Raw genomic sequence first — 71158 nt, forward strand, 5'->3', positions numbered from 1 at the left:
TGTCCAGGTTAATAAAGTAAACTACTTTGATAGTTTTGGAATGCCACCGTTTCAAGAACTTGTTGATCATGCTAAGAGGAAAAACTTGACTTTATTGCATCAAAATAATCAGATACAAAATCTTCTGGCAACAACTTGTGGCTGTTTTTGTTTGTACTTTTTGAATGAAATGAATAAAGGGAAATCATATTTGGATTTGTTAAGTGTTTAACATACACGATACGATGAAGAATGAGAGATTTATTGAGAGATATTTCAAAAATATTATGTAATAAATATTATATAAGAAGTGTTATTGCGTAAAACAGAAAAGGCAAACAGAATGTGTTCCAGGAAGTGAGCAGTATATGAAAGCTAAGAATGAAAAAAAGCATGATGAAATGTACTTGCGCTGAATGTGGAATTACCAAAGTCAGGTTTATTAAACAGGGAAACTAAATGTACCCTCACAAGCTGGGGGCAATATATTTCAACCAATGGATTTGGGCCATGAATTAGCGAAGCTAACTGAACAAGTTCAAAAAAGAGTAAGTTGAAAAGGAATGACCAAAAAAGAGGCTGATGAAAAATGGTTCAAGGAGTTTAAGAAAGCGGAAAAAGCTGGAAGAAATGTCAGAGATTTAGGTCCACGGGCTCAAGTAAATTTCCTCGAGAATTATGCAACCTGGTTGGCCAAATCAATACCCAAATCAAAGAAATATCCAGAGGAGGTCAGAAAAAATGATGAAACGTGGCGAGGCTTTTGGATTAGTCATGTGTTAAGAGGTATTGATGATCGTGATTATGTTGTTGATAAAAATTCTGAATGGACTGAACCAGGATTTAAACCTCAAATCGGATCACGTATATTGAGTTTTGTTGGAGATACAGCTGCAGAATTATTTATTCCTTATTTGGCCAAGAAAGGTACAGAAGCTGGAAGATATTATGCTTCTGAATTCATGAGAAATCCAAAATTGCAAAAGAAAGCAATCAATTGGGGAATAAAGAAAGCAACTCCTGTCATCCAAAAAGTTGGATCTAAAGCAATTAATCAATTATCAACCAAAGTGAGACCAAATTATAAGTACAAAACTGACAGAATGGATCTTAATGCTGACACGTACAAAGGAAGTGGTATACCATTACCATTTCCATATGTTGATTGGAAAGGTGCGAAGAAAGTATTGACCGATCCCACTCTTATTCAAAAGGCCTGAACCGAGTGCAGAAGAAAGACATGCTGAATATATGAGACAGTACAAAGATTACAGAGACAAAGGAGGAAGAAAGAGTTTAGCTAAATGGGCTCTTGATATGGTAGTAGTAGACCAACATGGAATCCAATTGGTGGTGCTATTGGTAAACACAAAGCGATTGGTAAACTACCAAAACCCAAAGCAGGTTTTACCCTCGGAAAGTACAAACATATGGGACCATATAATCCATTGGATAAGCAATTAGAATACAACCCAAACACCGGTGAAGTTCTCAAATGGCATGTACAACCTTACAACAAAGTGGATGAAATTGCTGCTTATCACGATATTTGTTATGATATGGGACGAAACAAAGGAGATTGTGACGGAAAAATGGTTGCATCACTGGATGAAATTCCATACGGTGAAATGCCAAAGTGGGGATCAACAGCACGATTCTTGATTGCAAAAAACAGAAACTAGGTCTTGGGGTATTAAAAAACGGAAAACGCCGTCGACTAATTGGCAAGAAAAATTAGCTAATGAATTATGTAAACAAATAAAGCGTAACTTTACTCGACGGCGTATAATAGTCTATCATATTGATGAAATATGGTGTTCTGATTTAGTTGAAATGCAACAGTTTAGCAAGTGGAACAAGGGCTACAGATGTCTACTAATGGTATTGGATGTGTTCAGTAAATATGGTTGGATTGTTCCGCTAAAGGATAAAAAAGGTGAAACTATAACTGAAGCATTCAAATCTATTCTCAAGGAGGGCAGAAAACCTGAGTATCTATGGACTGATAAGGGTAAAGAGTATTACAGCAAACATTTGAAAGACTTATTAGACAAGAATAAAATAACATTGTATTCCACCGAGGATGAAGAAAAGTCATCTGTTTGTGAAAGATGGAACAAAACAATAAAAACCAAAATGTGCAAGCAGTTTACTATTCAAGGTAATACGCAGTATTTAGACATTTTACCCAAAATATTAGAACAGTACAATATTACCAAACACAATTCAATTAAAATGACATCTGTTGAGGCTAGTAAAAAGAAGAATGCAGGATTTGTATATTTCAATCTGAATGGTAATACAGAACCATCATCAAAACCGAAGTTCAAAGTAGGTGATAAGGTTAGAATAAGTAAGTACAAAAGAAAGGTGTTTGACAAAGGATATACCCCTTATTGGACTGAGGAAGTATTAACAATTAATAAGATCCAATATACGAATCCAGTAACATATAAGTTAAAAGATCTCAACAGTGAGGAAATAAAAGGCAGTTTTTATGACCCTGAGCTGTTAAAAGCCAAACAGGATATATTCAGAATTGAAAAAAAGATCAGGAGAAATCATAAGAAGAAGCAAGCTTTGGTAAAATGGAAAGATTATAGTGATGATTTCAACAGTTGGATACCAATGAAGGATGTGGTGAAAATATAAACGTCAATCGAGTAACGTATATTAGCGACATTACTCGGTTGTGGTGAAAATTATCTAACCTACATACACAGATAGATTGTCTATCAGGTGTGTTGTTTTTACTGCATCTGCTTTTGCTATTTATTTAGCCAAAAATATATTGTTTCTGGCTATTATTTTTATATATTTTATATGAAGCCATATATTCAAATGAATACTTGGAACCGTCTAACTTTGAAAAGGCATATTTCTAGCCATATTTTTTATCGCAAATCATTTTAACTGATCCTTTATTAATTTTCAAGTGTTTTTCAGCATTGCATAAACTTTTGAAGATCATAATCGTCCCATCGGAACAACTTATTGGTTTGACTTTTTTCTTATTGAAATGATTATATTTGACAAAAGAATAATCTCGATTTTTTGCTGCTTTCTTATTTTTCTCATTTTGCGATAATAATTGTAAATTACACTATCTATTATCAGTTTTCACGTCATTAATATGATCAATGACTTTATCACTCGGAATTAAACCGTTGAAAAATTCCCATATAAATCTATGAGCCCGCATGGTTTTGTGTTTGAATCCCAGCCCGCTAACACAACAATAATTAAAACCACCAGGATTTAGACTCCCAACTATTTTCATTTTTCTGATATTAATAACCTTGCCAAGATTGGACGCGGCATATTTATTATACGAAGGATGAACCTTATATATTTCAATTTCATTTTTCATACTCATACTACCAATGGATGTTACTAAAACTGGGAACGGGTAACGGGCAACGCGGAACGGGCAACGGGCAACGGGCAACCGGGAACCGGGAACGGGAGTCTGGGAACGAGTGTACAGCAGTAACCCGCCTAAGAATTCAACATGGCAGACAAAGGAAAAGAGAAGGGAACAATTTGGGGAAATGTAAGGACGTGTTACGGTTGTAAACTTTAGTTTCTACCGGCTGTGCCTCAAAGTCCAATATGGTACTGAGAAAAACAAAGCATGAAATAGCGCCTGGGGAGAAAATCGAATCGGTATTATCACATGCTACCCCAATCGGTCAGTACAAAATGCAGACTGCAGACCGGGTACAAAATGCAGACTGCAGACTGGGTACAAAACGCAAACAGAGAATAAAGAATGTTTTCCGTCTGATACGTGACAACATGTCATCTAAAAACACACCGAGTGTCACGCAGTCGCTTTTCCGCGGTCATCTTTCACCAACATTAGCATTATTGTGGAATATTCCTTGCTCGTTTCTTCATATATTTTGTCTTTAACAAAGCGGCCAGGCCACAGGTTATTTATCTGCTGCTCACCTGATTTGCCAGCTGACTTGCCGATCTCCGAAAGGCCGCCTTTCTAGCTTCCGAATGCGAAGACAGCGGACGACCCACGTTCAATGATGCTCATGTGTTATGTCACTTGTCCTCGATATCATATTGCGTGTTGCTATTTTCAAATATTGATATGACAGCTCGCGCACAAAGTGAGAAGATATGAGTAGACTATGAAGGCTTGAAATTCTATGTAAGAAAGACTGTGGCCTGACCGATTGGCGGACGTAGCTTGTGATAATACAGGATAATACCGATTCGATTTTCACCCCAGGCGCCATTTCATGGTTTGCTTATCCCAGTACCAATCGGACTCTTCTCTAACAAGAACGTACTGGGCCATGATCTGGTGGCACAGCCGGTAGAAACTCACGTTTACAACCGTAACACTTCCTCACATTTCCCCATATTATTTCCTTTTCTTTTCTTTTGTCCGCCATGTTCAATTTTCACGCGGGTTACCGCTGTACACTCGTTCCCAGACTCCCGTTCCCCGTTCCCCGTTCCCCGTTCCCAGTTTTAGTAACATCCCCCAAGTAAGCAAATGCTCGTTCCTGATCGAAAACGTGGCCTTCAGATGTCAATATTTTCGTCAGCTGGACAAAATATGACGACATACTAAAACACCGTGACAGAAATCTGTGAAACTTTTCATTGTTAACTCCGTTTCATAGTTAACTTCGTGTAGGGGTAGCTGAGGGCGGAATATGAACTCCCCTGCTGGGTAGGTGAGGCAAGTGACCCTTTTAAAATCTAAGAAATTGTCTCTTTCCAACTCCCCAGAGTTTTCTTTGCTACGTGTTGTGTTTTGTCCCTTTGCATATTCTGAGGGATAGGGGAAATGCTTTTTTTGATCGCTGCTTCCAAAACAAACACGGCGTAGGCTTCAAATATTGCTGGTTTTCAGTGTCACGCCATTCAAAATAGATCAAAATAAAAAACAAAACCGTTCAAAAGATAAAGTCCAGAATCTGAGAAAAGAAAGAAAGTAAATATGCAAAGACTCTCGCCAAGATTCAGGTCACAGCAATTTTTCTTATGCAAGATATGCGGAGAAACCTTTTACCCAAATTTATAGAGATTTGTATGGAGACGCCATGCTGGGGGTAATCAGATATTTGCAAAGTTTTTAAAAAGCTTACCAATAAAAAAATTCTTTGCAAAAAACTTTAACAGTGACAATTTTATTAACTGCAAAAAGATAATTAAATCTTATACTAGTAAATTGAAAACTTGCGAAAAAGGAAATGCAGTTTTTCGCCAGATTTGCTTACTAGTATATTACATCTATAATCAATACTAGTAAATTACAGACTGGCAGAAAAGAAATGGACTTTTTCGCCTGATTGTTTTACTAGTATATTAGATGTATAATCAATACTAATAAATGACAAACTGGCAGAAAAGAAATTGACTTTTCGCCCGATTGTTTTACTAGTATATTAGATGTACATTCAATACTAGTAAATGACAAACTGGCAGAAAAGAAATGGACTTTTCGCCCGATTGTTTTACTAGTATATTAGATATACATTCAATACTAGTAAATGACAAACTGGCAGAAACGAAATGGACTTTTTCGCCCGATTGTTTTACTAGTATATTAGATGTATATTCAATACTAGTAAATGACAAACTGGCAGAAAAGAAATTGACTTTTTCGCCCGATTGTTTTACTAGTATATTAGATGTATATGCAATACTAGTAAATGACAAACTGGCAGAAAAGAAATGGACTTTTTCGCCCGATTGTTTTACTGGTATATTGAATACTAAATGACAAACTGGCAGAAAAGAAATGGAATTTTCGCCCGATTCGTTTACTAGTATATTGCAGGTATACTCAATACTAGTAAATCACAAAAAAATATTTCTTCCAATAGCGAATTGAGGCCAATTCAGGGATAAAGTTACATGAAATGTGCTTTAATTGTGATTAATTAAATTTTTCTTTAATTGGAAAGTTCGAAGAAGACGATTAAATTTGAAGATTAGGAGCCACTGATTGGCAAGCGTTTAGGAGTGTTTAGAGTAATGGAGGTTTCAGGAAATCAGGGGCAGGGTTACATTGTCGGAGTGAACCAATTGCAAGAGACATGACATTTGGCTTTTATTAGTTACCACGAGGTTATAGAAATAGGGATCATTCCATTGCATATACTTTGAAAATGGAGAGCACTAATAAAGATTGAGATGAGTAATCTTTCTCAGTCCACACACATATGATATATTTTATTTTGCCGTTCATCATAAAAGTTCGATGTCTTCCGAAGGAATTTCATCTTCTTGCACCACGATATTGTGCGAGTCGTCGAAACCATCGAAGGATATCGTGTATTCCATGTTGTTTTTATTGAAGGTGATAATGGTTCCCACGAACCATCCCTCCCAATTTCCATTGGCATCTGCTGTCTCCACGTTAACTCTTCTGTTGAGAAGCGAGCCATTCCCTGTACAGAAAATGGATTTTTAATACAATTAAAGAAAGTTAAAAAAAAAATTCCAATCCTTTGGTTGAATGTTGTTCAAAAAATCTGATGGCCGGTTTTTTTTTTTTTTCTGTTTCTTTATAAAAAGAACAGCCTTGAGCGGCGGAATGAAGTGGCATTATTCGAGCACATTGATTGCTAATGGTTTATCTGGGGTTTTATTGTTGGCAGTTCCCGGCGTTGAGTACTAGAGGCGCATAGTCCGTCTGGACGAGACGTCTGCTTGTACTCAATAGTAAAATCTGGGACAAGACCGTGCGGATTATACCAATTATCTGCTTTAGATTTCACCACTGTTTTTAATTATACAGTTTATACCTTTTCCAGTTTTTCTCCTCTTCTTTTTTCCAGAATCTGGGGGACCTGGAAAGTTGTAATTTTAAATTAAACAAAATTATATTTCTTATTTACGATATTTTTGTCATCATAATAATTATTAGATCTTCTATGAAGACATTTTTATTCCCTTTCGATATTTATATGCTATTTAACAATTAGATTATAAGTTCGAGATTTCTGTGGCCTCATAGAATTAGAGAGCGAATAATCTAATTGTTTTAGTAGAATTCTCTCTGAAATTTCCTTCAAATAGTGATTCCAATTATTTCTGGTGTTAGTATAAAACTTCCCGAGTCGGAGGATTCACGCAGACTGAATTAATTGAATCTAAATTTGACATTTGCAGTTGTGTACGCGCGTTTATCGGTTCCTTTCAAGAATTTCGAGCTTTTTAATTCAAGAAACCGTAAATGCCCTCCTTTTAGTCTTCCCAGGAATTTTGTTATTCATTTGTTCCTAAATTTTAATTCAAAACTTCGGAGAAACGAGGAAACGTTGCAATTTTGTGGACCACACCAAGCCACTGAACACTAATGGCTGATAGTGTGCAATGGCTCAGCCAATCAGATCACAACATGTTATGTTATTGGCTCGACTTCAAATTTCTTATGAAATACATACCCTGAGGATCATCATCTGCCACTGTAACTTCACTTCTACGCCGCCAATTCCTCTTCCTCTCCCGCCTTTTCTCTTGACTGGAGGGTGACTGGTCTCTGTATGTAGTGGAAACATTGTTCGTAGCAGCAACTTTTTTTGCTGCATAGATCTTGTCTATTCGGTACAAGTGAGTCAGTACCTCGGACAAGCTCTTTTGTGGGCCATCTTTTGGTACTGACTCCCTATTTATAGACTCCAATGGATTTGTTGTAGAAGTACAGGCCTCCCATTGCCCCTCGTTCATTAACGTGAAGGCTGCCGTGAACATTCCTATATTTTCATGAAATTAAGAAGCTGTTAAGGTTGGAATATGACTACAACTGTCACACAAGTGTAATGAAGCTCCTATACGCTGAATCTTTCGTTGCGAAATTTGGACAGTTTTTCCACTTTGGAAGACAGAAGCGGTAATTAACATGATCACGTAAGTTTTGATGGACTCAATTTTTTTTTGCTATCAAACATACCCTTCTTCGCGGCATATAAGCCTTGTTAAAGGGCACTAGTCTCTGATATGTTATATATAAAGTGACGTCGGTTAGTTGTCCGTAAAAAACTACGAGCTTCCTTAATTTACAAGGTACTTTATATTTGCCGGAAATAAGAAGCCTTTAAGTCCGTTAAACAAAGTGTTTCAGCATTTATTGAACACCTGGTCTAAAATAAAGAAAATAACTGATAACGTTTGCACTTACGTATATGTTTCTCCCTTGTCCACCATTCCTTCCAAGCCTTTGCCTTTTTCCAGCTGGTATTATTCAGCTCTTCAGCGACTGTTCGTAACTTTGGAGCAGTAATATATCGTATTGCGCTCGAAACTTCTTCCTCACCAGCCAGAACTTTGAATACTTTAAGGACTTCCTCCTTTGTTAACAAATCTTCTATTTTTGAAGCGAGGTGTTGGAATAAAGGTATTTCGGTTTTTCCTTTGCAAACACGATGGCTTATTCTCTTGTAGGAACGTGACCAGTGCACCTATAATTGTGGCAGATGGAGTATTTGTTACGATGACCTAGTTAGAAATTAATATTGTTGTTATTATTGTTATCTAAAAGCTATGTCCTGAAAGTTAAGATATGAAAGATCATAAAGTTGAACTGGGTAGAAAAGTGTTAAACATAAATACGCATCACAGTAATGTTCACTACTTAAACAGCCGGGAAAGTAACACTGAAAAAAGTTCGGGCTTGAACGGGATTCTAATTAACCCATGACCTCTGCGTTACCGGTGCAAATTATGTACTCCCCGTAAATCCTCGAATTAGTGCCTCTCCTCAAATAAGCTCCCTCTTCGAATAAGCGCCCCGGCTTATCGGCCAAAATTTAAAATAAGCGCCTCCCCTCCAATAAGCGCCCCCCTACGTCCTCCTGTCTTATGGAAGAGTACTGAGACAACAAAAAATGTATAGTTTTGGTCGTGTTCAATCACGAGCGAGTGATTATGTACTCATTCAAGCACTGCACGTTGACGCAACGGATGGTAATGACGATCTGCTGATTTATTGCCCAAAGCTCAACCAACCTTGTGCAGCAGGCCCAGACCGGCTAAACGGGTTACATTACATAGCTCTTAAAGAGAGACAGGATCCTTGTGAGACTTGTGAGGGACTGACATGTAAAAATATTAACAGAAATACCCAATCATATCTGAGAACGATTGAGGAAAAGTTTAATAAGCGCCCACTCGATTAAGCGCCTCCCTCGAATAAGCGCCTCCCGTCTTCTCCTAAATTTGAAATAAGTGCTTTGGGCGCTAATTCGAGGATTTACCGTATTTGGAAACAAGTGTTTATTTAACCTTGCATTCACGCAACACCTTGCTTGCCATTTGCGAGCCTAAAGGTTCTTCTAGTCCGTTAGCTTCTGCATCCGAGAAGTCAACTGTTATTCCTTCGATGTTCTGGCCATTGTTGAAATCATTATGTTGTTCGTTGACAGCAGCAAACATCTCACGGAACACCTTGCCATGGGCTTCACCATTTTGCTTGTTTAACAGGCACCGCGCTACGTGAGTCCCTGGGTAAAACAATATTTGCCATCTATGACGCTTCAATGAACATTAACCATTGTTGAAGTGTCAAGGATCAGTAAAAAGGAGTCTAACCTGAAGGAGGAAACTAAAACCTTATGCCATATTATGAAGTACGCCAAGATACTCAAGTACTCACATTCCAATGTCTCCAGGTCAAACGTTACCACGTTGATCAAGTATGGCATATAACCATTTCCAGTGAATGTCAAATCTACGTTTAGATGCTCCGCTGAAGCAAACAGGCGTGACTGGTTGGGGTTCATGAAAAAGGCTGCGCGAAAGTTTCCAGAGAATATATAAGGGGCCCTCTTCATCGGGTAAGGAAGCGAGAGTGCTCTAATGTTCTGAACCATATCCGCATTGGTAGATTCGTCTGTGAAAGATAAAAAAACTCTTGTGAACGATTTGGGAAACTTCAATCGTGAAGTGGGCCCCGTGCGGCTATTTGTCATAATAAAGAATGACGTGGCTACTCTTGTAACATGGTATAACTTAACATGTCCTTATTTTACTCTGTAGCATTTCAGAAATGCAGTTCCTTGCATCTTAAACTCCAATACATACATACATTGAAAGCAGTATGAGTGTGTGTGAGGGGAGGGGGGGTGGGAGGGGGAGAGGTGCATTGGCTATTGCGTTCGCTTCCTACCAATGTGGCCCAGGTTGGATTTAGTTAGAGGAAATGTTTGATTTTGGTTCTGGTCCTTACTCTGAAGAAAGAAAACGTTTGAATGAATGAGGCTATATAGGAAACCTTTGCCAGTGATTACGTGATAATAATCTTTTTCACATGATTGTATACTAAAACACGCTGTACACATCTTGTAGAAATGGTGGTCTCGTGCTGATCAATAAGTGATTACACCTACCTGACACCATTTCTGGTTGATCCACAACCTGCTGTATTTCTTTTTCAAAATTTATGATCTTGCTCATCAAATGTATTTCACCGTCTGTACCTCCAGTACTTTTAAAAGCAAGATTCCTCACTGTTCTAATTTTATCGAGGTTGGCAGCAACGATACTTTTCTCCATTGGAACGTAAGGCATTCTATGTCCTACAAATGTAAACAAGAAGTTCTCTAAAGAGTTGATAGCCACAAATAGCTTTTACCTTACTCGTTCATTTCCAATCCATTTTCTTAAGACTTTTCTAAGACATGCAAGAACGTATTTCTACTTTTCTGCTTTGCCGCGTTGCTATGAAAATTATAGGTGCATACGACTTAAAAAAAAAATTAAACATTTTGTCAACAAGCGCTGCTTTCGTGAAAAATAGCCATTATTTATCAGTACCTTTCTGGAGTTCCTTTGCCTTTTTGGAAGGGTCTAATAAGACCGCACTTTTTAAGTCATTGACTAGAGATGATGGTAATTTTCGTGGACTTGGCTTGCCGTGGTTATGACGAGGTACCGGTTCATCAAGACTTAAAGTACCCATCCACCTTCTCCGGTCGTCAGGTTTCTTTGGCCATATGTTAACAATGTTGACAGGACACTGTTCAGACTTCTGAAGACCGTGTGAGTTGCTATGTGACTTACAACGGTTTATTCGCTGGGCTGTCGAAACAGTGTAATTGCAATCAGATGCTCCGCAAACTTTAACTCCTGCCCAAACAGATCTTCTGACTATCACTTCAGTCTTTAAGCCATCAATTTCTATTATCTGGGGTGAGGTGTGGCTTTTTGAAGAAGATAATTCACAATCATTAGTGAATATATCTATAGTGTCACTTTTGTTACGGAATTTACTAACGTCTTCACAAAATAAAAACTTTTCTGGCGAATTTCCATATCCGTGGTACACATAATCATCTTCAGAAGACATTTTTACCCAGTTGTTTTTAGATGCAAGAGCAGATCTTATAATGGGCATGTACTGCTTCCCTTTACATTTGCTTTCGCTTCTTCTTGACTTGTTAGAGGTTACGACATCACAGGGATTTTTCACAAAGACTTCAGATGGGTTTTCTAAAAACTGATGACCATTCTTGGATACTGTATACTTCCTGTATTCTTGGGCAGCCTTTAAATCTGTTTTCCGTGAATATTATGTCTGCATATCCCTTTCCAACTGCTTGACGTAGGATTTTGCTCCATACCGTACTACTTTTTTGCGTTCCTTTACCATACGTATTGGACTCAAGGGAAATAACCTTCATTTCAACATCTTTCATAGAGGAAGTACCTGAACCCCTTAGCCAATTTAAGATATACAAACAAAGATAAAACCGAAATATTTATGTCCAAAGAATATGATCGAGTACAGAAACTATAATAAATACGGTTAGCAGTTGTATGACAAGACCACAGACTCAAAGAATAACAGGCTCAAGTCAGTTGCGCCCGGGGGGGAGAGGGAAGGTAATGTAAAGCGGTTTCATGAAACCTTCAATAATTTTGAATATGCTCAGTAAAATGTTAAGGCATGCATTGTGCATATGTCTCACGTTAACTTACCTGTTTTTCACTGGTATTTTCTTGAAGCTCGTGAATCACCTCCAGCACCAACAAGAAATCATCTTTAATGTTGTAAACCAAATCAGTACTCAAATCACACGATTCGCAGCATGATTTATTGTATTCCAGAGGTCCTTCCGGATCTTCGCCGAAGCTGGCAGTGAGAAAGGCTCTCATGCACTCTCTCGTTAACTTGCAATAAATAAACCTAGGAAATATAAATATAACCTTTAAGAAGTTGCTGATGGTCTTGACCGTGTGGTAAACTTTTTTCAGCTGAGGTTATCTTTTCAAAATATAATAGCGACCGATAGATTACCTCCAGGATACGGCGTATTTACTTTTAATGTTTTCTTTTTCTTTCATATCTACGCCTTTCAGCCAAGTAACCAACCGCTGATCATCCCGGAATTCATTACAATAGATTATACCTATATGCAAAAGGAGAAAATTCGTTGTGCGTTAGCAAGCTCAATTCAAGGGACATAATTTCGCAAACAAATACATTGTTCTCCTAGTTTTCATCACACAGATTAAGAAGCTAATAATTTGAGAAAATGCGATTAAATTATTATTACCTTTTTGTGTGTCTTCCATTGCGTCCTGCCCTTCCAAATTCTTGAATCCAGTTAAGGTGCGAGGACAACCAATTCAGCACACCAGATTAACGTGATCATCGCGCGTGCCTACCTGGTAGGCCTCCGAGGCAATAAGAAACTGACTCTCATGGCTTCTATAAAAAGATGCATCAATGAAATTCAACATGATGGTCCAAATCTGATGGCGTTCTAGTAGGCCTTTTTTAAACTTGTCTGAAAGGTGGCATGGATGTTGTGAAATGGATAGAGTTTATGGACTGTTTAGCCTTGGAAGGCACGAGTAAATTGCTTTTTTCCCTCTGCCAAGTTTACTCTCCTAGATATGGATTTATTTAAATATATTATTACATTTCATAAAATACCTGAACTTAGACATGGTCTGTAACTTCTCATTTTCCTTCATTTCTTTGCCATGGTACTTGAGACAAGTCTGCGTAAGCTCCTCGACCATGCAATTGTGCGCTTCCTTAACATGTGCCACGAAGTCCATAAATATAATAAGGTACTGCCCGTCGGCCATGTTGACAATCTTTTCCGGTACTTTTTTCCATTTTGAAGGCGAGGCTAATGATGAGATGAAAAAGGATCAATCATTTATTGTAACTGCTTTATAGTGGCATAAACACAAGGTGCATAAACACATAAACACCTAAACACAAGGTGCATTCCAAACAAATCGTGATAACTCTGTTCTTGATCCTTTGTTCATAGAAACATAGGTTAAAAGTCATAAGGAAATTACAACTTCTAAAACAGTAGAAGTACAGTTACTGTAAGTGAGTTACATCAACATAACCTCATTTCCAGGGCTTTTCCCTAAGAAATTGGGAGGGGCGGGAAAAGACCCTGACATCGACTGGTCACGTGATCCCTTTTAGGAACCCTAATTTCTGCAAGTACTCTAAAATCCTCTATTTCTAATTTCCAAGGGAAAAGCCGTGGGTAGATATCAGTACACTTCTTAGTACTTAACGGTTAACCCGATTGATTATCAAGGAAATATCTATAGATACCATTTATTATGGTCACTGAATCACTTTCGGGTTTAATTGTTTTAATTGTTTAGTGCTCCTTGATCACATTGACTTACCTGTTTTGTCTGCGGGTTTATCACCGTTCAGCCCTTGGGAGGTGGCATTTACCCCTTGCTCTTCTTCGCCAAGGTCATACTCGTTAGTATTCATGTTGTCTGAAGCTGATGCTGACAATTTCTTCTTGCTGCTAGGTGTTTTCTCCGATTTAAAGTCATACTCGCCAACATATAACTTTATATTTGGCCTATTGACCGTAGACTTTATTACTACTGGATTTTTGAGATAATGTGTTACTAGCTCTTCAGATTGTTCAACTGGAAGCGTAGCCGTAAGTGGCATCACGGGTACATTTGGAAAAAGCTCGTGTAATCCTACCAATTCAGTGAAATACTTCCTGTAAAAGCAAGTTAAAATTCGAAATAAGAACTTCAATTTGGAAACACTCTGTTTAGTCACTCCCACCTCAAGCCCGCATTCTTTGCACCAGTGCCGCAGGGATGAGCGCAAACTCCAATCTGTACAAAAACTGGCGGTGAAACAAAACCGTACGCAACCATATATATTGTTATCCTAGTGCCTACGTTAACGTTTCTCAGTATTTGTATGGTATTTTGAGCTTTTGCTTAACGCTTGCGCCATACCTTTGATCGCTCTCTGTCATTCTATAATATAAATAATAAGTATAATAATGATAATAATAATAATTAAAATATTTAGACAGGGTAAGCACTCTTTGTGGTTTCATGCAATCAAAAAGGCCTTCCATCGAATTTCAAGAACGTTTTGATGATTTTTCAGTCTTAAATGAAGAAGAAGAATGGGAAGGGGATTTAGTGGACATGGAGTAACTAAAGAAAATAAGTAATTTAGTTGGTTTCAAAGTTAGAGTTCATTTAGATAATAATTGATAGATGCATGGACGACCCCATAAATGTTGATACCTTAAGAGTTGGCTTCAGTATTAATTTATTTCTTAAACGTACCTGGATTCGCCGTTCCTTTGGAATATCATGTGGCATTCATCAATAACAATCAGAGCAAGTTGGTGGCTTATTTTCAGCAAGGATCGTGCGGCACCAGTTTTGCCATCAACTCCCATGAGGTACTCCGGCGTATAATATACCAAAATCGGGAAATCTCTTTTTCCCACATTACTCATTAACCTTCTGAAGCTTTCCTTTGCACACGGTCCCGGGCCAATGTGAGCGGCGTCTATACCTTTATCAATAAGTGATTTTACTTGGGACTCCATTAACGCGATTGTTGGGGAGATAACCAAGACAAACCTTCCCTTATTCATTAGCGCTGGTACTTGAGAGCAAATGCTTTTACCCGACGCTGTTGGTTGCACTATGAGGCAGTCTTTTCCCTTGACGAAAGCACTTATTGCTTCGATCTGAAAAGGTTTTAAGTGGGTCACGCCTAACTGTGTGGCATACCCTCTCCATAGAGTTTCTTCCACCTCTTTCGTTTTTTTTGTTTTATGTCACTGAATTCTTTCACGGGTGGCCCTGCTTTTTCGTCGATTACTTCCGAAGTAGTTGCGTTACTCGTGTCACTGGACATCGTTGCGGCGTCCCTCTTTACTTCTTGATTATCACTGGGTAGCATTTCCTCAGCTAATATTAATAGCTCATCCATATCGCGATCATTCCAGTCACCCCATTCCAAGTCCGTAAGTATTTCTTTGTTTTCTTTTATATTAATCAAAGTCTGTCTTGTTTCTCCACGGATACCATAGAGAAATGTACGTTTCCTTAACCAATCGCACACTAAGGAACATTTGGAACCCTTTGTTATTCCATCATACTCTACGCTTATTACAATACCATTGCCATTTCCACCCAATTCTTGAGGAACGGAGTGAGTATCCACAATGGAAATGTACCCTTCGTTACTGGTTTTCGAAAGCTTGATTAAGGTTATTGCTACCGGCGGACAGACGTAGATGGCGGCTTCTGATTTGTCGCTTTCCATGAGACTCAATACAGCGTTTTGTAGGTATTCTTGCTGATCGTCTTTCAAAGACGGGTTATCTGGAAGCATCTCACAAGCATTAATATCGCAAGTTATAATACCTGCTTTTCTCATTACATCAATCGCTTCCATGACGCTGTAATGAGAATCCATGTCTCTATAGCCGTTGATCTCCTTTGGCAAGTTTAGAATGGCACCTTCGGTAATACTCCTCAAGCATTCCAAGGTATCGTGCATATTTTGCTCCACCTCGGTTGCCTCTATAATCTCAATTGTTTTGAGTGCTGTAGAAAGGCCAAGGAACACGCACGCGTTGCTGGCATCTTTCTCTTTCACTAGCATGTTTATTTCTTGCATCGAAGCTTCTAGAATCCTTTTGTGTTTGCGCATTGCATCGGCAGTTCTTTCTCCGGCTATCTCCAAGACATAGCCCTGGTGAACACTTAAATGTTTAATATCAAAATTGTCACAGAGATTGGAGACTATATTTGAACTACTTGATGATTCTCCTTGGACTGCTTCATTACATTCAGCATTCAATATATCTTCTAGTTCTTGGACGATGTCCGAGATTACTGGTCTCTCCTTCGGATCTTAAGACCAACATTTTTCCGTTAACTCCAAGAATCGCTTTGGCATGCCATGTTCTTGCTCTGTCGGTAATTTGGGTCTTTCACCTTTTATAACGTACTGTTTGATACTTTCGATACTTAGGTGAACAGTGGTTATCTCCTCGTCCCACGGAAATCTACACTTGGTGTTACATAACTCATACATAACCATCGCAAAAGCATAAACATCATTTGCTTTATCAAGAGGTTCACAATTGCATGCCTCCGGGGACATATAAGGTATAGTTCCCACCAGCCTTTTGCTTCCTAACGTATCTAAGGAGGTAAGTCCTTGCTCAATTTGTTTCCTCGCCTCACCGAAATCTCCAATCTGAAAAAAACAAAACAACAATGAATGAATGTCCGTCTACCGAGGCCGGAGAATATCTCTGTTTTGCCTTGTGTTGAAACCCGCCGTAAAGATCAAGAAATTACTTCATGAGAACTTAAGCCAAAATGACGCTCAAGTAGTGGCAAGTTAAGAAACTACCTATGTAGTGCTTGCAAGTAGACGACAGTATCCAAAAAAGAAATTTCAGTGCTACAGCATGCCTTGCTATTCAGCAGTCAAATCATCGAATTTCTCGATTCGGTCTCCTAGTGAACAAGTAAAAAGCATTTAAAATAAATCTTGACTACCAAATATTATTTTCTCACCTTTACTGTCAACAAATGTTCTTCGAGCTTTACCAAGAGGTTGCTTGATTTTAGGTCACGATGAACAATTCCGTTCTGGGAAAGATGTTGCAGTCCTTTCGCGGCATCCAGCGCAATTTTAACTCTTACACAGCTTTGAATGACCTCGTCTGCACATTCATCCAGATACTCTCCCACGTTGTTTACTTTACATTCCAAGTCGTTGTTCAATGCCACTCCCATCTGTTCCATAACGATAGTTTTTTCGTCAAGGCAAGTGCCAGAATACTTGATTACGTTAGGATGCTGTAGTTTTGACAAATTCTCGGCCTCACCTTCGACTTGCTTTCTGCATCGGGAAGACATCCTGGAAACACGGTACTTTTTAAGAGCCACTGGTATGGACTCTGCGCCGCGTTTTAATGCACCCTCATGAACGGTGGACTTCCCCCTTTCGCCTATCACTTTCCCGAATGTTATTTCCGAAGAGAATATTTTACAGTCACCACTTCCTCCTGCCCTCAAGGCATCTTGCCGCTTTACACGCGTTTGTTGCCGCGCATCTCTCTGTGGTAACTTAAATAAAAATAAAAATAAAACAAATAAATAAAACAATTAGCTGGGAACGCCTCCATTAAGGGCACATCTTCTCTAAGGAGACACAAAAGGTTATCCCAGGGGGGGGGGGGAATATTTCTTAACCAATTGCTGTTTATGGATGTTAGTGGATTTCATGACCTTTTAAATTAATGGCTTCGTTTTAAGACACGTAAACAGGCCTTTGTGAATCAGTGGTTATTTATAATTGCCATAATTGCTTTACCTAAATTAGTCAACTGTCGTTTCTTGAGAGGGAACCTAAGGTCACAAGCCCCACGGTTTTTATTAGGTTCCCTCGCCATTTTTTTTCCTATAATTTCATATATAAATGTTAGTTTTGTATCTTCATTGTAATCTTGCACACTTATTATTATTTTTTTAATCGTTGTACTATAATTCTATTTTTGCTTGTGTGGCAAATCAATAAAATAAAATAAATAAAAAATAGAAGTACACCTGCCTAACTTGTACCTGCATTCAGAGGACGCTTTGAGTTATCAACTGGACACTGAAGATGAACTGAGGATCTCCCCTTAATGGTATTTCCACAGTATTTGTATCTCGTATGATACGTGATAAAACACTTACCACATTTTTGTCCGTTTTGGTTAAAGGGGTGTCTTTTTTTCTGTCCCGCTTTTGCTTTTTTCTGCCTTTCCCCCTCTTTTTATCATTCTGCCATTAGAAAATAAACTGTAACAATCAAGTTATAAACAATTCCATAACAGCTAGTTACTCACTAGAGTCGTCGGGCCGCACTTTACCACCCCCTCTCTCACTCTTTAGGGAAGGAACATCGTGTAAACCATAGTCATACTACAGTATTATCAATGACATGGTGATTTTTAATACTGTTGAAAATACCTCGTATTCCATAGGATTCCACATCCGAAAAGCATTGTTTTCTTTAGCTTTTCTAGCTGCTTTGCATCTTCTCTTTTTCTTGACTATTCGCACATCTGCAAACTCCGGGGTCCATACGCTCCTTGATTCCTTCTCTTTAGTTTGTGTATAGACAAATCTTTCTTTAGGTCTAAATTCAAGGGAAAACACATTATCGCTAGTATGAAGTTATTGATCACGGTTTTTCACTCAAACAATCATTGTCTCCGTTTTCGCCATACCCGACGTATACCAATCTCCTGTGACACTTTCCGAACCAGTAGCTTCGTCCTAAGCAATTCAATAATGATACATTTCTTTTGTCAACACAACTATTTTCGTATTCAAGTCGGCCTGACCAATGGTGTTGTAAATTACGACAGAAATTGTATGTAGCGTTCTTTAAAAAAATCACGCTTTGACTTATACATCAGCAGGATGAGCTCCTACTATCTTCATTAATGCACTTGTTTTAGTCATGTTATTAACCGCTAAAAACTCAACTCTAAATTTAAACAAAACAACAACAACAACAACAACAAACAGAGCTAACAAATCAAAAACAAAAATGAAGAAGCGTGCTCACGTATAATCGCCGTATTTATAGGATTGGACATCACACTTGGTCTACAGAAGTCAATGTAAATAAAGGTTCCCTCGAAGCAGCATATTTCCTGGAAAGAAAATTAAAATAGTTTTAAAAATTGGTATATTTAACAGATCTTACAAATAGAAGACATCTGGCGAAAACCAACTATGCAGAGTTTGGATTTGGAAGTAGATAACATTACTATTACTATTGGTAGGTAACCACCATGGTAAAAGAATGAATATCGCTACGTACCGGACGATTTCTGTTTTCACACGTAAGGCGTGCTCCGTCCAAGGTGCAAAATGACACAACTGCAGTCCAGGTTTCCCATCGCATAGCCTGCAAATTGTTCAATTTGTAAGCATGAAAGTTAACTTGTATAAGGGTTCAATAGACAAGTTTATAGCCAAGTTGTACTTGATTGACAAAGATACGGTTTGCTGCAATGCGATGTGGCTACGTTGAGATACCAAACACAGGCTTACAGTAATTATATAAAAACGAAACTTGGACCCACTGAGCTGCGGATGCGCCAGGAATGAGTTCTGTGACGATGACTCACTTAACTGTGAGATAGAGAAATTTCTAACTCTTGATATTGTAATTACATTAAATGTCTAATGAATCATACATCTTCTTTCTATAGATATATTTGGCACATGTATTGTGACACTCACCTTAGGTCTTGAAATAGACACAGTATCGACTTGCCCATAACCTAAATATGAAGTACATGTAGACTCGAGTAATCAGTATCACGCCCATCTTAACGAATAGTATCCACGTGGGGGTGCAAAGAAGAAGGTTTATCGCGCAAAATGGTAATATCTCTTCGCCCGATAAAAGAATGACGTGCGTGATTAGTCTGTGTAATATTACATTCCCTCAGAAAAAGTTCCGAGGTAGTCTTAAATGGGTATGTTGCTTTTCATGAGAATCTACTTTTTCATCATTATCGATAAGAACATGAACCAAAGCCCTTCACAATGCCTTAACATCGGTCTGAACTAGTTGACTAATTGTAAGGCAAGTCTGAAACAAGGTATCGATTAAATGATCAGGTCATAAATAGGGTATCCAGTTTTTGGTCAGGTCATAAATAGGTTAGGGGAAATCGCAGATTTTGGTCATGAATAGGGCAAGGATTTTGGGAAGCAGGCCACACACCCACCCAATTCCCCCCCCCCCCCGGCCCTTCCCTGGTTTTTTGAAATTGATTGGAACGTTGTTCTCTAATCAGTCAGAATATCTCAGTAGCGATCAAGTAATATATAGATTTAGGCCAGCCTAAAAGCGTAGCTCCTGGGCCGGGTTGTTCAGAGCCAAATTAAGCTAACCCAGGAAAAGGTAGGATTTTGATTTGAGTTTTGTAACTTTGCGGTGAGGTTTTCTGTATATTGTTTAGCCCTCTGCTTTGAGTTTTAATAATCACTATATACACAAAACGAAGCAGCAAAAAACATTTGTATAGAAGAAAAAGCTATAATTCGGTTAACTTTTAATCCTGGGTTACCGTTAACCGGCTTCCGAACAATCCTATCCTGTTTTTAATAAGTTAACCTGGCATGAGCCCGCGATCTAATCGAAAAAACCAGCACTTGCTCAGCGATCAACTGTAAAAAAACACTCGACCTCGATGAGCTGTAAACTTGAGCCCGCGATATGGTCACGTGATACTGGTCAGCGGATACCTTGGTTTTTTTTGTTTTCGGATACCTTGTTTTGACAGGTGTCAATTGATCATAATTTGGATGTCCAATATCAAAGAAGTACAGGGTAAACCAAGGCTGCATATCTCTGTCAACCTATTATTTCGAGTATGGTCGCCATGTTGCGCGACTCCGTCGTCGTCTTTGCCGTCGTGCTTACGCGCCCACGAGCAATACCGCTAGCCATGATAACCACGAGAAAATCAACTCATGGGTTTCTTTTTCTTTCCTATATGAGTATGGGGCTCCGCTTGGCGGCCCTTCGGGGCGCCAGAGCTCCGCTATGAACACTTTAAGTCAAGATGTTTTACCAAACATAGTCTTACTTACTTAATGGTGTCTTGTACGACCACTATAATGGTCAGATATATCGAGGACAAATCTGCAGCCATGCCCAGCCTCCAGCCCCTTCCCCGTGCAAGCCTCAACATTGATACAAAGAAATAAACCAGGTACATTTACCTACACGTGAAGTGTTCATTCAGGCTATCAACAGTTGGTATTGAATCCCACGTCAAACCATGCACAAATAAGGACCTTCTGAAATCCATGACTTCTCTTTTATGCTCCGTTTAATTTTATCGACGACTTAAGGGAGAAAGTAAAACACGGCGTGCTTCACCCAAGTTTCACCGGTGCGATCGTGACCTTTAAGCGTGTGAAGCTGGACGGTCCGCTTATTATCGTGATTGACAGGTGCCAATCAACCACCGGGAGCTCCGTCGCCGAAGTTTATTTTTTTTTAAGTTGCCATGCTAGATTGCCGCGCATCTTTCGTGTACGAGGTAATCAAATTATGTAGATGTTCGAATTCGAAAATAAAACAATTTAACCGAGCTATTCTTTTGTTCACAGTTGCCGCTAACGTTGCGTGTAAGAGCGTTAAAAGTGGACATAGGGACCACACCCAGAGAGATAGAGAGATAGAGAGATAGGGAGATAGAGACAGGGCAAGGTAATGAGTTCGTCAAAACCTTAAACAACTACGCGCATGCTGCATGACAGTGAATAAAGCCAAACAAAAAAAAATAAAATAAAGTTGACAATGTTCAATATAGCGAGAAAAAGTGAAAAGGGCGGCTTTATTTATTTATCTCGCAGACATTGAAGGCAGGTAGACAGCTACAGACGGATGTCCGGAAGAGTTACATGGGGGGTGCGAAGCAATTGCATAACTTGCTTTCCACTGGAGCTAGGAAATTAACGAATAAGTTATAAAAGTCGATTATTTTTTATCATAATACAACTTATACACGGTAAAAGCAATGTACAAAACTTGTCTATCATTATCACTGCCAAAAAAGAAAAGTTTCAGGGATTGCCAGACAAAGCTTATCTAATCCATAAACAATTCAAAATTGCAAATTGCGAAATTCTTGTTACTACGATAGAAGTATATGTCTGTCGTCATGAACTAACAAGGTCTAACGTTGTGTAATTCCTGTAATGACCGTCCTATGCGAGAAACTAGGGACCTTAAGATACGAGGACGGGAAGGCCAGGACGGGAACGGCAGTGGACGCGGGAAACTTTCGCGGGTCCCGTCGTGTTGCCAAAAACAAAATGCTTAAGATGTGTATTTTTGCAAAGGACGGCGACGTCAATAATTCAAACATCCTTTAGACTATAAAAAAGATGGTAGAAATCTTATCCTATTAAGCTTAAACGATAGTGAACAGCGATGCTGAATTTATTTTTCTTTATAAGCGAAGCAAACATCTGTCTATATTTTAAAAGAGAAACCTGAATTTCCGTATGAAAAAATTAAACGAACAATCTGATCGACCTGCTTCAGATGGCTTTTTACCACTGGAGCGTTTGAGAATTCTGTCGCCGAAGAATCCTGACTTTTGGTGAACATTTCAATTTCCATCTGTAATTGTAACAAGCATTATGAAAATAAAACAAACGTTGCATCAAGTTCCGGGTAGTATAAAAAAACAACTAAACATCAGTTTGAAAATTTGTATTCTATTTGCTCGAAAGACGCTCCATGGCATTCATTCTTACAACATTTTATCGACTGTACTTACACTGATGTATTCTCAATGCATACAGTTTGTATTGAGCTTGCACACTCGTGACAGCGACTGAACAGTGACTGAAACACAAACGAACAGACGAGGAATATTTTTATTCACATTTTGGCATGTCAGCGTGGTATTCTACACTACAATCACCAAAAATGCGAACCTTACAAACATTCCTATCAATATAACTAAAAATAAAGTCGATAAGAACATTTATCGGGGCAAAACAAGTGCAAAATACTCACGTTTTCGATGCGACGGCTAGCTGGGCGAAATAACGTCCTCGACGAGACGAGGACGGCAGAGAGATTAGTGGAGAGTTCTCGTGCGCATGCCCCGTTGAGTAAATTTACTTCCGGTAGCCGTCCTAGCTCTTCCCGTCCTGGTATCTTAAAGTGCCCACTAACCAGTTTACAGGTTTCTAAATGACTTAAGCAGACGTTAGTTTCTGAGGGAAAAAAAACTTACACCCATATAAACCTTTAAGAAAATAAGAAAGAGAAAAGTGCTTAATGATAATAATCTACTTGTGCGATTCTCAGGTCTGTGCGGTATTATGTGCTAGAGTTATCAGTCAAACTCTTACACGTACAGTTAGACAAGTCTTTATACTGTGTCCACCGGAAGGGCACGAAGCCAATGAAAACATCTGGAATTTACGTCTGATAGTTTAGCCACATAAACCAGCAAGCATTCACCTAAATACTGCTCTTTATTCGTTAACTATTTAGATTTCTAACAATCACTGATTTAGTCTCTTTCTTTAACGTGCGTGACCGCTTTGACGCGGTCATCTTGGCGTCGTGCGGTGAGAAAACTCTGAAATTTAGAATTCTCAGGGGAACCACAAGTGTTATTATAATGAATACCCACGATAACAGAGCTGTCTGCTTAGTACAGCCGGGTTCGTTTCATGAAAAGGTTTTGGGAGTTACAGCGGTTAATATGGGGTCCGCTGATTACAGATTTCACTGTAGTTTACTGTACTTTACTGTACTGGAAGATGTGCATGTCCAAACCTAAAAATTGTGAGATGATAGATGTTAAGCCCTGTCCACACGGGAAATGTTTGGCGATCAAACATGAACAAAGGTTGTTTGGAAACCAAACATTTTCCCGTTCGAACACCTTGTTTGATCGTGTTTGATAAAGTTTGAACGCCAACAAACATTTCAAGAAACATTGTAAAACATTTTGTACGTTTGGAAAGTGATATAACACGTTTGATACCGTTTGGCCACACTGTATAACATCAACATGTTTGGTCACCAAACGATGTTTGATCATGTATGATGGCATGTTCAGAAGGTTTCGTGCACTAGATTTATCAGGAGAAAAAGTTACTTTTCTTTTGGCCCGATTTTCCGGCCGTTTACAGTTATATCAATTTAGTTGTACCAGTAAATTAAACTGGCGACAAAGTCGATTTCTTTTTGGCCCGATTTCCCAGCCGTTCACAGTTATATTAATAGGGTTATACTAGTAAATTGATCTGGCGAAAAAGTCGATTTCTTTTTGGTCCGATTTTCCGGCCTTTACAGTTATATTAATTCACTTATACTAGTAAATTGAACTGGCGAAAAAGTCGATTTCTTTTTGGCCCGATTTCCCTGCCGTTCACAGTTATATTAATTGGCTTATACTAGTAAATTGATCCGGCGAAAACGTCGATTTCTTTTTGGCCCGATTTCCCGGCCTTTACAATTATAGTACACCTTTTGCTGTTCATTTACAGAAAATAAACATTCATTTGTGTCCAAATTTCTTTCATTATGGTTATTAAATTCTCATTAACACCAATATGATCTTCATTTGCGCGTAAGGAACGTTCAAGAAAAACATTTACATATGCATTAACATTCAAAATCATCAAAAGAAAAACAATACCTTCATTTGACATTCATTGACTGTAAATGTATTTTCATTTTGGTCGAAAAAAAATTCGTTGTCACGAAACGACAATCATTTACACTTTAGGACATTCAGTTTTCAACAAAAGACTTTCAATAACACAATTTGCATGAGAACTAACATTCAATTGCATTATTATGCAACCATATCCATGAAGGTAACAATCTTTAATGCGGCGAGACAAACATTACAGCCATAATAACATTTATTTTTGAAAGATAGAAAATCAAATTCGCTGAACGATTTATCCTTCAATTGCCTCACGTATTGAGGCATCGTGGCAAATACAGTACGTTTGCATGAAACGAAACCACTGTCCACATTTAGCTGCCGTAATGGTACCAATATTTCGTTGTAGAGCTTGCTGCAACAGCCGAGTGCGATAATTTCCCAGAGCAATTCCCTGGCGTCTTGCTTCTTCTCTTTTGACATCTTCAAAGGCCCTGACGACAAGATTTCCGTATAACCCCCTACATTTATTATGCATACAGTTCTTTGTTTAACTAAACAATGGAGTAAACAATAGCGCTCCTTTGAGACTTATATGATTTGAATAACTCTAAATTTTACCATTTTTTTTCTAAGTGTCGCATACTTTTAGACTATCTATCAATTTTCTATCTAAAATACGCAAAAATGGAACGATTTCTTGGAGACTTAGAATAATTTCTCGAGTTTTAGGTCTAAATTACGGACATCCGATGCGAAATATCATAATTTGGGCCGCATTTACCGTATTTTTAAACTGAACGCAGGCTTAAAACTGCTTAAAATAATAGCGATTTAGACCTGTTCGCTAGTTTAAAAAAGCTTAAAAATACTGCTTTAGGCCTAAGCAAAACCGGCTGCTTGCGATTAGCGATAATCTGTTGAGCGGGTTAGCCACTATTATACTAATTTTGTAAATGTGAACAAAGTGAAATAAAAATTATAGCTTACCTGTCGCGTCTCTCGGCGTTTTTTTCCCCTTGATTTCCTTCCTCAAGTTCAGACCCATGCGATGAAGCTGTGTATTTTGTTTCTTTCCTCCATGAAGTGGCGATCAGATCACGAACAGTGCATACAGTGCTACGAGGAACAATTTACGCATCTTTGCGCACTTCGTACAAGTCGGCGAAAAGTGAATTACTTGTTTGCAAGATTTGCAATTTATTAGTAAATAGCAATATAAATTTAAATTTTATTGAAATTATATATAAATAAACTTGTAAAGTTTTTTGCAAAAAAAAAAATTTATTAGTACTTATAAAGTTTTTAAAAACTTTTTTAAAATATGAATTCCCCCGTGCTGGTACCCATCCGGATGGGCACCAACATGGCGGCCGGAAACCAACAGAAACATCTGTCACTGAGTTTTGCTACAAAAGCGTGAATTTATCTCTCGAGGAACTCAAAAACATGAAAATAATACTTTTGCTAATACAAGAACTGTTCGGATAGCCAAATTACCCGAATTAAGTCACATCTTTAACCAAATGCCGCGTCACGCAAAAGCTCAGAAATTCAAGCGTAGTCTATCACAAAACCAAAAACCCATTCGGAGCAAAAATTTGTATGAATATTAGTTTTCAGCTGCTCTTATACATCATGAAAGTAAAATGTCAGGAGAATCAATAGTTTTGTAGTTTGAATTTTGGTGACGTCATTTGAAAACCAGCAAAACCTTTTGGAGAACGCTTATATCCAAATCACTATTTTTCGTGAACACGATCTTCAGGGCGTTCACCTATTTATAATTAAGTGAAGCTTGCTGACTTCGCACATTTTGCCTCCACTACACATCCGGACACACTAGACAGTGATTAAATTGGGTGCGTTGGCCAGCCAAGCCATCGTCCCGTTTATTCCATCTCAGCATATAATACAAGCTATGAATAAAAGGACAATTGCTAAGTGCACCAAAGCCGGACACGAAAACCCTAAAACCAGCAAGTGGAGAAAATTGGGAACGTGTACCCCCGACCAAGGCAGTGGTGCAACCCTCGGGGTTTTAGGGTATCCTTAGTTAACATCAGTACTGTAGAATAATAAACCTAAGGCTTTATACAGCGATATAATAGCAATAAGAGAACTAAATAAACGTACAACAGTGGATTACAACTGATGATATTATTAAAAGAAAACCAAACTTAACCTAAACACGGCAAAGGCTGGCCATAGAATGTCTCACCTCGCCAACTGTCACCGATTACAAACTCAAATCCCACTATACACTGCGCACCTCAAACCCGTACCCAGCCCTCTGGTCCGTGCCGGCAAAATAGTAATTTATGCTAATTTAAGATCATCACAAATTACATATTTTGCCTCCACTACACATCCGGACACACTAGACAGTGATTAAATTGGGTGCGTTGGCCAGCCAAGCCAACATAGAGGTGAAAAGAAAGGGCTCGAGCTAGAGAGACAATGATTTTGGCACTTCTAATCTACTTGCTAGAGAGTCTTTGACGTAAATGTTCTTGGCAGAGGTTGAAGCCCAACGGCCGTGACGTTGAAGATTCCTCTCAGGGACACCGGAGTTCGCAGCCAAAGTCGCCCCACCTGATCTGACAGAGTGGGTACTAAATTTAGAAATATCTGGAACAATATCGCGAAAAGACTTCTTAAACGACTCTCTATAAGTCGAATAACATATAGGCTTATTGACTGACACAAGACGCTTGCGATTGCTAGACGATGATATAGGCCTGAAAAGGTACTCCTCAGAATCAAAAGAAAGGTTAGAACTTGACATATATAGCTTAAGAAGGGCCACAGGACAAATACTAGAACCAGCTGACTCAGCAATAACCACGGACTGACCCTCCCTTAATTGGTCGGCTTTACTTTTTTCGATAAAAATAGAAAGAAAACCATCATTTAACTTAACATCTTTACTTCGAATAAGTGACAACTCGGAAAAACGAAAAAAGCCGGAAAAAGCTAAAACAAACATAACTAAATTACGCAACTGTAAGAGGTCATGCAAGTCAGTTTTTTCAGCTAATTTCCTGAGTTGCTCCGCCTCAAGAGGTTCCTTTCTGTGGTTAGCCGGTGAGGACGCAGAACGAACGGCACCTTCTTTCACAGCCACAACAGTGGGATGACTAGTAGGGGAACTCACGCCCGCCAGATCGTGCAGCCACTTGAAAGCATAGAAGGCGGAATTGATAGAAGAAACTGATCTGCTTGACTCCAGTAGATACTGTAGAAACAAGGCACAATGGGAGGGCTCTACCGGGAAGGGACTGGTACCCAGAACGGTAGTAGCAAATGATCTCCATCTGTTGAAAACCCTTGTATAACAAAGAGAAGTCCCGGAAGCCCTGGATGCAAGAGCTGTAAACTTCATATTCTCCGTCAACAAAGCAACCTCTCTTGTATCACATGTAGGGGAAGTCCAGAACTCTGTATTAAAAATATCTAGAGAAAAAACAAAAACCAAGTGATAATAAAGGAATACAAAGGACAAGGGGAAGCTCCCCAGGGATGAAGACAAATGGGGCCTAAACAACACAATGAGAGAATAAACAACAAATAAATACAGACAAGGAACCTCAGAGAAAAAAGCAATGTTATATTTAAGTACGCTTATACAACGCAGAAACAAAACTGCAATAAACACAATCTATTCACCCCTCAAGGGCACTGTATAGAAATCTTCAACGTTAACAGTCTCAAATCAAAGGCCCCTCAAGGGCACTGTATACAAATATCACAGACCCCTCAAGGGTACGTCTCAAAGCGCCGCCTGCTTCAAGCAAGGCGCCTCAAAGCCAGAAAACAATGCGCTAACACTGTGGAACGCGAAATGCATTGCAAACTAACGCAGAACCTTGCCTGGGTTAATACTAAAATTAATGCGCAAAGCTACCATTGAGAAATTTAGCGGACCGGATCCGAAAATGGAATTCTTGGCTTTGCCTCTGATGAACAGATGGGGAAGATCAGGGAGGACCACCCAATCATGAACGAAACTGCTCCAGTGCACACCGTCGAAACAAAGGATGGGCCAAAAATACGCTGATCTCCAAAGGGGAACGATGAGAGTGCCGGACGCATTGCAGCGCTTCAAATGACTGACGACTTTGCATGTCAAACAGACAGGAGGACAAAGCCAGTTGTTGTCGTTGGACCAATCTTGGACGAAAGCGTTGACGCCAGACGAACCGGGCTGATAATACCTAGAATTGAAAACCTGAAGCTTTGCATTGTAATGGCAGGCGAATCTATCACAAGTGTGCGGACCCCAGAGCTCGTCGAGAGCATAAAAAACAGAATCGTTGATTGCATAATCATCGTAATCAACTAATTTGCTAATATCGTCGGCACAAGTGTTGAGGTCCCTGGGAATCCATGGCATGTCAATGCTAATACCGCCGATGAGACATTGTCGGTGAACATCAAGAGCCAACTGTTGCAAAGCTGGAACTTTGGATCCGATGTTAACGATGCGAACAACATTCTGGTTGTCTGTATACCAGACAATAGTCTGCGCGCCAAGAGAATCCTTGAACGCCTTCAAGGACAATGAAACAGCAAGAAGTTCGCGAAAAGTCGAACTTTGTGCACTCTCGAAATCGGACCAATTTTGGTGAAAAATTTTGTCCTCGAATTGTATGTAACTCCCGCAGGCTGAATTGGACGCATCAGAGTAAACGATTTTGGAAGGCTTGCGCTTAATAGGCCACAAAGGAAGGCCGTTGATATCAGCGAGATTGTTTTTCCAAAAATTCAATTCGTGTAAACATTCAGGTGTCAAAGAAACAAGTGAATTCCAATCAGCAGTGGAGTTAATAACCAGAAAGGTATTCCTGGTCATAAGTCTAGTGACGTTCCCGACGCAGTTCCCGAGCGAGATAATTTTTCCACACACGCTTGCAAGCTTGCGAACCTGGTGCAAGGAGCGCTCCGAACATAAAAGAGATGATAAATCGTTAATAAGAGAATCAATTCTCTTGTCCGTGGCTTTGATAACGCACTGGGAAGTGTTAATAACAGTCCCAAGCCAGGTAATCACTTGAGTAGGATCCCAAACGGATTTCTCTTCGTTAGGTAGGAAACCAGACTTTAATAGGTCGGAATGAACAGCCAAACTAGAGATCTTCGCTTTGATACAGTCAGCTGCCGCCCCTAAACCATCGTCTAAGAAGACAACTATAGACTTTCCCTCGGATCTCCATTTCTTGACTAACGGCTTGAGAAGCTTTGAAAATAAATAAGGAGCAGAACTAAGGCCAAATGGCAAAACTGAAAACTGAAAATATCTAGTACGACCGGACGAAAAGGTCCAAGAAAACGACAGATATTGCCTATGATCTGGAAAGATATCCACGTGATGGTAACCCGATTTTAAGTCAAAGGAGAACATGAAATCTCCGGGATTTAAAACTTCTCTGGCAACGGACAGGTCCTCGCATCGAAACTTAAACTTGAAAAGATATAGATTGACATGACGAAGATCCAAGATCAAGCGCTTTTTCCCTGACTTCTGAATAGACACAGATAATGGATTAATTATAATAGGAGGTGTAAAAACTTCGGTGATACAATCCAAACTAATAAGCTCGTTAATAGCATTCTCAACAAAATCAGATTCCTGAATCGCTGAATTATTGTTCCGAGCAACAAAAGGTGCTGGTATTTGAAGAAGTGGCAACTTATATCCAAACTCAATAGTGTCAATTATGAAACGAGGTGCGTCAATATCTTTCCAAAACTGAAGCGATTTACGCAATCTTCCTTTAACCGAGACAGGTGCATCATCACATGCAATTTCACAGTTCAGCGATGGATCCTCTAGAAGAGATAGCTCACAATACGGCAATGGCAAAGCCTCAGACTCATGGTCTAGAAAATAAATAATACACGACGGGAAAAAACATAGTTTAATAAATGCAAATTAACTCTGAAAGCACTAAGCACGACTCGTATGAAAGATCCAGCGAAAAATAAGACAAACGGAAAACAAAACAAAAGAAAACTACAACCAACTACACCTTGATCCTGGGTATTGCTGTCTAGTCACTTTGCCTGTTGGTTGGCAGGATTGGAAGAGGAAAGAACATTCGGGCAGGAAGCTCGCCAATGTCCAGGTTTTCCACAGGAAAAGCAAAGTCCGGCAGATCTGCCAACGGAAAGCTGTTGATTAGGAATTTGGCCGACGGTGAGCTGCGAATTTCTTGAGACAGGTATTCCAGATCGGCGCTGTAATCCCAGACCAGGAGTGAAGCGTTTCGAGGCTCTAGCCGCTCTCGCCTCAGCTCTATAGATTTTCTTCTCGTCTTCTTCATCATCCGCCAAGTCGTGATGTTTATATTCCAAAACGGTTTTCCAACCGTACGGCGACTTATCAGCCAACAAAATTAATTTTTGCCGATCTTTAAGCAAAGACATACCCCGATCCAACGCTTCCTTGGTCCTCAGAAGGTCCTTACGCTGAAGAGCGACGCTAGCGTCTTCGACAGCTTCCATGACTGATTTGTTGGCTTTAAATTGCTCCTCGTTACTCTTCTTCTTGAAGGAAGGTGGAGCATCCCGCTTTAGCCCCTTGATCTCAGACATCTGCTCCGCGGCATTCGAATCATTAGATCTCTTTAGATCAGAAATTGAAGTGGAAACTAAATCCTTAATCTGGCCAAGCAGATCGCGATTGTTCTGGGCAATGATCTCTTTAACTTTAGCTTCATCCATTGTAAAAACCAAACTTAACCTAAACACGGCAAAGGCTGGCCATAGAATGTCTCACCTCGCCAACTGTCACCGATTACAAACTCAAATCCCACTGTACACTGCGCACCTCAAACCCGTACCCAGCCCTCTGGTCCGTGCCGGCAAAATAGTAATTTATGCTAATTTAAGATCATCACAAATTACATTTTCCGCTCGGAAGCGCTCTTTATTCGATTGTTGAGCGTGCAGATAGAATCGCGAGAGAACTGGACGCCAGCGCAAAACGGGAAACTTGACAGGGTAGGGGGTGGGAAACGAAAAATATAGAGGGGCCGTGTACATTTTTGGAAAAGTTTCTCCACAAACGGAAAATTTCCATTGGTTGAAAGGCGACTAAAGTGTCATCACATTGATAACGGCCGATCAGAATTGCGTCCAAGCACGTTTTGCGGTTTGCAACAGTTGTCATCTTTGACACGTGCAGTCGTTCGCAATGGAGCGGTTGTTGGAATCCTGTTTAGAGAAATTTCCCCATGTTTTTTCGCTCGAAGATTAATAGAAAGAGGTTGCTGTTTATCTTCTTTGGTTGAAGAACGTTGCTACAATTTTGCCGACCGGCTCTTGAAAAAGTCTGATATATCAACTCTACGTAACGGCAAAAGAAATGCAAATGAATACGAATGTTGTTGTTCTCATTGTTTCGCCACTCAAACGCATCATGAAAGATCAAATAATACAGATGGAAGAGCTGGGCATTCCTTAACTCCATCGTAGACGATGAGCTTCTGCTGATTGGAAAAACGAAATAAGTTTGTTTTTGGTGCAGCAGAAGACTTTTTGGATGCAAAATTCCAAAACAATATTAAAGAACAGAGATTCTCAGCTACACAATTGTGTCATGCTTAGTGTAATACCTTCGCGTCTAGGCTCAACAAACAAAATGTCCGTTGATATATGACAAGTCTTACCAAAATTCCTTAAGCAAATAGCACAGGAGCAAGCGCATATCCGACAAAAATTGAAAGGACCTCTTGATTTCGGCTTTCTCCCCCTTTTTGCAGGTTTTTTTCAGTAACGGTCGTCTGGGAAGACATCCTCAACACCCGACCGCACGTGTTGTTGTCTGCAAACTGAACTTGTAATCAATTATACCACAAGCGCCCCAAACTGAGCAAACTCACGATTCGAGGAATCGATCAAATATTAATGAATTATGCACGCGTATCGAGTGGCACGTGACCACTTGAAGTGTGTGGTGTTTTGTTACACTTTGGGCCGTTGAGAATTTGCGCGCTCTAAAAGGCATTGTATGGAGTTTAAAATAACGGAGGATAAAAACGCGCAACGAAATAAAATGTTACTTTTTTTGATAAAATAAAGGAAATATACTCACCTTGCCTGATTTCTGTTGTCCATTTGGCCTATTTCATCGTTTTTTTTTTTTTGGAGGGGGGGTAGGGGGGTGTTGAGGTGTTTGTAGCAGCTTTCTTTTTAACAAATAGATTCCATGTTGCCGTGCGTCTGTTGAGTAATAGATCACAGATGACGTCAAAATACGGTAAGAACAAAAAAGTGGCACACGAGGCGATGTTCTTACCACAGTTTGACGTCTTCTGTTATCTATTACTGAACAGACGCACGGCACCATGGAATCTATTTGTTTTATACAATAAAGAAACAGACTTCGAACGCATAAAAGTTGGTTTATTTCAGTAATTTCACGTAAATCGAAATTGGGGCCTTCCCCCATTTTTACAAACACGAAAATAGCAAGTTGACGCCATCTATTGTCAATACAAAATGAAGCAAACTGGTTGGTTGCTATACGTAGCAAAGAATTGTGATTGGTTCAGAGAAATCACGCCACTATCAAACTTGAAGCGAGCGACGAGCGTCTCTTGTCGTGGAATTAAAAACTTACATCGAAAGCAGACTTGAACTACGAAAAGCTTAAAAAACTGGACGAAGCCTCGAATATTGCAGGATTTGAAAAATACGCTCGGAAAACTTGCGGTTGCGTTAAACATTGGAGGAAATTCGAATGAAAGGAGCGTTCGTGACAGTAGAAATTTTTGTCCTCTGTGGTTGGTGATTCTCAAATCAATTGATATCATGTCAGAGACACTTTCTTAGCTGCGGAACATTTGGCCGTGAGCTCTTAGTGAGCTATACTTTGCTCACTGCTGTGCCCTGAAACGGACTGGAACATTTCGTCAGAAAGCAAGGTTATGTCAGTGTTCATTTTAACTGATTTTCAGGAGTGGTGTTGTGATGTTTCATTCCTGACATCAATTTGTGCCAACAATACTTTGAGACTTAGAAAGCTGAATTTCCTAAATAAATTAATCTCACAAACGTTTTCCTTATTGAGTTTGTTAAATGCGAAGCAAAGCACTGGGTTTCTTAGCTTTCACGACACATTTTGTGTTTCTTTCAGTCGCGTTGGACTGCGACCGCTCGAGTATATTTTGCAAGTCATTTTCCACAAGTTCTTCTTGTTCTTGTCCGTTAATGTAATAACATATGTTATATGCAAAGAAAAAAAAATTTCGCAGAGCGCGAAAAGGCCTAGGCACGAGTTTCGCGCTAAAGTGCTACGCAGGACTTGTAAGTAGCGGTTTTCTCTGTAAGGTCGCGTAAGAAATAACAGCAGGAGACAAAGGTAAACTATTCGTTCTTTTCATTCCTTTATTTACTCTCTTCCTATTCAACAGGATTGTGTGCTCCCTGTGCATAAATCATTCATATTTGATCGATTCCTCGAATCGTGAGTTTGGGACGCCTGTGATTAAACGAACAACTTACTGCTCAAATATGGTTGGTCCGATTTATATAATTAGTCAAGAGGCGGAGCTGTTAGCGACAAGGCGATAACAGAGGGAGGAGCCTGCTGTTGATTAGAAATCTTTTTTCCTTCATAGTTTGAGGAGTTTAAGGAGGCAGCGTTGGGGTGCTGGATTGAAATCTGGAGGTCGTGGTCTTAGCTCCACTCTGACCACTAAGTTGAAGTTGTTTCTCGGTAGAGCATAGTTCGACTCCGCTCATGCTTTTAAAGAGGAAACTGGTCTGTCTCCCGCCAGTTGGGATTTTAAAGGCTATAATGTTTATTTCCCGAAATATTTCTTTCTTTCGGCCGCGACTCGGTCCATAAACTTGCGAAAAAGTAAACTCGATCAATATTCCTAATACGGAACTCAAGCTAACTCAATAACGTATATTTGTCGTATCCGCTAAACCCGGTCAGAATTCACATTTCCTCTTCAAACGCAATTATGTTATACGTTGGTGAAAGGAAACCTTTCTGCTCGATGCGTTCTTCGTGCGTGTCTTCAATGGGATATTTTAATTTGTTACTTGGCTTTGGCTAGCCAGGGGGTCTTCTTCCTGGGTCTGGAATGATATTTGTTTTTTAGAATATCCAGAATAATCCAGACTCTTCTTCGGCCTTCGGCTGATTACGGATACTTCATAACTTCATCCAGCAGTTCTGCATTTCTCGGTGTTTTCACGGTGCAGAGACTCATATCGGGATAACTTGAGCGCTATAAATCATGGGATTTCTGTGTGCACTACGGAGCTTGCAATTATATTACCATGTGAGAGGAGGTGCTGCCATGGAAGACCCGAAAATGGGCGCCAACTGAATTAATAGTTTATAGGCAAAAAAAAAACCCTCAAATATTTCGTTTTGGGTAATCTATTGTGGTTTGTGGTACTTTTAATCCCTTTTCATGAATTTGCGATGTTGTCTCTTGAGAGAAAAGTGGCCTGCCTTCTTTTTTTATTATAAACATATCACAACATTTACAAGGATAAACTAACATTGCATCACTTTCTTTACAAGGCTGTGGTCTAGCAGAGCCCGGGTGCCTCAGGCGACCAAGTTTTGTCTTTGGGCGAATTTTTTAACTTCATTCTTATAAAAGCTTGTTAGAGCTGGGCACCCAAGATTTCCTACAAAAGAACCCTTGGGCACCTTACAATTTTGCTTAGAGCACAGGCTTGCTTTACCATACTTTTTAAAGAATTACATACTTCGTTTAAAATAATTTACCCTACATTTTACACTTAAATCACTTCGTGCACACTTTACTACATTTCTGGTCATTAGTTACCTCGCTTTCCACATTTCACTATGTACAATGTGTTTTTCCCACTGGGCTCTCTCCTATAACAATTACTGACAAGTGCTGTATTGATTGAGCAGGTCTACACGGCAACAAAATTTGCTTTTACACCGAGGTTCGGAGTAAAATGGTTGAGGGGAATCCCAAAGCCGCTTTATTAAAATTACCAGTTTGTATTTATTCACATAAAATATCACACAATCTGTTAGAAATAGTTTTGATCAGTAAAGATGAGGGTCACTAAAACGCCAAAAGCATGATAATGAAAACTATAATGTTGCCCTACCCGGCAGGAGAAACGGCACTTGGAAAATGAAAAAGAGTTCACAACCCATCATAGAGGTACTGAATTAACACAGAGCATTGAGACTGCTATCCTTACTAATCAATTCAATATAAAACGTTGCTTGAATGATCAGGTGAGAAACAAAAATAAATTGATAAACACATATCGTGTTCCTTGCTTACCGAGTCACTCTCTTTGGAGTAGCTGAAAAGTACTGTTTCCTGACTTCTATGAAGCCTGGTTAAATCTTTTAGACCGTACAGCCGTGACAGATCTTGTATCTTGAAATTACTGATGAAAGGATGTTCACGAGATAAGACCTAACCAGGGAGCAAACTGAATAAAAGTTAAACCAACGTTCAATTTATGTCTTCACACTAATTAAACTTCAAAACAAACTGCAAAAATGCAGATGGATGTATTAATATTATCAAACTTTTACTAAAATCTGTCGTAAAGGTTTTCCGAGAATTTTTTTGCGGGAGGAGGGTTTTCACAAGTTGGAGGTCAAATCATAACATGGGAAGCAAAAACTTATAAACGTTCGAAAATATGAGATTTACTGTAATGGCAGTATCGTGTCTTCACTGGAAAGCAGAGCTCATGTGGGCCATTTTCATAGCGGAATCTAAGTAAACGTCATTCTGTTTTGCTAGCAGGGTTTTCAATGGAAAAACGAGAGTGATAATTAGTTATTTCTTGGTGCTAAAAATAGAATTTGTTATATAATTGGAATTGGTAAATTTCAAAAATCAAGCGAAAGACCGCTTTGGTTAAAACCGCTTTTGGTTAAAACTGTTTTTGACCGTCCGCAGACTTGCAGACAGAAGCTTGTTTGTTTTGACAGCCGATTCAATTCAATTCGATTTCTTCGAAAACCATGTGAAAGATTATTGCTCTTGTACGGTTTAATAGAGAATTGAAAAGCAAGATTTCGCTTAATGATTGAGGTAACGATGCCGATTAAACTTCGCATGAAATGCTAATGAAATGAATGTTCATCGCACAGAATACCTCTCTGTTTTCATTTTTCCCATCGGTGATATTATTTTCGCTTTATTCCGTTTTGTATTTATTGCTCTAATTCTTAATAATCAGTTTTTATTAGTCTTGTCAGTGACATATCTCCCGCTCAGATTTTAAACTACGTGTGTTAAGCGAACCAATTTTTTTCCTTTGTTTTGAATCCTTATATTGTGAGAGCTTTGTTCCTGTCTTTTATACAGGCCGAGTTATTGTATATTGACAGGATTTTGTCTTTTTGGAAGTTCCAGCCGTAGTGAAACTTTCGAACGGTATAATTGAAGCATTTAGCTCCATTATTTCCATTGTCGTACACAATGACACATTCTTTTGAGAGAATTAACTCTCCCGGGCTACCGTCTGCCTGTCTAGATTTGCTTTCGCTCAAAACAACTCTCCTCTCGTTTTTAAGCAATACTCTTTTCCTTATTTGAATGCACAAAAAATTTTCCTTTGATTACAAGGTTATATTTAACAAGTTTGTCGCTCATCTCAAATGAATGAAAGACATTGCGGAATAAAGATATAATTTCTAATTTGTTTGGCAATTAGATATTCTTTATGTTCACTCTAAATCCTAATAAAAGCAACCTGAAATTCATTTTGAACATTAATCACCAAAACAGAATTTATAAAAACGTGAAGAAAAGTAATTATTTTCATATACAATACTGAATCGCTTGTCTCCCTGAAGTGATACGTTACATGCTGATAAGACAAAAACAAAAAACGCATTCGGCTGATTCATTTTATTCAATACCTTTGCGCTCACAGAAGAGCCGATATATGTAGAGAGATTTCAAAATAAGTTGAGCTAAAGACGTAAACGAAACGTGATAAGGCGCCAACAAATGACCGAAAATTATTCATCTGTGAGAACTAAAAGGGCTAAAAGTTACACTCAAACCTGAAAAGTGCACCTTGTCAAAATCATAAAACTGTGACAAAGCTTAAACAAGCGATCGTTTGTTTATCTATATGACAAAAGAAAACAGTTCGTGTTTTTGTCCGCACGAAGTAATAAATTTGTATTGTCCTTGTCAGTAACCATTCGAACATACCTTGCACCGTGTAAGATGTAAGATGTAAGTCCCGCTAAAACTATAATACCGGCCTGCTTCAAAGTGAAGAGACCAGCAGACGTGAGTAAGGACCAAAAGATGATCTATCACAGTAGTTCTAATGCTGCACTAGTGCTTCGAGCACTTTGGGGTTTCCTGAAATAATATCCTGGTTTGTCTCGTGTGATTTCTTTCAGGAACTAAATAGGTTAAGTATATTCGATGGGATAAAACGATGACACTTAAATACTTTCACTTAACTCCATATGATTTCTTTCGCTTTGGTTCTCTGTCTTTAATTAGTTTGTCCCATTGCAGAAATTGGGACATTACACTAATGGCCAATGTTAAACCCAGGGACAAGGTATATGGACAAACATTAAAATAATGACAAAGATGGTAAAAAAGGGCAAACATTACAAACAAATTGTCCTTTTTAGTGCACATTCACAGCTCTGAAGTGTGTGTGTTTGAAACGCAACAGTTTGCGTTTCTAAATAGTTCAAGATCGCTGCCGAGGACTAATTCATTCATAATTTTCATTAAAGCCATTTTCCATCAAAGTTAATGTCTTACAATGGTACCTTGCCGTGTTTTTTCATAACTGTATTTAAAAAAAAATTGCTAGCGTGTTTGTAAGAACTTTTAAGTTGTCAGGCAACGCTCCTCGATAAATACAGCTACTCGATTACCCTCCACTTAGATACTCAAAGAGCACTCGTTAGAGAGAATCAAAAAATATTAATTTTCTTACATCACCCCTTACTGGACAGAAGTAAGCTGTTACCTTTCGTGTGCAAAATGCAGCCGGGCAGTGTGTTCCAGTCTTCATTCCGTTCCTACTGCTCTTGTCCGTACCCAAGCTGCGTGGAGGACAGAAACAGTGCTCATGTTTGCCAGGCTTCTCTTACGTGCCAAAAACCTAGCGAATCCCACTTGCGGTTACAAGCAAGTTCGCTGTTACAGATGCAAGGGAATCCACGGCTATACTCCAAAACGGAGCGTCCCGCCTTTGTTCCATCTGCATTCGGTGTTATCTCAAGACCTACAGGATTTTATGTCCCTTCGACTCACTGTCTACCGGGCCAGCAGTTGTTTTTTCCGTTCAGTCAAACAGCGCACAACAGACAGCAAGGTAAGTCAAACTGCAATTAAAAACTTTAATATATTATTTGCGAGCTGCTCTTTGCCATGCATTTTCTTCCGGTTAGATCATAATGTTAACTTCTCATTCATTCTTGTTGCCCTGTTCATGAACCATGTTAAAAGTCAAAGGGCTGGCATTTCTCCAAACCTGGAGAAAAGAGCAAAATTCAATTATTGTGTACTCGGTTCAATTAAAAATAAGCTTTGCTATTTCCTCTCATATATTTGAATTATATTTTACGGCTTATTGTTCTCTGAGTACACTTTTTATAGGTAATTATTCGTTAATTTATCCGGCATATTTAGTCAAAAGAGATCATAAAAGGTAGTGATAGGAAGGAACAATAAAACGGTAAACAAATCGTACATATAAAATATTTCTGGAAAAGAAGGAATGGTGGAGAAGTAGATTCCGTATCTCTTTTAAGAGGAATTAAGTGGAATGAAAATCTGCTCAGACTGTTTTAAAAACATTGTTTGTCTTCAGTTTGAAGATGTAATTAATAGAGATTTGGAGTAATCCCAATATACGTACCGTATATTATACTGCCTTCGCGTCCGGAGTTTCTTGTTTATTATTTACCCATAAATTTCAACATAATTATTTCGTTGCCAATGCAAGCTTTCTCTCCATTTAATTGTTTTTAACTCATTGTCATTTATTGGCTGACGGCTGCCGAAAGAGACCAGTCACTTAAATTCTGAATGGCGTCGCGTTACTTTTAGGCAGTAAAATATGCAAAACAGTGACTTGCCAAGTCAGGGCTAAATGTAAATATGACGTCAAATCGCAGAAACATCTTCCGAAAATAGCCCCAAAATAGTCAAAACATCCTTCTAAATTATTGTGGTTTTCTTTCGGTTTCAAAATAAAATGAAACTTTATTGAGTGGCAACTGCTTTATCAGATTGCTGTTGGCACTGGTGCGTAAGTGAACATATACTTTAAATGCGGAATAAAGATTTCGAGACATGAGAGTTATGTACATATGCAACTTCGGAAGTGGCCAAAATTAAGACAGAAAAACAACAACAAAAATTTTCGAATCCCGTTCAAGACTGAAATACCTAAACTGCGTACACAACTGCGATGATATTGCATGCGTTGAAACTAAACTGAGCAAAACAGCTCCAAACGCAAAGAAGCTCTTGAAAACATTTGACGCATAATCAAGAAATCTAAATATTGCTATAGTTCTAAATGTCTGAAAACGTTTCTAAATCTCTAAAAAAGCCAGGTTTTTCTTTCTAAGCCTAAGCCAAGTTGTTAAACTGTCAACAGATTAAGTTAGATAATTTAACGGATTTGTAATGCTGGAAGGTTCATGACGCCATTGACTGTCTTTTTAGGTTAGTAAAACTAATTACTAACAAGTCAAAAGCAAGAAATTGAAAAACCCCAAAAGTACCGAAAATTTGATTTCTTTTACATAGTTCAAAGTGATGGGGTACTGTCTTTAAAGTAGTTTAAGTGCTTACGTGCTTAGAACGGCTTAGGTTTTATAGGTAACTAGACGCTCTAAGAGCGTTTACTCGGGCTTCATACCGCAATATCAAATCGTACTTTACAAGTAAGCTTACTGAACACAATAAAAACAAATAAAAGAATCAGGATGTTTTAACACAAGAATTACGCTTGGATATTCACTATTCAAGCTGCTCAGTCGAGTATCCTCTTTATCCAATTGCACGTTGTTTGCTTCATCTTCGAAGCTCTGTTTATGAATCTATTCTTGATTTTTTCAATATCTGCTCATTTGTTCTCTCTCGAGAACGAGCATGAACTTTGATTATTTGGCAGGCTTTCAAGCGATATAATTACTTGACCGACTCGTTCCGAAAACGAGTGACATCTTTGTATGTGAGATGGACGTATACGACGTGATTCTTTCGCAACCTCTTTTCACGAAACACCGTATTCTGTAAATTATGTTGATTACGAGGAGCGAGCTCACGATAACACGAGCTGTCGCACTCTCATCCCCAGTTTCCAAGGTCTACGCTAGGATCGCCTGGGACCATTAGACAGGCTTGCATTTTATGACTCGGGCTTTCCTACGGAAGCCCGAGTAATTAAATAATTTGATTCTGATGAAGATCTATGATGTGCAATTTTATTTCCTCTGCTGTTAACAATGTGGCTAAAGAATAGGAGGATGGACAACTGCGCTTAATGTTAATCCAGTATTAAAACATGATCGAAGTTTCAAAATCTGATTGAAAAGTTTTACAGCTAAAATTTATAAGTTAAACGAGACTTACCTGGAAGTTGAAGTTTGACTGTAATTCTATGAGATGCCAGTCACGACCGAGTAATAAGCGTCCTTTAAATCAACTGACGCCATGTAGCAATTTGGGGGTAATGAGCCTATAATAAATTGCTTTCCAGAATGAGTCCATTTTGAAGTGTTGATATTCAACATGCTGGTTGAAGCTTTTCAAATGTAAAATCATTCGATATGATCCATCTTTTTATTTGCCACAAAAATTGGCGAAATATATTCCCCACTTTCGTCTTGGGTGGGTACAATGACGCCTTTGTCATGCAATTTTTGAATTTCAACTTCTATAACCAGTGAGTCACAGATGTTGGATGTTTTCTTTTGGGGCCCAAGTTCTTTGTGGGCTGTGTGGAAAATTCAACATACAGACCCTTAACACAATTAAGGACTTCTGAGTCAGAAGTTATTTCCTTCCATTTGTCAAGGGAACGTGCCAGATGGCCACCCTTGAAGCTTTGCACCTTATTAGCAAAATAATGTTTCATATTGGTCTCAAACAACAAGAGATTATTTACCTCTAAGTTATCGAGTGTGTCAGCGGAAATCATTGCTGCTTCTTCCCCTGGTCTTACGATCGGAAGAAGGGTTTTGGGCGTCTTCGAGTTCCACTGACGACCTTTTGATAAAAAAGGCTTGCTTCGCCGATCAGATTTTGGGTAGTTTCCTGAAGGGTGTCCCTTTATGTTTTTGTGGCGACTCCCAACTGCTGCGGTGACTACTCTGTTTGATGCTCGTATATTATTCAGCTGGGTTTGCAGGTCGTTTCCAAACAACAGAGCTGTTACTGGAACATGCGAAACACACAGGCCTGCATAATCTTTATTTAGATGCGGTTTGATCGACGATCTCTGCGACGGTGGGACAAGTCGACATGAGCGTGCTCTAGGAGAGCGACCGCATCTGTGTTCAATTTTATAAGTTTCTGAATGTCAGAGTCTGACTTCGGCTGCTTCGAATTCTTCATTCCTAGCAGCCTCTCAATGGATTTGCACAGTACAGCACCAGTAGTGCCAACCGTTTTCTGGGTTGAGCTAGACCTGAGGTCCTGTTGTTTTACTGAGTGGCCCAGTTTATCCCAGATTTCGGGATTAACCCGCGGTGTTGCGAGAGTCTTGCAGTTCGCCGGGCGTAAATACTTCCCCGACTCAGTTTAGTTTCGAGTCTGGCAATTTCTTAGACCACAGGTTGTTAATAAACTCAGCCAGTTGTTTCTCAACAGCCAGACCTGATTCGTCTGCATTGAGAAAATCTTCTGCGATCTCCTATAACAATGGGTCATTGCCGCCGTCGCTTTGCTCGAGTCGAGCACGCGGTTAATCTTTGGAAGTTTTGTCGGCTTCAGTGCTACAAAGGGCCTGAAGTTCCGCGTCCGAGTCATTTCCATCTTCATCTGAACCATCAGAAGCACTCATTTCGTCTTTGGAACTGTGTTTTCCTCGCCGTTTAGGGTCGAGTTGATCGTCTGTGTTACTGGGATGAATCCGCTTGAGCGACTGGTTCATGTTGAATTGAGGATCGAGTCTGCCATCGCTCCGAGGGTTTTGTTGACGTTCTGAAGCATACTGAACATGGGATCCTGGCGGGAAGTTGTTGGGGTCTTCTCCTTAGGATCGTGGTCATCGTTTAAGAGGGCGTCCTCTGCCTCAGTGGAAAGTGTTTGCTCGTTCGTATTCGCCATAATCAAAGAGCTTGGAGAGACGCGACCGGCCGCTCTGGAATTACGCGCGCAACTAATCGCTCGGGCTACTCGCACTTATCTCACGTGACTCACTAGTGAGTAGGACTGAGTCGAAATAGAATCAAAATCATTAAAGTCCTGCTTTGAACAACCAGGCTTGATGTAACCTCCACTACAAAATGCTGTTGGGGAACACTTATCGATTCTTAACACATAGTTCAGAAACTTATGATGGCTTACTACAGTTTTAATGGACTACAACAGCCCAACTTTTAACTCTTTTGAAAAATGTTCCAAGATGTTTTTCCTTTCTCTATTTACTGTTTACTTAAGTTTTTTACTATTCTATGTGAAACTTGAACAATTAAACGTCAACAAATGACCAAAATGAACGAACGAGTGCCAAAGGAGAGACTGGGCAAAAGTAGGTTGAATCACGTTTTTCTCAAAATCTACCCGTATGACCCCACCTCAAAATTTCAGGATTAAGAAATTGGCTCTGATTTAACATTCATGCAAAGTAAAATAAAAATCTGTAAGACAGGTTTTTCGCAAACTAAGAAAATGTGAAATCAAAAATAGCTCACGATCTGTCTTACAGAGTTTTATTTTACTTTGCATGAATGTTAAATCAGAGCCAATTTCTTATTCCTAAAATTTTGAGGTGGGATCATATGGGTAGATTTTGCGAAAAACGTGATTTAACCTACTAGTGCCCAGTCTCTCCCTAGGTAATCGGTCGTTCATTTTGGCCACTTGTTGACGTTTAATTGTTTAATTTTCACATAGAATGGTAAGAGACTTAAGTAAACAGTAAATAGAGAAAGGAAACACATCTTGGAACATTTTCCAAAAGAGTTAGAAGTTGAGCTGTTATAATCCATCAAAACTGTAATAAGCCACCTTAAGCAATTTTTGTTCAGTATAAACTCTTATACTTGGCAATAACTGATCGAGGCTTTCAAATCGAGAAGCACTTAAAATTCACATTCTTCCAGGCAGGTTATTTTTAACGAGGAAATTTAGCTTGAGTGTTCTGTATAAACTGGCTTAAGTGTGTAGAAGTCATTTATTGTTTCCTTTGTTTATCGTGTTATAATTGAATTGAGTAAATTAAAATTAAACAAACAAATAAATAAATAAATAAATAAAAATTACTAGCGACCTATTTTGGTCTAAAAATATATCTTGACTTCCTTTTTACCGGTTTTGGCAGGTAGCCTGGCGACAGGATTGAGAGATAAACCAGAAACAAAGAAGCGACGTAAACGAACCATATTCACTTCAGATCAGTTAAAGCGACTGGAGTCAGCATTTGACCGGCAACAGTACCTTGTTGGTACAGAACGAGAGCGTCTTGCCAGAGAATTAAATCTCTCCGAAACTCAGGTGAAGATTTGGTTTCAGAATAGAAGAATTAAATGGAGGAAGGAACATTTATATGCTGGACAAGTAGACAGTCAGCTGGACGTTGACGCACTGAGCCAAGGATAAACACTAAACTGGACTTGCTTGAACAATATAATGACTTTTTATGGCCATGGATTAGGCCTTTCCACAAATATCCGGATATTCTGGGGGATATTTAGAATTTTCTGAGATATTTAGAAAGTATTAAAATATTTAGAAAATTAAGGGATTTTTTGAAATATTCATAGCTTGTTTTGCCTGAGTCCTGTGTTTCCTCGCTATTCCTTCGAAACAAGACCCAGTTTTATTCCAGAAACAATCCAGTCCAGCAATTTTCCTTTCGAAAAATATATTCCATATCACTAAAAGCGCTGAAGGAACAAATTTCAAAAATGGCGGATACCGGTAACATCAAAGCCCCTGAAACTTCTTCCTCAACTCTAAAACACCAACGTGTTTGTCAGCTAGACATGCGCAACTCAACCGGAAGTCCGATATTTTCAGACTTCAGATCGGATCTTTCCAGGGTCAAATGTATAGGATGAACAAAAACGAAAGAAATTGTTATCCCCGGTTGATGCGTGACACTTAAATGGATATGAACATTCAAAACAAAATAAAAATTGAAAACTAATAACGTATAAAAATGTCAATGTCATCTTGTGAAAAATCACAAGCGTTTTCGGCATGGCCCTTCTTCAGTGTGAAACCATTACATGTTCGGTTCGCGTGACTGTTCATTTGAAAGTAACATACGGAAGTTAAGGTGGCCGAACACAGTTTTCGCGCGCGCTTTTGCTGATGCAATTGAGCGCGCGCGCACAAGGATTGCAAAGAGCGATCATTTTATTTACTCAACACCCGCACTATCTGTGCTATTTTTTCTCTATCATTGAACGCAGTGTATTGATGGCTTTAGTCTTTTATTACAAAGATATGTTAGAAAAGGTAACGACGCAAAGAAACCAGCAATTCTCAGCTTTCTCTTTGTTACCGAAAGAACTCAGTTAAATGCAGCGCATGCGCAGTTGCTCGAAATATTGAGACCGATTGCTTTTGCAGAAACTTGCGGATTTCTGACGATCCAGTCGTTTGAATTTCAAGAAATTTGGCAAAAAAATAGTTCAGAAACCACGTAAATGATCTATCGCAAAAAATCTGAATTTTGACCTAGGGAATTTTTAATAATACAGAACATGCGGTGAAAACGATTTACGGCGAATTACGAAAATCGCCTACGTCAAAATTTTATTAGAACAGTGTTGACAGAAGGGATTTAATGTCAATTCGTAGTGGGCAAAAGATGAAAAAAATCTAACGACTGGATTTTTTAAAATAAACAGAAAACATTTTTTAAGCATTGTTTTTAGCCAGCCCCGTTGCCATGGCAACAGCACACACCTTAGCCAAAATGCGAGAATAAATTTTTCTGTGGTTAACCTTGACTCTTGCAAAAAACGAGCGCCAAAGCATAAATAGTAATGATGAATTAGGCATAGGCTCTTGAAAACTGTGTTCGGCCACCTTAGACGCCCGCGCGCCGGTTATATGAAATGGAAAACATCAGCATTTGTTTATCTACGACAAAAAGACAAAACAAATCAGGTTGACAAAAACCCACATGAGTTTGACACATTTACTCTCCAAACGAATAGAGATGATCAGTACTCGTTTTTTTGAGTAATTGCTGACTTGAATACGGAATGGGGTTTTTTATCCTGAAGTTGAATATAATACTGAAATCAAAGTGCATATTTTCAACGATCTCACGAGTTGTTCAATGCAAAAAAAAAAATGATTATAATACAGGGACACAGCTGAATTTATTTAATTATGGGAGCCTATATCCGGTAATATATTTCGATTTATCTTATCAAGACGAACAAGTGACAAGAGATCCCAAACAGTTGACTTTTCGGTATACAATAAAAAACACTCTCGATACTCAGTTCAGTGTTCACACTATTGTTTTTACGACCAGGAACTACAATCGTGGACAAAAGTCCTTAGGACACTTACGTAAAGTGAAGGTGAATTAATCAACATGACACGAGCGTGGGATACGCTTTCCCTGACAGGAATCGAACCCATGACCTCCCGAACACCGAGCAGGCGCTCTATCCACTGAGCTGCGAGAACTCATGGAGAGCGAGGTCATTTAAACCAGGTTCGATTCCTGTCGGGGACTCAGAATTTTTCTTTGTCCCACGTTCGTGTCATGTTGATTAATTCACCTTCACATTTCATTACCGACCTTAAAATTCACCATCTTTATTAATTTATCACATCTCGACACTTACGTAGTTTAAAGAATTGTATGTGTTTTGTTACTGAAGTTTGAAAAAGCGCTGCTTGCCTTTAAAAACGCGTTACTTTTCCCCCTCCCCACCCAATACAATGTTGAAAATCAGAAAAGATTGCAGGTAGTAGTTTTCATAGTCCGGGTGCTCGTGACCCACTATGGCTGTCCCATTTACTTGGAGAGTTGGCAAATTTGAACTTCACTAGAATTGGACCTTGGTAGTTAATGCTAGGATGGCAGTGGAAAATCTCGAGCGGGCAGTTTTCTGCAACGCTAATGTGGGGGCCGGGGGTAAATCTGTACCACTAGTTGTATAGAGACTATGCTAAGAATCAAACATATTTCATTAAGTAAATACTTTTGAGGATGCGCGGGTAAAGGCACCATGAGCGACCCTCACGTTCACGAATGAGAAAAGCACAGGTTAAATGATTACTAAATGGGTGCAGTGACCATCTAGCAGAGTAAACTTATAAGCCTGTTTTTCAGTTTACGGACGGGACTTCCCAATGCTACAGGCAACTTAAGTTTCAATAGTTAGATTTTTATTTTATTTGGATGTAAAACGCCTTGTATCTTCCGTCTGAAGTGTAATATTTTTCTCAATAGTTTTTAATTGATAAGTGAAAGGAACTTTATTCAAAAATAAGAACAAATGTAAAATACCGTCTCCAAAAAGACGCTTAAGATTGCGTGAACAGATAAATTGTACTCGGCCGTATTGACTTTATCCGTTTTTGTCAATTTTATGACGTCATAGTCTGATCACGTGATTTAGTAAAAACATCATCATGTTATCCATCGCATGAACTCTATCTTGAGAAAATTTTGTTTTATTAGACAAAATCTGTTGATGGCTATAGGTCATAAACTATTTCCCCCCTCGTCCCAGAGTGTTGTGAAGATGACTTTTAAAAACACGTAGACACTCAGGAGGGGTGTACTTTGAGGTACTGTAAGTTTCCATGGCCCACTTGGCCAGCTCCACTGCCACCCCATTATTATTCCCTAAGGTCTGAAGAACATTTCTGGGTAAGTCAAAGTCTGCCAGCTCGTCGAGTAAACGAAATCATTTTTTAACCCCCTTTCCCAGCCTGGGCACCCGGACTATTAACATTGTATGGGGGGTGGGGGGCGAGGTTAGGCAGGTAAAGTTGTATTTGCGTCTGGTGTGTGTGCAAAAGCGCCAAAAGTGCAAATTTGTCCCAAGACCTTTCACGGTCCATGATTGTAGTAATCGACAGCATCGGTAATACACTTTGTATATTGTATATCATTTTGTATATCGTTTTTTTTATTAAATATGTTATGTCATTATTGACATTTTTATAACATATGATATACTGAATATATGTTACGATTTGCCCTCGAGAGTGCTCAACAGTAATGGGGTTTCGTCTAAAAAAAAGTGGACTGGACTAGTTCTCGTTCATTTTATTCGATCGACAGAACTGTTTCGTGGGAGTGTTTCCCACCCGTCAGGATCTAGATGACAACGTTAATTAGATGGTTCATATAGGGTTCCCTTGAAGTCACACATGCTTTCACAATACTAGGTGTTTTTCAGTAACAATTTGTTTGCGTGCCTACAAGTGTTCGCAAGTTCTGATCTCTTGTTGATAGTGGCTATTTCTCGTTCTCGTCACGAAATTAACCCCGCTTTTCAGTGGTGTTTAAAATAAAGTAAACTTGGGGTGTACAGTAGAAGTATGTGTATGTACTTTATATTGCTTACTAGTTTAAAATCACGAAATTACCCCCGCTTTTCAGTCGTGGTTCAAATTGAGTAAAACCGAGATGTACAGTAGAAGTCTACTATCGATTCATTCCCATGTAGCAACTACCTCTCAGCGTAACAATTGTACCTGTACCTAAACCCGTAGTTTAGAAATCCGCGAATCCGCTCAAATTATCCCAAAAGGCCGCAATCCGTGCGCTCTTGAAGGCCAAATCCGTCGATCCGCAAACCTACTCACCCCCCTCGAGAAACAAAATGATGTCTTGTGACAGGTCAATACTCACAGTATAAAGTTGGAACAGTAAAGTACTTTCCGCTGCTTTTAAGGTACGTGTACTATTTCTTTTAATTTTATGCCACTGAACAATAATTAACAACTATAACTAATATAAACAACTATAACTAATAACTATAACTAATTTCTTGTGATCAACTCGTTCTCAGTTACATGTATTCAACCACTTATATGCATATACTTCATTTGGAAAGGAAAACCGTAAAAGACATGGTTCAGGCAAAAATATTTACTAGAACAAGTTTGATTCCAGACTAAATTTACTCAAAAAGGGCTTTAAGAGGCGCCCTCTGTAAATTTTAACTATGGCCATTTGGACCAGAAAAAGTCAAATTCCTCAAACTTTCTCAGATGAATGGTCTGGATATGTGATTAACAAAAATATAACTTTCAGCTCAATTCGTTTCGTATTTTAGCGCTGGGGCCACCATCTTGGTTTTGCCCCTCAGAGAGGGCTTTCAGCGGCCATTTTAGGGCACATTTTTAACAATTTGCCACACAAAGAAAACGATATAAATCCGGGTAAAAACCCTTTATTTGAGACAAGCAAATGTTTCTTGTTACATCGAGAGGCTGTTTTGGCAATTTGATCATCATCTGATTCTTTTACAGAATTTTAAATTTCTTCCCTTTCGGACCACTCATGAAGCGCCATAAAAAAGGCGAAATTTAAAGGAAAATATCGCCAAAAGTACATCACTTGAGATCCCAAAACTACCCTCCACTTAAAGAGCAATGTCTCACCTGTAAAAACATGGAATAAAATTCTGGGGCAGTTAAAACTGTAAAATGTTAGACGAAGAAGTTTAAGCTGTGCTTTTGTCAACAAAGACCGCCGTCCCAATTAGCATAATAGCGTGAAAATAACGGTGCACAGAGGAAATAATGATATATTCCACTTACCTCGCGACATGTCGACAACTGGATGTTCCACGATGCCTCATGTTATATTTCCAGTATGTTTCAGCCACATTTTCGGTGATTAGTGTACGAAATTACTCTCAGACATCGCCGCAGTTAAGCAGATTTCAACTCTTCGAAGCCCGCTTCATAACATCTATCAATATTATTTGTCTTTCGTCTCATAAGCCGCCGCCAAGAAGTTTAACAATTTGCTGAGATCCTAACTGACCCAGAAGTCTGTTGGCAGCCTTTAAAATCCTCCTCTTAATCGAGGATTCTCATCAAGAACTCGTTTAAGCTCAGTTCTGTTTTGATCTGTTGTGCACCCGCCATTATTCCCCAGATTGCGTTACATTTGACAAATGCACATTCCAAAGGGTAGGGGTAGGGTGGGTAGGAAGTGAAGATGTATTAAACCGACATTACAGCCATTTTACGCATTTCTGTGGCTGAACTAGTAACTGGCTTTCCCAGAACAATTTGAACATGAGCTTCTGCTTGTCGGCATTTTCTAGGTTATTTTTGGAGGGTAGGTGGGGGGGGGGGGGGGGGGGACTTCAATTTCGCGCTGTGAATGAATAATAAGATCTGCTCGCGCTAGTTGTAAGCTTACGCGTACGCTTTTCCGTTTGTTCTGACTTAAGAATATAGCAATAAAACTCTCTACTCTGGTATCGGGTTAATTTGCGAGTTTCTCAAACAATGCTTAATCATAACCAAAACCTGTTTTTGATGGTTTCTTATTTTTTCTGCTTGTTTGGCGAGTTTGCAAAAGTTTTTGAAAGGAAAGTCTGACGCGTACAAGTGGCTCATTTGCATAGTACAGCGCGTGCACTTTCAAGTCCGAGTCGGTGGTTTCAATTGTCAACAAATCTTGGCAAAGATTTCTTTCGTTATCTTTTGTGCTGAGATGCTGCAACAATTTCCACCAACGCCAAAAGCTACTAACATCATGTGTGTTTCTTCAACATGGTGAAGTTTTACACTGCGAAAATAAAATAGACAAGGAGTTTGAAAACTCGACCAGCAAAAATAAATAGTTATTCAAAGTTGAATAAAGAAAGTGTCATCGTAACTTTGCCGATTATTTCTGCTGTATTCACATATTTTCAGCTAAGCTTTTAATATGTTTTCAAGCATATTTATCAACCTTAAACATATTTAAAAACTATAGAGCTATTGTATGAGTTCGATGTACGTTCTCACACGAAAATACGTATGAAAGTCCAATTTGTCGTGTTTACAGACTGTACAAAACACGCATCGGCGGGCGCTGTTATTCATCGACAACAGACAATTTATTGGATTTTTACACAAACAAAACTGAGCAGTATCTACAGACGTAAACTTATTGGGCCTTGATAAAACATCAAGGGTTGCTCACAATTCAGGCGAAACTCAAACTTGCAGTTACGTTTTACTTTTCGGTCGCGATGGACTCTGGCCAAATCTCCGCAAGCGTCTGGTAAGAGTAGGAAAACTTTGAAGTTATCAAACACCGCTATATCCAAATATATCCAACTAGCTTTTCACTGCGTTATGGAAAAGCTGTTAATCTTCATTATAAGTGAAATTTAGAGTGGAGTAGTGTGGAGTTCTTGTGAAAGAAGCAGCGGAACCCAACTTGGTTAGTGATATAAAGCGGGACATATTTAAATTCGATACGGTCTTACTCCATTTAAATTGGAGCAACTTACGACGAAAATACCCAAACAAAATTCTAATAGACATAAATGTATTGAGTTGTGGACCAAAAATATCAAAAATTTCGGGAATTTTAAACGCCATTTCCCCGTGCTACATCCGCAAAAAATCCACGTAGCATGTACGCGCGTGTGTCGCACGCGATGGCGCAATTTGTTCTAAAAATAGAAAAATTGTCCCATATCATAGACAACCAGACAACCTCAATACTAGAAATGGCGCGCGCTTACGGTCTCCGTCCCCGATTATGGCTCCTGATTAGATTTCATGCGAGAGTTTAACTCTTCGCTGATTTTTCTCCACGATGCATGTTCTTGACTCTCCGCTCTACAGCAACTCGTGATTTTCGGCCCATAATATTGGACGAGCAGATTTTGCTCGGCTTGCGTTTGTGTTGTTGCTTGTGCCACTTGCGATCGAAGAAGATTGTCTCGCTGAAGCCATCTCTTGCTTCAAATTGCTGCCAGTCACCGGATCCAGGGTACGGGTCATAAGAATCTGAATAAAAACGCCGCTCATATTCCTCGTTTGCATTGAAATAACTTGTAAAAAGCGTCAGATGGACCGGATAAAAAATGATTTTGTCACGCCATCGCACGCGCCAAACTGGACTAGCCGTCAACGTTATTTTCTCGCCGTAATTTTATCCAGACATGTTTTAAAAAATATGGCAGTTAAGTGGTTAAAATAACAAAATCGTTTGTTTTGCCAAAATTTGGAAGCCTCCGAGGCAGCACTTCGGCTTCTCTGAAGATTGGCGAAATTTTGGCTATCCGCCAGGAGCCATAATCGGGGACGGATACCGTAAGCGCGCGCTATTTCTGGTATTAGGGTTGTCCCCATGATATGGGACAATAATTCTATTTTTAGAACAAATTGCGCCATCGCCTGCGGCACACGCGCATACATGCTGCGAGGATTTTTGCGGATAGCGCGCGGGGCGTCCGAAATTCCCGAAATTTTTCATGTTTTTGGCCCACAACTTAACGCGTTTACGTCTGTTGGAATTTTGCTTTAGTATTTTCGTCGTAAGCTGCTCCAGTTTGAGTGAAGTAAGACAGTGTCGAATTTAGGTATGTTCCGCTGTAAGCTTATATATATCGCTTACCAAGTTGTGTTCCGACGGATGCTTCTTTTACATGAGCTGTACATTACTCCACTTTAAATTTCACATATGTTGAAGATTAACAGCTTTTCCATTACACAGCAAAAAACTAGCTGGATATATTTAGATATAGCAGAGCTTCAGGACTTCATAGTTTCCTAGCTCCTCTTGCCACACGCTTGCGAGGAATTTGTCAGTCTATCGCGACCGAAAAGTAAAACAAAATAATTGCTAGTTTGAGTTTCGCTTGAATTGTAAGCAACGCTTGATGTTTCATCAAGGCCCAATAACTTTACGTCCGTAGATACTGCTCAGTTTTATTCGTGTAAAAATCCAGTAAATTCTCTGTTGTCGATGAATGAGAGCGCCCGGCGATGCGTGTTTTGTACAGTCAGTAAACAAGACAAATCGTACTTCCGCCGCACTTTCGTGTGAAAGCGTACATCGAACTCAAACAATAACTCTACAGTTTTTAAATATGTTTAAGATTGATAAATGATTGAGAACATATCAAAAGCTAAACTGAAAATATGTGAATAAAGCAGAAATAATCAGCAAAGCTACGTTGACGCTTTCTTTGATCAACTTCGAATAACGATTTCGATTTTGTTTATCGAGTTATCAAAACTCCTTGTTTATTTTCATTTTCGCAGTGTAAGACTTCACTATGCTTATGTTGAAGAAACACACATGATGTTAGTAGCCTTTTTTGCGTTCGTGAAATTTGTTAGAGCACCTCAGCACAAAAGATAACGAAAGAAATCCTTGTCAAGATTTGTTGACAATCGAAAACACCGACTCGGACTTGAAAGTGCACGAGCTGCACTATGCAAATGAGCTAATTGTACGCGTCAGACTTTCCTTTCAAAAACTTTTGCAAACTCACCAAACAAGCAGAAACAATAAGAAACCATCAAAACAGGTTTTAGTTATGATGAACCATTGTCTGAGAAACTCACAAATTAACTCGATACCAGAGTAGAGAGTTTTCTTGCTATATTCTTAAGTCAGAACAAACGCAAAGACATACGCGTAAGCTTACAACCAGCGTGAGCAGATCTTATTATTCATTCCCAGCGCGAGATTGAAGTCTTGTTTTCGACCCTGAAAAACCCACCTTTTCCGTTAGCTCAGAGCATAAAACTACATATAAGCGCCCTGGTTCGTATTCCCTGCCATCGCTGTGAAAAATACGCAAGAGAATCTGTCAACTCTTTACCATTTGATCACGCAACGTGACAATATCCACGCGAGAGCCCCCGACATGTGCGTGAATCCGCGCGGATATATGACGTCAGGATGGCGCAATTTGTTCTAAAAATAGAAAAATTGTTCCATATCATAGGTGCGCGCGAATCCCGAGACTTACGGTCTCCGTCCCCAATTATGGCTCCTGCTATCCGCAAAAATTTCGCAAGTTTTTGAAACTGGGGGTCGCACTTATTTTACGCTACTTGTTGACAGATTTATTACTAATACAAACAAAATTGGCTCTAGTGCGACCCGGGCCTTAGTTGGAAGATTAGCCCACCGGGGATCATAGTTGTCAGATTTATTTGCACTAGAGTATACACGGTTCGTTGCGTCCGTGGTTACATCGTAGTCAACTGAAATTGAAATAATTGTGGGATAAATTATTACTTACAACATTCTTAGTTGAAGCGACAAAGTCGTTAGATCCCTTTGATTCGCAATCTTGATGTTTACGCCTATGACGGTTGATGACTTGACTTCGAATATCGTTACACGATTTATTAAATCCATTTTGAAATCACTGGTTATCCTTGCAATCTGATTGGCTCTCAGTGGTGCGATTTATTCACGAATCGCACTATCAGATACTTATCTCGTGATTTTTAGCCCATTTAGAAGTTAAGAGTGATTTTCTGAGAGTGTCGAGAATCGGAAGACAGTCACGAAAAATCGATTTTTCTTTTTTTTCGCCAAAACATACCTTTGGGTGAACTTATTCAAGGAAAAATAGTTTAAAGTTCCAACGATTTATTTTACGGCCAAAATTTAAGAAAGTTCGAAATTTGCATATAATGGCGGTTTTCGCGGCTTAAAATGTTCAGGATTTCACGCTTCTTTACGAAAACAGCGGGGGCGTAGAAACAATCCTACGAAAACAAAACTTGGCATAAATATTATTTCATTCTTATACTTTAAAAGCGTGTAATAAGTTTCTTGAAGTTTTGTTTGTAGCTTTTTAACGAAGGGTATTTGTACAGACGCCATTTGTGTCTCTTGGCAAGGAACAAATAAAGGCCAACTTTGACTAGTATAAATGGCCTCTGGTATATATCATTTGGTCAAAATATCTACATTTTAGGAAACCTTGGTTATTGTTTTTTTCACCCGAAAAGTTATAGCTCTGGGAATTAAAATGTCCTCCGTCAGTAAAATAAAATGTTACGGCATGTAAGCGAGTTCAATTTTATGCAAATCACAAGGTTATTCTTTGGAAGTCAACGGTTTAAAACAGGAAACAACAATTCACCGTTACTTACGTTCCTTATGCTGCTATAGCAACGATTTTGACTTCCCAGTGTCCTTGTGAGCTGTTGTGTAAAATATTTCCAGTAAAACAGCGAGCGTAAACGGCCATAAAATTCGACAAGGTCGACAATGTTTATATTTGAGATGAGACACTGAGTGGCACACACAGTCTTGGCTGTTTTCATCGTCTTGCTCAGTCGAGAGTCCTTTAAAAATATGATAGAATAAACGCTCCAAACCATAGTAAATTAGTTTCTCATATCCATATGCCTCATGTCGGCTCATGAGTAAGTAAATCAGTCCCCGTACACTGAACAAACACCTCGAATGACCTCTGAGGTCAGGAGGTCACCTGATATGTCGTTATGTTACTTTTCCCCGCTTTCACATTACACACGTAACGCAGTATTGAACATCACGGCATTTAGTTGAATTACGGTATTCAAAATCTCTTTAAAGACATTTCAACTTAAAAAGAAAATTGAAAAAGCAACATTTTGACATAATTGTTAGCTTCTAAGATATCGTTCATAGATGCATGATACGCTGACATAATTTCAACACTGGATTGATCTCTTTGATGTCGACGTGATTCATAGTTTTGCCCTTAGTAACATTTGGCACACATCTAAACGTGCGCAAAGATAAATACTCAAAAATAGGAAACCGTTTTTCTGCAGGAAAAGTTGGACCGTCGAAGATAATAATGTTTTAAATTCTGCATATTATTTATTCAAGTAACGCAAGCGACCCGCTTTCAGTAAGGCTTCGTGTCGCTTAGCAAAAGTGACAAACTTACTCTATGTAAATAAAGGCTTAGTTACATTTGTTTCATTCTTTTATTTTTCTAATCTGAAATTTCTGTTATATAGGCTTAAGATTTTCTTTCCAAATTTACCGTTCAATTTCCTATCCCGGCCATATTTGAAGACATTCCTTCTCATTTGATTGTTGTAAAACTTTACGATCACATATCTTAAGGAAGTTCAATATTTGCCTGTGTCGTTGAAGGCGTCAAAAGTGTCAGACATTTATTATTTACTTGTTGACGTTGTACTCTTAAAGTGCACCTAACCTCAATTTTTTTTTTTCGCTAAAACGAATCTACATGTTATTTTAAATACTTCTGCGAAAAAATTTTGGATTCGGTTAAATCCTCGATTTTCTGTGCCCCGACGAAATCTCGAAAATAGCCCCAAAACACCGCCATTTTGTTTCACGACCGAGTTTGAGGAGAATGGGTCCAGCGGCTGTTGCGACGTCTACCCAGGAAGATCGAATATCTCACGTCTTCTCATTTCCTTCAGGATGGCGCAGTACACATTCGAAAAGTGCGCAGAAATGCCTTCCAGAAGTGCTATCGGCTGTTGCAGCCGTATACCAGATCTAAAAAAAAATATACTGTACAATTTACTGGCAATGATCGGTCAATGGAACAATAAAGACATAAACGATGGTTGATTTTGTCGAACCGAAACAAGCGAACTGATCGATTCTGTGAGAACCATTGAAGAACTCTCACTGGAATTTTTTCCGCAGACTTTCAAACACTATTTTCAAAATTTTCTGCTTAAAGCCAACCAGAAATTTGTCGAAATATTACCGACAACCTATATCTTCCAGTCCCACAGTATTTATAACATAGCCGGCAAAGTTGTGTGATTAATCAAGAAGGGTTACGACCAAATATACTGATGTGTAAATAGGTTGCAACTGTACCCCGCCAACCAGCACTTATTTCTCTTTCGATTTAGATAAAAGTCGAACATTAATCCTTTAGAATTACATGATAACAAAATTGTCACACTCACAGAGTTTTTCGAAGGTTTGGAAATCAGCAGTGCATTCCAGAAAGTAAAACACAAACCGGATTTAATAGAACAACCATACCTTGACAAAATACATTCTCGCTAAGGACAAATGTAAACGGGCCATAAACACGCGTGGGAGTCTTGTGTTTAGGTGACGAAATTACCATCCAAAGCAGTCCTCGAGTTTTCTTTCCTGCTTTTCGTTTGCCTGCTCCTCCACTTCGTAGCTAGCTTTCCATTCCTAATATACAAGCTGCTCGTCCGCAAAGAAGTCTTCTCCGTCGTCGCTTGAAATATTGCAAATTGTTCTCAAAGCTCTAAGCAGTAAGTTCACAGTTGTCGAACGTGCTCGATCAAAGTTTATTTCGGTGTCTTCCCAATCGAAACCTAACTCTGACTCCAGTGACGAAAAAGAAACGATTCTGAAACAAAACTTGGACGTTTTAGTCCCAAAATATATCGGAACGATTAGTTTTGTTTTCCATTTTCTCGAGCAAATACAGAGAGCTGACTGAGGCGCCATTGTGTTTGGTTCCTGGGTAGACGTCATCAGCAACCGCCGCCCCAGACTCCCGGAAACGCGGTCGTGTAACACTTCGGGCACGACTTTGAGAGGGCATAGGAAATCGAGGATTCAACCAAATTCAAAAACTTTTCCGCCCAAATGCTTCAACTAAAAAGTGGATTCGTTTTAGCGAAAAAAATTTTTTGGGGCTAGGTGCACTTTAAAAGTTTTAAGATGCGCTTGTTAATACAAATCAAATATGTTCACTTCCTTATAGAGTTATTGCGATATCTGTCAAGAGCAGCATGACATTTTGTGTGAAAAATTAAACAAACATTTAATACATGATCCTCAGTTACAGTAGCACAGAGTTCATCCGTTTTAATGCTAATATGGCCTTTTTTAAGTATGCCCAGGTAGATTCTTTTACGGCGAACAGGCTTGGGTGGCACTTCTAATTCCCTTTTTCCTTTCCTACTTTCTCTTCTCCAATATATGTCTGCTCGCAGGCTAGTGCCTCTCAATACAAATGCAGATTGCATTCTGCTTTCGGGAGTATTAGCCGTCACGACTTTTGAAATTACTCTTCTTGGGAGTGGGGTGGGGGTGGATTAGCGCTACTTCTAAAACCTAATCATAACAGCAAAATTGAGCGTCATAAGTGACTGAAATGACTAAAACACAGAAACACACAGGCTGTGCCGTTTTAGTAAGCAAAGGCTGGTGATATACGAGCAGCGAGAGCAAAGCTTATTTTTTTCGCATGAGATTCACGTTTTCAGCTCGTTCCTTTCGTCCCTCTAGATCACGCATTCCCTGCCAAGGGCATTATTTAACTCCACTTATAGTCCGTGTAACTGACGATGTCTGGAGATCTGACCCGGATAGTCGCTGCTTTAAAAACCAAGGGCGGTGGTGCTATCCAATAAGATCGTTTGCCTCCTTTGACTCACATTCGATATTTTTAACTATAAACCCCTGTAGACCATGCTGAATTTTCAAAATCAGGTCGTTTTCTACACGTTTTATCCCTGAAACGAACTCGGTGACCCGCATTTTTTTTTTTTTTTTTTGCATTTCTGACACCGTAACGCATTATCTGACTGCTGTAAAATCTAAGAGAAAATGTATCCCCCGAAAATTTTCGGGCGAACGTCCTTAAACACGGCGTTACGCGTGTAATGTGAAACCGGGAAAAAGTAACATAACGACATATCAGGTGACCTCCTGACCTCAGAGGTCATTCGAGGTGTTTATTCAGTGTACGGGGACTGAGTTATTTACTCATGAGTCGACATGAGGCATATGGATATGGGAAACTAATTTACCACGGTTTGAAGCGTATATTCTATCATATTTTTAAAGGACTCTCGACTGAGCAAGACGATGAAAACAGCCAAGACTGTGTGTGCCACTCAGTGTCTCATCTCAAATATAAACATTGTCGACCTTGTCGAATTTTATGGCCGTTTACGCTCGCTGTTTTACTGGAAATATTTTACACAACAGCTCACAAGGACACTGGGAAGTCAAAATCGTTGCTATAGCAGCATAAGGAACGTAAGTAACGGTGAATTGTTGTTTCCTGTTTTAAACCGTTGACTTCCAAAGAATAACCTTGTGATTTGCATAAAATTGAACTCGCTTACATGCCGTAACATTTTATTTTACTGACGGAGGACATTTTAATTCCCAGAGCTATAACTTTTCGGGTGAAAAAAACAATAACCAAGGTTTCCTAAAATGTAGATATTTTGACCAAATGATATATACCAGAAGCCATTTGTACTAGTCAAAGTTGGCCTTTATTTGTTCCTTGCCAAGAGACACAAATGGCGTCTGTACAAATACCCTTCGTTAAAAAGCTACAAACAAAACTTCAAGAAACTTATTACACGCTTTTAAAGTATAAGAATGAAATAATATTTATGCCAAGTTTTGTTTTCGTAGGATTGTTTCTACGCCCCCGCTGTTTTCGTAAAGAAGCGTGAAATCCTGAACATTTTAAGCCGCGAAAACCGCCATTATATGCAAATTTCGAACTTCCTTAAATTTTGGCCGTAAGATAAATCGTTGGAACTTTAAACTATTTTTCCTTGAGTAAGTTCACCCAAAGGTATGTTTTGGCGAAAAAAAAGAAAAATCGATTTTTCGTGACTGTCTTCCGATTCTCGACAGTCTCAGAAAATCACTCTTAAAGTATTAGGAAAAGTGCTTCTGTAAATGCTTGTTTGCTCAGTACAGATAATCAGTCGCCTAGATAGCCAAAGTAAGTTCCAGATGTTTACAATATTTTCCGGCCGCAATGTAGGTGTACCGCGGAGGTACACCAACATGGCGGTTCCATACTGGTCTCTGTAAATTTGTGCAAAATATTTCGACGAATATCTGAGCTTGGGAAAACGCACAGACTTAAAAATTCGAGGGGTGTCATCTTTATTAATCTCCTATAACATCACAATTTCTTAATTGTATCCACTAAATGGTTTTCGAATAAATTTTTCATTGCGTCAGGATTGCGTGACAGTGCAAGCCAAGATTTGTTTTGCTGGAGTTCGAATTCGGTTGTGGCAAATAGAGATTCTTGCTCTCATACAATGCTTGCTGGCACGTTCCATGATGTGTTTGAAGATAGGATGATTACCTGGTGGCCTAAACCTCAAGGACTTAGGAATCCAGTGGTTTTCGATGGCTTTGTGTGTGAAGTGTCAGGAGTACCCGACAGAGCCGCTCGACAGAAAACCCGCTCGACAGGCTGCAATTACGCTGGCTGGGAAATATTAGCATTAGATCATTTACTGGCTGGGATTTTTGTTCAGCGTCTGGCTGGCTAAAAACTGATTTAAAACACTGTCCCTAGCTGGAAAAAACGTGACTTGTTTGTGTTTCCTGGCTGTGACTTCTTCGAAAAAGCAATCAGTTAAACTGCTTCCGTCCTGGGACAAAAAACGCGTGAGTGAGCTCTAAAGTCTAAAGTCTTCCGCCGTGAGACGATAAACCGCAAGCGGTCGTACTTACTCCCAGCGCCACGCGCTACAAATCAACGCGCGCGTGATGCCATGCCCGAAAATGATGGCTCCATTGTCAGATTGTTGCGGTTTATATTTTTCATCAACCAGTAAAAATTGCATAACACCAGCAGCTGTCATTTTAAATGACGTAATAACACTAGTATCTCGAATGGCCAAATCCGTTAAAAACGTTCTCTTCAATGGAACACCGCCGATCTCCAGGATCTCCGCTCGTTTGTCGTTCCAAAGGCCTTAAGAAGTCGTCACTTCAGAAAACCGCTGCTGGCGCTATTGTGTTGCAAGCAGTCGGCAGTTATAAAGAAACAGTGGAAAGCAACTTAAAGGTTGGTAAATTCATTCCTATAATTCTCTTACAGCACACGGAAAAGTGATGGTACATTGTACTGGAATCAGTATGTTTTGCATAAGAACTAGACTCTAAGGTGTTCATTTACATTCCTCGTTTGCAGTCATTCTGAGTTATTTCGAGGGCTCCGCTGGTAAAGGAAAGAAACGAGATCTGCCAATTAATCTGAGATCTGCTGTGAAAGGGACTTGGCGCAGACAAACAAAGCAGCTGGATAAAGGGTAGGCATATTGTTCTGTTTATATGCGCTAGTCGTCTGCATCGGTGGTCAACTTTTCTCTCTTGATCCTAAAGTAATCAAGTAAAGTGATCTCATTGTACCATACACTCATCGTTTCGCTCATAGTATTTTTGGGTTGCTATAAATCTGCAAATTTGCTTAATCGAAAATTTTCCGAAAGTTGCCGGAAGACGAGGGACAATGGTTTACCCTCTTTTTCAGTCTTATTGGGTACATTAAATGCCTTAATCGTGGTTCAGTACTAGCATAACGAGTTAATGTTTGTCCTCTGGAAAACAAGGGACTATCGCGCGTTGCTCACCGGAAATGGCCGTCGGGTGAATTCATTCCACACTGTTCGCTGTCTCTTTGAGAGAAATGCTTTTGGTGAACCCATTCCGCACTGTTCGCTCTCTCTTTGAGAGAAATGCTTTTATTTTGAGACCCTAAACTTATTAATGTATCGGCGATTCAAGATTGCCGGGAGTTAATTTACATTTGCAGTCATTCTGAGTCATTTCAAAGGCTGGAGAGAAAAAAAGAAAAGAGACTGAGGGAAGACCTCTGCCAGATCTAAGTTCCGCTGAGAAAAGGACTTACCAAAGAGACAAAGTAGCTGGATAAAGGGTAGGCGTATTTGTTTATATGCGCTAGCTCGGACTGCAATGCTGGACATACAACTATCCTCTCTGACCTAAGATAAAGGGATCATTGTACTATAGAATCAACGCCTCGATCATAGCACTTTAGTATTGCTTTAAATCACTGCAACTTTGCGTGATGGAATTTTCCGAAAGTTGCCGGACGACAAGAGTCAATTGTTTGCCCTCTTTTTCAGTCTTATTGGGTACAAGGAACTATCGCGCGTTGCTCACCGGAAATGGTAGTTAAATCATGCAAGGTATTTTATTTGGCATAATAAGTAAAATGTTAAAATTGTCTATGTTATTAAAATCTTTGTCAGTTAAAAGAACTCAAGATTTTACCTTCTTAAACTTTCCTTCAGTTTTTAGTTGAGAAGGAAACAACTTTCGTCTTTCTGTGCGGCTTTCTTTGAGCAAAAATATATCATTTGTCACCTTTGGTTGTGTTTCACAAGGCTAACTGGTCAGACCTGTAGGTTCTGCGTGTAATCATGTAATAATTGAATTTCCGTACCAGGAACCGCAGGTTCTTTCGAAGCCTAAAGAAGACAGAAATCAGCGAAGGATTACAGAACTCGCGATCGTTTGTCATTTTGAAAACATTGTTTTAGAATTGTGAAAAGCAAACTACTAAGCAAGAAAGTCCGGGAAATATTGCCAAAGTACAATTTGACAGGCATAACGCGCGATGTGTTTGACTGCTCCAAGCAAGTGAATTTCCGATAATAAACGCGATCCAAAACAGCTTTCATTTGAACTCATCGTTGACCTACCAGTTGAGGCAACGGTTTCATTCTGCACGCTAGTGCCGTGAACTAACTAGAGTCGTGAAATGAATGATCTATCGATGAACTGTATATCGAAATGGACACTTCTGCCAGTTTAAAATACTTTCACCAAAGAGCGCACGTCTGAACGAACAACTAACGATTGCTTTTGCTGCGAATCCTTGCGGCTTCTGTCGTGAGTCTTTTGCGGTGATCGCCTGACGAACAAGTAACGATTGCCTTGGCTGCGAATGCTTGCGGCTTCTGTCGTGAGTCTTTTGCGGTGATCGCCTGACGAACAAGTAACGATTGCTTTTGCTGCGAATCCTCGCGGCTTCTGTCGTGAGTCTTTTGCGGTGATCGCCTTACGAACAACCAACGATTGCTTTTGCTGCGAATCCTTGCGGCTTCTGTCGTGAGTCTTTTGCGGTGATCGCCTGACGAACAACCAACGATTGCTTTTGCTGCGAATCCTTGCGGCTTCTGTCGTGAGTCTTTTGCGGTGATCGCCTTACGAACAAGTAACGATTGCTTTTGCTGCGAATCCTCGCGGCTTCTGTCGTGAGTCTTTTGCGGTGATCACCTGACGAACAAGTAACGATTGCTTTTGCTGCGAATCCTTGCGGCTTCTGTCGTGAGTCTTTTGCGGTGATCGCCTTACCAACAAGTAACGATTGCTTTTGCTGCGAATCCTTGCGGCTTCTGTCGTGAGTCTTTTGCGGTGATCGCCTTACGAACAACCAACGATTGCTTTTGCTGCGAATCCTTGCGGCTTCTGTCGCGAGTCTTTTGCGGTGATCGCCTGACGAACAACCAACGATTGCTTTTGCTGCGAATCCTTGCGGCTTCTGTCGCGAGTCTTTTGCGGTGATCGCCTGACGAACAACCAACGATTGCTTTTGCTGCGAATCCTTGCGGCTTCTGTCGTGAGTCTTTTGCGGTGATCGCCTGACGAACAACCAACGATTGCTTTTGCTGCGAATCCTCGCGGCTTCTGTCGTGAGTCTTTTGCGGTGATCGCCTTACGAACAAATAACGATTGCTTTTGCTGCGAATCCTTGCGGCTTCTGTCGCGAGTCTTTTGCGGTGATCGCCTTACCAACAAGTAACGATTGCTTTTGCTGCGAATGCTTGCGGCTTCTGTCGTGAGTCTTTTGCGGTGATCGCCTTACGGACAACCAAAGATTGCTTTTGCTGCGAATCCTTGCGGCTTCCGTCGCGAGTCTTTTGCGGTGATCGCCTGACGAACAACCAACGATTGTTTTTCCTGCGAATCCTTGCGGCTTCTGTCGTGAGTCTTTTGCGGTGATCGCCTGACGAACAACCAACGATTGCTTTTGCTGCGAATCCTTGCGGCTTCTGTCGTGAGTCTTTTGCGGTGATCGCCTGACGAACAACCAACGATTGCTTTTGCTGCGAATCCTTGCGGCTTCTGTCGTGAGTCTTTTGCGGTGATCGCCTGACGAACAAGTAACGATTACTTTTGCTGCGAATCCTTGCGGCTTCTGTCGTGAGTCTTTTGCGGTGATCGCCTTACGAACAACCAACGATTGCTTTTGCTGCGAATCCTTGCGGCTTCTGTCGTGAGTCTTTTGCGGTGATCGCCTGACGAACAAGTAACGATTGCTTTTGCTGCGAATCCTTGCGGCTTCTGTCGTGAGTCTTTTGCGGTGATCGCCTGACGAATAACCAACGATTGCTTTTGCTGCGAATCCTCCCGGCTTCTGTCGTGAGTTTTTTGCGGTGATCGCCTTACGAACAACCAACGATTGCTTTTGCTGCGAATCCTTGCGGCTTCTGTCGTGAGTCTTTTGCGGTGATCGCCTTACGAACAAGTAACGATTGCTTTTGCTGCGAATCCTTGCGGCTTCTGTCGTGAGTCTTTTGCGGTGATCGCCTTACGAACAACCAACGATTGCTTTTGCTGCGAATCCTTGCGGCTTCTGTCGTGAGTCTTTTGCAGTGATCGCCTGACGAACAACCAACGATTGCTTTTGCTGCGAATCCTTGCGGCTTCTGTCGTGAGTCTTTTGCGGTGATCGCCTTACGAACAAGTAACGATTGCTTTTGCTGCGAATCCTCGCGGCTTCTGTCGTGAGTCTTTTGCGGTGATCGCCTTACGAACAACCAACGATTGCTTTTGCTGCGAATCCTTGCGGCTTCTGTCGTGAGTCTTTTGCGGTGATCGCCTGACGAACAACCAACGATTGCTTTTGCTGCGAATCCTTGCGGCTTCTGTCGTGAGTCTTTTGCGGTGATCGCCTTACGAACAAGTAACGATTGCTTTTGCTGCGAATCCTTGCGGCTTCTGTCGTGAGTCTTTTGCGGTGATCGCCTTACGAACAACCAACGATTGCTTTTGCTGCGAATCCTTGCGGCTTCTGTCGTGAGTCTTTTGCGGTGATCGCCTTACGAACAAGTAACGATTGCTTTTGCTGCGAATCCTCGCGGCTTCTGTCGTGAGTCTTTTGCGGTGATCGCCTTACGAACAACCAACGATTGCTTTTGCTGCGAATCCTTGCGGCTTCTGTCGTGAGTCTTTTGCGGTGATCGCCTGACGAACAAGTAACGATTGCTTTTGCTGCGAATCCTTGCGGCTTCTGTCGTGAGTCTTTTGCAGTGATCGCCTGACGAACAACCAACGATTGCTTTTGCTGCGAATCCTTGCGGCTTCTGTCGTGAGTCTTTTGCGGTGATCGCCTGACGAACAACCAACGATTGCTTTTGCTGCGAATCCTTGCGGCTTCTGTCGTGAGTCTTTTGCGGTGATCGCCTTACGAACAACCAACGATTGCTTTTGCTGCGAATCCTTGCGGCTTCTGTCGTGAGTCTTTTGCGGTGATCGCCTTACGAACAAGTAACGATTGCTTTTGCTGCGAATCCTCGCGGCTTCTGTCGTGAGTCTTTTGCGGTGATCGCCTTACGAACAACCAACGATTGCTTTTGCTGCGAATCCTTGCGGCTTCTGTCGTGAGTCTTTTGCAGTGATCGCCTGACGAACAACCAACGATTGCTTTTGCTGCGAATCCTTGCGGCTTCTGTCGTGAGTCTTTTGCGGTGATCGCCTGACGAACAACCAACGATTGCTTTTGCTGCGAATCCTTGCGGCTTCTGTCGTGAGTCTTTTGCGGTGATCGCCTTACGAACAACCAACGATTGCTTTTGCTGCGAATCCTTGCGGCTTCTGTCGTGAGTCTTTTGCAGTGATCGCCTGACGAACAACCAACGATTGCTTTTGCTGCGAATCCTTGCGGCTTCTGTCGTGAGTCTTTTGCGGTGATCGCCTTACGAACAAGTAACGATTGCTTTTGCTGCGAATCCTTGCGGCTTCTGTCGTGAGTCTTTTGCGGTGATCGCCTTACGAACAACCAACGATTGCTTTTGCTGCGAATCCTTGCGGCTTCTGTCGTGAGTCTTTTGCAGTGATCGCCTGACGAACAACCAACGATTGCTTTTGCTGCGAATCCTTGCGGCTTCTGTCGTGAGTCTTTTGCGGTGATCGCCTTACGAACAAGTAACGATTGCTTTTGCTGCGAATCCTCGCGGCTTCTGTCGTGAGTCTTTTGCGGTGATCGCCTTACGAACAACCAACGATTGCTTTTGCTGCGAATCCTTGGGGCTTCTGTCGTGAGTGTTTTGCGGTGATCGCCTTACGAACAACCAACGATTGCTTTTGCTGCGAATCCTTGCGGCTTCTGTCGCGAGTCTTTTGCGGTGATCGCCTGACGAACAACCAACGATTGCTTTTGCTGCGAATCCTTGCGGCTTCTGTCGTGAGTCTTTTGCGGTGATCGCCTGACGAACAACCAACGATTGCTTTTGCTGCGAATCCTTGCGGCTTCTGTCGTGAGTCTTTTGCAGTGATCGCCTGACGAACAACCAACGATTGCTTTTGCTGCGAATCCTTGCGGCTTCTGTCGTGAGTCTTTTGCGGTGATCGCCTTACGAACAAGTAACGATTGCTTTTGCTGCGAATCCTCGCGGCTTCTGTCGTGAGTCTTTTGCGGTGATCGCCTGACGAACAACCAATGATTGCTTTTGCTGCGAATCCTTGCGGCTTCTGTCGCGAGTCTTTTGCGGTGATCGCCTGAGGAACAACCAACGATTGCTTTTGCTGCGAATCCTTGCGGCTTCTGTCGTGAGTCTTTTGGGGTGATCGCCTGACGAACAACCAACGATTGCTTTTGCTGCGAATCCTTGCGGCTTCTGTCGTGAGTCTTTTGCGGTGATCGCCTGACGAACAAGTAACGATTGCGTTTGCTGCGAATCCTTCCGGCTTCTGTATTGAACCTTTTGCCAACGAAATGTCGTATTAACAACGGTAACTGACATCTGTTTGTATCGTAGGTTCATTTGAAAATAAAAATGACAGACACTGGGTAGCCAAAGCCTAGTGAGGGCTTTGTAATCTCGTCTCGCTTTTACTTCATGAGCTAAACAATGTTTCTTTGTATGGAGGTTCGTTGACTTTTTGGAACAATAACTGTGAGAAATGAAATGAATGTGAAAGTTTGTCGTATGTAAGCGTTAGAAACTGATTGATAGGTTTCTTGTTGTACTTATAATAACAACGATAGATCTTCATTAATATCTAGATTACGTCTGTTAAGTGAATGGACGTTGTTTATACTTCACGCTCTTTTGGAGGGAATTCACGATTTATTTTCAGAGTGAAGCTTGGATCCCTGAAGGATAATCAGGACACTTTTAGCACATTTTATCTTTCCCTTTTGTTTACTGTTGAATGGTAAGTGTAATCTCTTAAGTGTTACAAAAACTTTCCAGTTAAATGTAAAAATGAAACCATTAACGTACTTATTGCGTTCATGGTACGCAATACTAAATCCGTTGTTATATTAATAGTTTTAAGGAAATGTACCTTGCTATGGTATATTGAAATTACTAGCTCGCTGGCTGGCAAAAAATGGTATACTCGAACATACTGGCAAACTTTTGGCAAACTTTTCTTATGCTGGCTGGCTAGGTGACAAGTTTAAAGCATGCTGGCTCGTTGACGACCTCAACGTCGAGCGCTGGCTGGGAGTCCGATAACTTCGAAATCCTGCTTGCTGGCGGTGAAGAGCGGGTATTTTTTTCCCAGGAAAGTTAAATATTAAACAAGACTGACGTAGCGACACTCGGGTAATGTTAAGCAGACCGTACGGTGGATTTTCGTCAAAACTGTCGTTGGGTACTCCTGAAGTGTAAATGGCGATGGTGGGCTTCAAGTTTGTAGGTTGTTTTCTCCATCCTTCGCGCTAGTTTTAGGGCTTCCAGCCCAGCCTCTTGGCGGATACGAGTAAAAATAGAACTGTAACCAGGATAAGACATATTGGAATAAAAACGTTCTCTGGTTAAAAATATATTAAAAACATAAGCTTTCGGCTTCTTGCTTTTTTCACGCTTATTTTTATTCTCAATTTTTCGCACCCCATTCGTATATATTTTCGCTTGCGCGCCACATTTTTCATTCGTTAAAGGCTATAGACTGATAGCCGAAAGCTTATGTTTTTAATATATTTTTAACCAGAGAACGTTTTTATTCCAATATGTCTTAACCTGGTTACAGTTCTATTTCTGCTCTTGTTGCTCAGACGTTCTTGAGCTGACGTACTGGGATTCTGCTTGGTTCACTATCACGTCTAAAAGTACGAAGACGCTTCTGAAGATGCTTTTTATCAAGTTGAAGAGTTGATAGCCGCGGTTGATGGCTCCTTTGGTATAACATGATTCATGATTCACTCAAAAAGTTCGCCCGTAAATTGATCTCTCGTAAGACTTGCAGCGACCCGTTCTGAAAGCGCTTAACGTCCTTTAGTGTTGGTCTATCTTGAACGGTGTGTTCGTTTGTATGTGATTTCATCGCCCTAGAAATCATGGAATCCGTGCTAACTTTTCTCGACGACAAGTTCTGTAAATTCAATGTGCTGTACACATGCACAGGTGGCGCATGCGCTTTAGAGACCAGACGGTGATTTGTGACTGAACGCGGAAAAAAAGAAAGCCGAAATTTAAACCCAGGTCTCACTGCCTGGGTAAAAAAAAAAAAAAAAAATGGAGCCGAAATTTATACCCATGCCTCACTGCCTGGGTGATAGGTACAGTCTTTCATGTAAGCTGATCACCCTGCAGTACAAACAAGCAGGTTGCCTTATGTGAGGAGAGAGAGTTAGATAATTAAGTACGTTTTACATATTCGCTTTCGCTGTCGGAAAATATAGAAATCCAACATAGATATATTGGTTTTAGTTCGTTTTGCATTTCTGAGTTACAGGTTACTGTTCCAGTTCATTGACCGTAATGGACACCTGCTAGTTTGTTGTAGGATCATGGCTGTAATAAGCGTTGAACTGTAATTGCTGCCTGCGATAGTCTTTTGTTGAACTGTTGTCTACCTGTATTGTTTTGAAGGTTATTGATCTTGTAAACGTTGAATTCCGTTATAGCCAGTCGAGCTTTCTGAGATGTATGACATAGTGTTTAGTTAAGAATTGTTAATGGCTTTGCGTGATCCTTTAGAATTGCGCTTTCGGCTTAAATAGTCGTGCCTTGTAAAATAGTCTTTGGTTACATTCTGGCTGTATTCCGGTTATGTTCCGGTTGCATTCTGATTGTATTCTTGGATTAAAACGATATCGTTGGACCTAAGTTCTGAGTGCTGTTGACGTCTCTCAAGGTAATTCCCTGTAACAGATCCGGTACTGATCCCCGTAGCAAGAGAGTTTCCCAGGTTTTACAGAAGTGCTTTCCCAGGCCAAAAACCTATTATCACACTTACCGTTCTGATTTCTGGATATAATTTTACGTACCGTAGCGCTCCTGCATCCGAAAACCCGGCGTCGACAAAACCTAGATCGGACCGGACCGGATCACGGATCGGATCACAGAAATAAAAAACAAAGTATTAAAGAAAAAAAAATCCCCCCAAAAATCAAATCGTTTATAAGATAATAAATAAAAAATAAAAGTGGAAGACTAAAATTTGTTAAATGAAAATAAGAATCCTGAATTTGACGCAATGACATGTTAATTACAGAGAATGACAAGAGGTCATTTAAAAAGCCACATAACCGCTTAATTTACGACGAATTTAAATTATAATGAACAGGCAGATGTAGTTATATTTGAACGTTAGTTGGCTCGAAGCTTGCGTGAACCTCCCATTCTCGTTTTTAAAATTGTTCGTATCAGTAGCTAATTCTCGGCTACATCTTCGTGTCAGATATGAGCACTACAGTTGGCGTTAGAGTTAATGAGAAAACTTACGTACGAAAACTTATGGACATGGCTTGCTTTAAAGGAGCTATGTCACGATTTGCGCGTCTTGAAAAAACTAGCCTAGTTTTTCAAGTTCGTCATTTGCAGTCCTCGTTAATCTTTGCCATCCTTAACGATCCTCATTTCGTTTTGATTTGTTCTTGCCTCTTAAGTGTTTTTTATCCTAGAACACGATCATTTTAAGGTTTCATTCTATTTAAAGGCAACTCTTTACGACCCTAAAAATGACTCTAAAAATCGTGACGTAACTCCTAAAATGTTGTTTATTCTCGGGTTGCGTTATCGTTCACACTATCGATGTTATTCCTATAATTTTTTTGTAAAACAGCTATACTTTCTTGAAATACAAATGGTTTGTTTCGTTTTATTCCAGTGCGAAACATAGTACTCCAAACTCACATCTTGTAAAAGTATAAATTTGCCTCAAAAACGGAAATTGTTTGAAATCATCAGGTGTTAAACTTTTTTAGTGTTTTTAGTTTTTGTGTTTCGATTCATATGTTCGTCCTATTATTACCATGCTGACTCTTTTTATGACAGTTTACCATTGATGCAAGTGAATATACGAAATATCATTTATTTGAACTGCGGAGAAGGATATGAAGACATGATTGATCATCGCAATTATACACACAACTTAAGCAGTCGTGAAATTAAAGCCTGAAAAAAATTCAGGCCTGAACGGGACTCGAACCCATGACCTCTGTGATACCGGTACAGTGCTCTACCAACTGAGCTATCAAGCCAACTGGGAATTGGTCACATTGTGAGTTCGTAATATACCCGTAGATGGTGAAGAGTGCAAGTGAATATACGAAATATCATATAGTTGAACTGCGTAGAAAGATATGAAGACATGATTGATCATCGCAGTCAAAACCCAACAGCCTGTGACCAGCTCCCAGTTAAATAAAACGTTCTGCTCACAGTAGTCACTCTAGTATAATTTGCTCAACAAAATTTTGAATTTTGAATTTTTTTCCTTGATCCGATCCGTGATCCGGTCCGATCCAGATTTTGTCAACGCCGTCCAAAAACCCAGCGAATATAACGTCTTATCTTTCTAGGAGGCCATCACTGCCTCGTGCATAACGTTTCCGCTTTCTAAGGCAAATTTCCAACTCAACTTTGGCTGCCATTTTGTTTTGGTCTACTCAAAATGTCATGGGATAAAAATCTCCAAGATTTTTTGGAGATTTTGTACGACGTGAACCCAGCTTTTACCAGGGTTTTCTCCCGACGAGCCGCCAAAATCGTCGAGGAGAAGACCCTGGGGACGAGGTATCCAAAACAGGTATCTTTACATACCTTACACGACATAGCTACCGCTCGCGTTCTTGGAGCTGGCCAAAAGGATCGTGGTGCAAAAAGCATGAATTGATTACCGAGTACTACCGATAGACTGCCACGCAGACGCAAGTTGTGGAATGCAAAGCGATACCGGGCGACCAGCTGGGATATCGTCATTGTGTTGAGTGACTGCTCGTTCATTTTTCCGAAAAACAATGTGTGCTGTAATGGCAACCTACGTGTTGCGGAACGTTTTTTTTCGGCGTTCGAAATTGTGCCCTGGTGGAAGATTTTATTCTACGCTAGACAGAGGCATAAACAGTTCCATTCATTCGAACATTGGAAAGGGAATTGCGTTTAGATCAGAGTTAAAACGGAAAGCAAAGAGAGTGGTTGTTAAGCTTGGATCAGCTGTTATCACAAGAGATGATGAGTGTGGAGTGGCTCTAGGAAGACTGGCGTCTATTGTTGAACAAGTAAGCTTGTTATTGTTTGTACCATTCAGGTTTAGTGGATTTAAGAATGGTTGTTTTTGAAAGG

The 71158-nt window shown here is 39.9% G+C and overlaps 6 protein-coding genes, 1 long non-coding RNA gene and 1 pseudogene across 8 annotated transcripts in view; 2 read left to right on the plus strand and 6 right to left on the minus strand.

Annotated features, from left to right (window-relative positions):
* Positions 1–5896: 5896 nt before the first annotated feature.
* LOC110056913 (uncharacterized) lies at positions 5897–11299 on the minus strand. The gene is made up of 8 exons (XM_089292098.1): positions 10768–11299; positions 10341–10529; positions 9608–9844; positions 9238–9455; positions 8135–8414; positions 7401–7709; positions 6759–6803; positions 5897–6401 (listed from the first exon to the last, which is right to left on the minus strand). Exons 1-8 carry the CDS (start codon positions 11297–11299, stop codon positions 6199–6201), a joined length of 2013 nt encoding a protein of 670 aa, XP_089148224.1. The 3' UTR covers positions 5897–6198.
* Positions 11300–12582: 1283 nt separating this feature from the next.
* LOC149118025 (uncharacterized) lies at positions 12583–14864 on the minus strand. The gene is made up of 4 exons (XM_089292658.1): positions 14548–14864; positions 13621–13958; positions 12893–13094; positions 12583–12664 (listed from the first exon to the last, which is right to left on the minus strand). The coding sequence occupies exons 1-4, from the start codon at positions 14862–14864 to the stop codon at positions 12583–12585; spliced, it is 939 nt and encodes a 312-aa protein (XP_089148784.1).
* Positions 14865–18271: 3407 nt separating this feature from the next.
* Positions 18272–19280, minus strand: LOC149118026 (uncharacterized). Its single transcript, XR_016205374.1, has 3 exons — positions 19115–19280; positions 18857–18944; positions 18272–18421 (listed from the first exon to the last, which is right to left on the minus strand). It is a non-coding gene; the product is annotated as an uncharacterized LOC149118026 (long non-coding RNA).
* Positions 19281–26910: 7630 nt separating this feature from the next.
* Positions 26911–30341, minus strand: LOC149118027 (uncharacterized). Its single transcript, XM_089293275.1, has 3 exons — positions 30338–30341; positions 28596–30293; positions 26911–27917 (listed from the first exon to the last, which is right to left on the minus strand). The coding sequence occupies exons 1-3, from the start codon at positions 30339–30341 to the stop codon at positions 26911–26913; spliced, it is 2709 nt and encodes a 902-aa protein (XP_089149401.1).
* On the minus strand, positions 30026–31393 carry LOC149118028 (uncharacterized). The gene has a single exon (XM_089288506.1). The coding sequence runs from the start codon at positions 31185–31187 to the stop codon at positions 30519–30521; it is 669 nt and encodes a 222-aa protein (XP_089144632.1). The 5' UTR covers positions 31188–31393; the 3' UTR covers positions 30026–30518.
* A 6932-nt stretch (positions 31394–38325) lies between these two features.
* Positions 38326–44404, plus strand: LOC110056901 (uncharacterized). The gene is made up of 2 exons (XM_020763458.2): positions 38326–38798; positions 43986–44404. The coding sequence occupies exons 1-2, from the start codon at positions 38465–38467 to the stop codon at positions 44261–44263; spliced, it is 612 nt and encodes a 203-aa protein (XP_020619117.1). The 5' UTR covers positions 38326–38464; the 3' UTR covers positions 44264–44404.
* On the minus strand, positions 41555–42899 carry LOC149118029 (uncharacterized; annotated as a pseudogene).
* A 26299-nt stretch (positions 44405–70703) lies between the features above and the next one.
* Positions 70704–71158, plus strand: part of LOC110056905 (delta-1-pyrroline-5-carboxylate synthase-like) — a 187160-nt gene continuing 186705 nt past the window's right edge. For both annotated transcript variants that reach the window (XM_089288517.1, XM_020763461.2), the window contains exon 1: positions 70704–71094. In XM_089288517.1, coding sequence (XP_089144643.1) covers positions 70834–71094 — 261 coding nt within the window. In that variant the 5' untranslated portion in view covers positions 70704–70833. The remainder of the gene's footprint in view (positions 71095–71158) is intronic.

Source organism: Orbicella faveolata, unplaced genomic scaffold (genome assembly GCF_042242905.1).
Source record: "Orbicella faveolata isolate gen_17 unplaced genomic scaffold, um_ofav_v1 contig_1, whole genome shotgun sequence".
Classification (NCBI taxonomy): Eukaryota; Metazoa; Cnidaria; class Anthozoa; order Scleractinia; family Merulinidae; genus Orbicella; species Orbicella faveolata.

What these genes read in the sequence shown, in the direction of transcription:
- LOC110056913 (XM_089292098.1), bottom strand. Translation starts at nt 11,299, where the DNA reads ATGTCTTCTGAAGATGATTATGTGTACCACGGATATGGAAATTCGCCA. An exon ending in TCAACCAGAAATGGTGTCAG is followed by an intron (nt 9,845 to 10,340) that starts GTAGGTGTAATC and finishes TATCTTTCACAG; the next exon opens with ACGAATCTACCAATGCGGAT. An exon ending in GACAAGGGAGAAACATATAC is followed by an intron (nt 7,710 to 8,134) that starts GTAAGTGCAAAC and finishes ATGAAAATATAG; the next exon opens with GAATGTTCACGGCAGCCTTC.
- LOC110056901 (XM_020763458.2), top strand. Translation starts at nt 38,465, where the DNA reads ATGCAGCCGGGCAGTGTGTTCCAGTCTTCATTCCGTTCCTACTGCTCT. An exon ending in AGCGCACAACAGACAGCAAG is followed by an intron (nt 38,799 to 43,985) that starts GTAAGTCAAACT and finishes CGGTTTTGGCAG; the next exon opens with GTAGCCTGGCGACAGGATTG.
- LOC149118025 (XM_089292658.1), bottom strand. Translation starts at nt 14,864, where the DNA reads ATGAATAAGGGAAGGTTTGTCTTGGTTATCTCCCCAACAATCGCGTTA. An exon ending in CAAAGGAACGGCGAATCCAG is followed by an intron (nt 13,959 to 14,547) that starts GTACGTTTAAGA and finishes TTGCTTTTACAG; the next exon opens with GAAGTATTTCACTGAATTGG. An exon ending in TAAACCCGCAGACAAAACAG is followed by an intron (nt 13,095 to 13,620) that starts GTAAGTCAATGT and finishes TCTCATCATTAG; the next exon opens with CCTCGCCTTCAAAATGGAAA.
- LOC149118027 (XM_089293275.1), bottom strand. An exon ending in CTGGCTTTGTCCTCCTGTCT is followed by an intron (nt 27,918 to 28,595) that starts GTTTGACATGCA and finishes TTTTTTCTCTAG; the next exon opens with ATATTTTTAATACAGAGTTC.
- LOC149118028 (XM_089288506.1), bottom strand. Translation starts at nt 31,187, where the DNA reads ATGGATGAAGCTAAAGTTAAAGAGATCATTGCCCAGAACAATCGCGAT.